Below are 72,089 nucleotides of genomic sequence, written 5' to 3' on the forward strand. Positions count from 1 at the left end.
GTTAACAAATTTTTCTTCTTCAGAAACGTTTTTCTTGCTGTTGCTAGTCTACATTTTATATCCTCTCTACCTCTGTCATCGGCAGTTGTTTTACTGCTCAAATAGCAAAACTCACCTACTATATTCAGCGCTCCTTTCCTAATATAATCCCTTAATCATCGTCTTATTTAATTCGGCTACATTCCACTGCTCTTGTTTTGCTTTTGCTTGTGATACTCTTATGTCGTCCTTTCAAGACGCTGTCCATTCCGTTCGGCTGCTCTTCCATGTCCTCTGGTGCGTCTAAGAGAATTACAGTGTCATCGGAAACCTCAAACTTTTCATTTTTCCTCCTTGAACTTTAATTCTTCCTTCAGATCTTTCTTTGGTATACTTTACTGCTTGCTCAGTGTACAGATTGAATAACACAGTCTTCAACTCTGTCTCACTCCTTTCCCAACCACTGCTTCCCTTTCGTGCATCTCGATCCATATCTGACCTTCTGGTTTCGTACAATTTGTATATATCCTTTCCCTCCCTGTATTTTGTCCTTGCTATCTTCAGAATTTAGAAGAGCATATTCCAGTCGACATTATCAAAAGCTTTCTCTAAATCTACAAAAGCTATAAAAATACGTCTGCCCTTCCTTCACTCGTCTTCTAAGCGAAATCGTAGGGTCAGAATTGCCTCACATGTTCCTACATTTGTTCGAAATCCAAACTGATCTTCCCCGATGTCGGCTTCTACCGGTTTCTCCATTCTTCTGTAAATAATTCGTGTCAATATTTTGCAGCCATGACGTTTAAACTGATACTGCGGTAATATTCACACCTGTCTGCATCTGCTTTCTTTGGAATTGGAATTATTATGTTTTTCTTGAAGCCTGTCTCCTACACCTTGTATACCATGTGGATCAGTTCTGTTATGGCTGGCTCACCCAAGAATATCAGTATTTCTGAGTGAATGCCGTCTACCCCAGGGGCCTTATTTCGACTTAGGTCTTTCAGTGGCGCGTCAAATTCTTCTCGCAGTGTCTTACATCCTTTCTCATCTTAATCTATGTCCTGTTTTCTTTCTATAATACTGCCTTCAAGTAATTTTTCCTCGTACTGTCCTTCTATATACTCCTTCGACTTATCAGCTTGCCCTTCTCTGCTTAGCGTTCTTTTCCCATCTGAGCCCGTGATATTCATACAGCTGTTTTTCTTTTCTCCAAAAGTCTCTTTAATTTTGCTATAGGCACTATCAGTGTTTCTCGTAGCTGAGTGGTTAAGCCGTGGTATGAGTAGTGGAGTGCTAATGGAACCAAATGTGCGGGTGGACTGCTGATAAGAAATGAAGTCATGTATACAGATCAGTGTTACTTTGGGTGTACGTGCTGAGATACAGAGCAAGAGTAAACTAATCCTAGGAGTTAGATTCCTGCCAAGAATATAAACCTATTCTGCATTCAGTAATATCCGTAAATGAAACGATTTCATTGGCACCAGCTAAGAACGCTTTGGATCAATCTTTTTAATTCGCGGCCTGAGCTTAAATCTGTATAAGGCGAGTGTGTAGGGAACTATGCAACATTCGTGACAGTTACTTAAGTTCGCCACGCTTTGCAAGAGCAAACTGATTGCAGACAAATACAGCCAATATAGTGTTCGACGTTGTCATAAATTGCCAAGAACCAGCCTTCCACACTTTTTTCTCTGTCAGATGTAACACATAGAACCACGAGCTGCCAGGGAAGAAAAAATAAAAGAAGTTGTTTCTTGATGTTACTGACTAGATGCCATCAACGCTAAATTCTATTCATCCATTCACTGGAAGTTTATTAAATGAAATGGGGTTATTTGCTAGTATTTTTCACGCTGTCAGTGTACTAGGTGTTGTTCCTAGATTCTACTGTTAACTGAAACGTTGAAATTCGAAGTCTACACATCTCATCGGTACAAGGAAAAGTCAATTAACGAAGCATTACTTCAAAAACAAATTCCATGAAGTGTTACAGTACCGTTGAAAGATAAATGTAGTATCTAAAGTGCTGTGGACGTGACATTATGTCAAAAAAAAAAAAACAGAAATTGTGGTATATAAATTGGACAGAGACTATAGTGTGGCATGTTCTTCGATGACTCCTGACTTGAACTGTTCTGTCTCCGCTGCGATAGTGTTTGGCGTAGTAGTGAATTACGTGAGACTAACCAGCAGCCATCCAGTCTGTTTGTATTGCGACAGGGCCAACGACGCCGCTATTCCTATTATCGTGAAGCACAGCCATTATGTGTCTGTTTGCGTTGAAGCCGCTCGTTACTCCGCAATGTAAGCTGCTGGAATTACCGTCTCTGTGTAATACCGATTTCTCTAAAATCTGATAGCGTTTAGACTTGGTTTTTGTCTGAATTTGTGAATGTCAATGTATTTGCGTATCTTCTACGTTCTGTTTAGTTTTCGATATCGCTTGCTTGAAGATCCAGTAATAATTAAATTTGTTGCCTTATATTTTGTAAGATTACATGGTAGATCGAGGAACGTATACCGTACAAATTTTGAGCGTTTAACTATATCAGTATTGCTTTATTTGTTCAGACGATTTTATCACTGATCGTAAACTTTCACTGCAACTAACTGCGGTGTCGAATTAATGGTTTACCAGGAAACGCAACATTAAGGTATGTAGGTGATACCCGAGCGCACTATTATTTAGCTCTACAATATATTTACTTTCAAAACTGAGCTAAACAATCCTAAGAAAATTGTCCCATAGTATTTTAACACAATGGCTGTCAGCTTACCAGTTATACTTACCACTGGTATTTCCCCCTTTCCCTAATCCAGGCCAATTGGTTTGGGAGAGAACAATTTCTGGTCAGCTTCCATATTAGCTTGACTCGAAATTTTTAAAATTAGCTGTTTCTGAGAGATGCTTCGGGGACCAATACACTGGTTACCTCATGCGAAGAGAACCTGAAACGAGCAGGAAATTTGTCCATTGTAATCCCATAACTTAAAACGGTTGGAAAAAGTTAGTCAAAGCGGAAAATTCCTAGTCTGTAATATACATCTGAAATTTTTTCCTATCCCTACTAAGTTACGAAAGTTTGATCATGACGCCTATAACTTCAAAAATACTTCTAAAGTTAGGAAGGGAATAAAGTGGGGTGCATAAAACACGTAATTCATGCATGGGTAACACCCTCCCAGTTCTCAGGACTGTGTTTAATAATATATGAGGGTAAGAATTTATCGTGTTCTAGTCAGTTTTGAAAATCTCTTTGCGTCAACCGTATATGCGTGTTACCGTGCATTTACTCATGTAATTTGAGCTTACTGGCATTACGCCAATTTCTTACATGTGGAAATAGAAAAAAAATCCCTGTATGTTGATAGTAGCATGCATTACTAGGGCTGCAAAAAGTAACTTTTACATTAATTTGTCGAGACTTTTGATGCAACAGTTTTTCTCCCTGTTGTTTTTAGCTGCTGCACCAGACAAGTGGCCGTCAGATTGAATGCTAGAAACGAATGGCTACTTGAGAGTAGTACAGCAGATTCCAGGCAGCCAGTTCACTGCTCCGAAATTCAGGAGTTGGCTGTTGCTCACGAAACTGCTTGCAGCTCCGTGATAAAGAGCGTATTTGGCAAACTTTCAAGCAGATCAAAACTGCATGGCAGACGGGGATCGAAACCCGCTGCCAGTCTCTGGTGAGATATTGTCACCGATCGTACTATCCAGGTCCCCGTCCCATGCTCTCCCAGCTGCACTTCTGCCCGTACCTACTATTTTGACCCATATACCTTGCTCAGCTAGCATTCCAGGAGGATAGAAAGACTTTACTGTGCCTATGTTTTGACGGTTCATAACTATGCACTGTGAAAGAATAAGCGTGGCAATATGCAGAACAGTGATGAACCTACACACAAATGCCATAATACGTAAAATTTTCAGTCTGGAGACTGGGGCAAACCGTGCTAGATACTACGCTAAAAAGTGCACCATCGTTTCATGCAAGTCAAATTTCAGTATAAAGTGAACTAGTTGCTGTGCGTAGCTAAAGACTTTCGCCTGGATTCTTGGGTTGTAGAAATTGAGCGATCCACTACAGCTATGCGATACTACATTCAGAATGCAGTGTAGTGTAATGTAGCTACCAGAATGCTACAAATTGCATAGCTTAAACACGTGACTTGCCGAGCCACGCCACTTAGGGAGGCAGCTACTCGGAAACTGTTTAGATAAAGCGGCTCCCAGTTGCTGGCTTCCTATCTACTTGCTTCTGTAAGCGGTTGACCAGATAAGCTTCGTCCCAGCAATGATAGGGTGGGAAACAGCCACCAAACGTTACCATCCCAGAGACGGAATGAACACATCCAGCCACTGTGTACTAAGATAGCTGTGCGGTATTAGCCACTTCCCACGTCAGTCAAAACGTTGTCCCGCGGCTAACACCAGCTAATCATGGTTAATATCTAGTTAGTGACTAGATGAACTTGGTTATAGTAATAACGTTAATCGTGAATTTCTGTGCACTACAAAATAGAAAATATTATGGAAAACAAAGATGAATAAATTAAAATAGGTACGACCAGTGTGTTCTCAGACGTAATTAGGGAAAAATTTGTACTATACGTGTTTCAGCTTGGGATTGCTAAACTTTATCTTATTTATTTTCTGAGAATACCGTAAATTTCCTCTGCCTGCACTTACAGAACCTTCATTTGAAACGTATTTAAAAGGCATTGTTTTATGCAGAATGATACCACACTTAAACGTTCTTGCCTGTACGGCATGCAGAGTTCTATAAATTTGTTTACCTACTTATCTCTTTTGTGGTACATGATCTGGAGTTATACAACAAATGGTTTATTCACTTCGAGAAGCGTTCTTCGAATTAGGAAAATTCTCTAAAATTTAAAGCGCAAGCACGCCCCCCCTTCGAAGAGCATATTTCAAATAGAATATTTGACTTCTTTCTGGAAACCGTCTTAAATGGTAAATTTTGTGCTTGACACGATTTTTTCCTTTTATATCTCCTATTTCATAGGAACGGAAATGAAATGCAAATAATTAGTAAGCCTGCTAAAACGCTCCATTCAAGTCGTGAGGCCTGTGACGTCACTGACTAGTTCGCTGCTCCTGATGTCACAAAGCTAATTCAATGTTTTGTTTTGGAAATTACGTTTCAGAAAATGGATTACAAATGGTATGAAGTACCACAGCGGGCAAATGCAGCCATAAAAATCTTGATAACTAGTGTTCCAGAGAATGAGATGGTGCCTAAAAACTGGTCGCACTTTAGTGGAGAAATGCCACCACGTCGATGCCAAAGTTCCCTTACTTAATTCAAAATTTCTTAAACTCCGAAGTTAACATTAATTCGCCTCAGAGATACGCTTTCGTCCTGTTACAATGGACAGCATAAGTCGATGAAATTGTAGTCTTGCTAAAAATTATCGTTATAGTCCCTTCTTTTTGCACACCACTAGTAGCTTGGTTGGTAGAGCCGTGCATTGTCGAATATGAGATGACATACATAGGTTTCTGGTTCGAACCAAGCCTACATCATCATTTTTAACTACGCGCACGCGCACTGTTAGATTTTCTAGTTAATGTGACCGTTGTCCTACACCTCGTACTGCGGGAGTATGGTAATATTTTAAATACTGCCATGTCTTCCAAAAAACGTAATTGTTTGGAAACACAGTAGACGCATTTATCCTCGGTTGTCCCATCATCGAGACAACTGCTACAATGAATTCTGGATAACGCTATTTTCATATTTCGTGTAAAACTTTTAAAAACTGTTGACCCTTCCATGAGTCGAATCTACATTATCTGTAGTTGCATGCGCTATACGTTGGGCCACATAGGTCGTGCTTGTGACAATTCCTTTGCTGAGTATCCTGTATAGCGGAAATCAGCACTAAGATTTGCCAAGAATAATTATATTTTGGGTCGTATTTCATGACTTATGCTAGACAATCTTTATATAAGGTACGAAACCATTTGCGAAAGTTTCACAAATCCTTAATTTTGAGCGGGTTTAATGGTGTTGCAGAGAACGAGGAAAAGAATGTCAGTCCTTTCACATACTACCACTCTAAGAGTGGAGCATAAAGCATAAATTTTCGCAAGGCTTCCAGTATCAGCTCTCACAAAACTCCTTTCTGTTGTTAATTAAAAGTTGTAAATGCGTTTTCGATTACTAGACTGCTAAAGTATTTGCAGAAAAAGTACTTAAAAACCTAGTAAGTATGTATAACACTCGTGTGAAACATATACAGCTTCGTCTTACTCCTAGAATGTGACATCACAAGAACGTCAGCCAGTAACAGAGCGTTTTCGATTACGTGACCAAATCTTGTTCAACGATTTTTAAGCTTCAGTTACATAAAAATAAGATTTTGATATAATATTGACCGTAAATACGATTTGAAACTTACCACTCCGAATAACAATCCAAGCCATATTTTTAACATCGGAAAATAGCCTATTGTGAAAGAATCTTTTCCTCTGTATTTAAAAATATCAAATACTTGCCGTATGCTTTGCAACAGCTTCGGATTTAATGGTCTCATAAGTATCAAATTTTCTTAACAAATCAAAATTTGGTACTAAAAGCGCAAGTAGCCTCTGGGCTTAATGTTTTATGCAAAAATGCCTGTAAAGTTCAGCAATGCGAGGATTCGTAATCTACGTAAAATTCTTTCAGATATACATGTAAAATTTCTCGCTCTTGATTCCTTAATTAGCTCGTAAAGCTCCATGGAGAAGCTGCCGACAGCCGTCCCATCTCTGCTACAAAATGTACAGTGTACCACTGCATTTTCCCATTACCTCTGTGTAGTATCTGAAAGACAGGAGACTTAATTTTTCTGGATACAACTGTAAGAACTACCATGAAATATGTGCTCTCAACCACCAATACTCAGAAGTTATTAGTTACTTGCATATTACGTTCATTTTTGCTTCAATGAGCCTAGTTTTGTCATTCCAAATGTTGGTGAAACATTCCACCCATCTGTTGCTTCAGGTAAATTTAATGAGGCCTCGCAGCTCAAATTTTCATTCTGTCATACCCTTGTCTGTTCTGACTTTCGTGTGAAATCATGAGGATAAGAAAACAGGATTTAAAGCTCCATGGCTTATTTTCAATTTAGACTATTTTTTGAGGCAATAGCTGACGTGAACGATGAATGAAAAGCACCTCAGCTGTAGTAAACATGTTACGACCGGTTTAACTTCTTCGAACAGCTTAAAGTTGCCAAATTCATCTGAAGTAAAGACATGAATGTGGTCTTAAACATTATGTACAACTAGACCATCTGAGTCTTCAGCACAACTCGGCAGCCTGAAGATGTCAAACGAAACGGGTCGTAACACATGTAAAAGGCAGCTGAGATTTTTCATTACATTTATGTAGCATATGTATTTCTTTAGTAGTCTATCGAACTGAATGTTTGTTGCACAAGGTGTGACAGGAGGAATGGTAAATACGGTATTACAGAACGATCATCCGAAGAGCCTCGCAAAACTGGACTCACAAATGCATACCTTAGGAGCTAAGAGAATGTCACATGTCACACGTCTCTTCTGAAAAGGTTTTAGTAGTTCTTACGGGCTACATTGTAGAGCCTATGTTAACTAGATTTTATTTTTCGTTGAAGCGGTACTGTCGTCACTTTAAGCCCTTTGGGACTAACTCCATCCAAAATTGTCGGAGTAATACTGAAAATATGGGGTAACACAACTAAATTATTTATAATAACTTTCCGACAAATTGACCATCTGAACATAGAAACGAAATGTCTACTGTACTGCTGTATTATTTTTGTCAGATTTCCCATATTCCATCTTTACCTTCTCCGTGGGTGCCAGTGTAAAGAGTGGTTGGTTTTATTACAACAGATCAAATACAGTTCTAACCAAAGATGAGTTGGTCGTGTAGACAAATCTTTGAATTAGGCTGGATAGAGTTCAACAGAGGGTGTGTAGACAGAATAAAGTCCTTAGATGGCGCAGCGAGGAATCTGCGAATGGGAGGCTTCTTCCTCGAGCGGTTTGAACAGAGAACCTTTGTGACTGAAGTTCGCCACCTTAGCCACTATAAACCTCACCGGCCTGACGACCGGACATGTTAATGGTGAGCTCTCGGTATGGTAAGGAAACTTCGCACAAAATGTTATCATTATGGATTATGATAGAAACGCGTTTTTCAAAGTCAATTTATGTCGAGAGATGCCAGGAGATAGGTAGCCTGATTTTGATGAATTAGGCAATTTAGAATCGTGTGAGTGAGGCTATTATCACGTGTTCTAGTCGTCAGCATAGCACAGTCGCTAACTGGAGAGTAGCCGAAGCTACGTAATTAGTACAACGGGCAAAATTCATTTTAATACGCTGTTTATAAAACTTAGTTTCACGCCAGACACACAATGTACGGTGGTACTTGAAGTTTAGTATCAGGCTAACTTCAGTGACCATTATTAATCTCCTCGACTATGTATAGTTCTTGAAATTTAATTCGCTTGATATAGGTTTGTATGTTTTTGAATCTTCATGGGAGCCAGTAACTACTTAATGCTCCATGCTGCACAGAGTAATTACTATTCCCATAGTTCATTGTAGTAATGGTCGCATAGTTCACTTAATCGTACTGAGCTACATTTATTTTAATTTGTGAATTTTCATGTGTCAAATTGTGCCAATTTTGAGGCAACGTGTCACGCGCCGAAAGTGACGGGCTGTGCTCAGTGCAAATTTATCCGTGTGAGTATAACATAAGAGTAGCTTTTGCTCTTGAAGTATGGGAGATGACGAATTTTGGATGTTTGATGTGTAGTGCCAGCTTGTAGCTGAACACGTGGGTGAAATTTCGCAAGTGGTATCGGCATTCAAAGGAATACTTACTGCGTGATGTGACTAAGTAAATAATTGTGGGATATTATGTTTGATAGGATGCTGAAAAGGTTTAACTAGTAATAGTTGGAATTTTGGCTGTAATTGATGAACGAGAAGTTGTGCTGCTCGATTTAAGTTGTATATAAACAGTAACTTCTCAGGGAAATTCTAGACAGCATTTTCACACACGATCAAATGCTCACAATAATTACATAGCTAAGTAAGGTGTGAAAGTCTTCCACAATTTTGATTAACAAGAAGTAATGATGGGATCAATCATTTTCTGTTGATAGGTTTCCCTTTGCTACTGTTTTGGTGGGATAGTACATCAGCCGAGTGGTAATAAATTCACTATAAAGCATGTCTGCTCAGCTCTTCTGCAAAGCATTTCCGACTTTGTTACTGTAGATACACACATACATCGTACGTATGCAGGTGAGCCCTTTCTCCTGTCCTTAGATAACCCTTACGCAAGTGTGAGACGCCATTCTGACTCAATTTACTAAGAGATCATTAATTCAACGAATAATTAACTTATTAATGTGGATCATTCAATGGACAATTGGCATTTTGATATGGTTTATTCGTTCAAGTTTTGTACGAATATTATTCAGGCTTTCCCTTAAGTAGATTGAACCCATCAGCCAGCCACTTCCTCCCCCTCCCCCAGGAGGCTCAAAACTTTCATGAGTTCGTGTTTACTACGGGGCCCCAGTCTTTGCCTTCTGCTGTTCCTTTTTTCCGTCTTGGGAATATCTCAGATATTTTTGGGAATGTGTTCTGAAGTACCAATAGCCAAGGATTTCAAGAATGTCCCAGCTGGACATCGGTTCCTTGTGATGTGCTGGAGGTCAGTCCTTTGGTATGGTTAACTCGTTTATTCAGAAATTTGTTGGTACAGCTACAGGCCCTGTAAAATTCTCTCGTATGCATTTGTGTAATGGCACTTTGCTTTTGGAGACAAATTGCTATTTCCTAGCCCAACAACTGCTTGCAGCTTCGCTTCTCAATGGCTGTCCTGTTCATGTCTAGGCCCATTGCACGCTGAATTCCTTGCGTGATGTTACTTACACTAGGCTGCTCGATGGTCTAAGGCAGAAATCCATACTAACCTCTGATCAGGGCGTCACTGCAGTCCAATGGGTAACGAAATACCTTGATGCAACATTAGCGCTTAAACTTTTTCTCAAGATAGATAGAACAGTGATTCCAATAAATATGAAAACTGGCTATGAAGTCATAAAGGTCCGACTGTACATTAAAAATCTGATGCGCTGTTGCCAGTGTCAGCGCTACACACACACACACACACACACACACACACACACACACACACACACACACACACACACTGGAATGCCTTGTCGAAACATTGCCAAAGGGGTTACTTGCTATAGGAATGCTCAAGAGGGTGATTGCCCACCTCCCACTCCCCATTGTATCTGTTCCAATGGCGGCTATGCAGCCTCATCCCGAGAATGTCCAGTGTATCTAGATGAGTGGGCTCTCAAAGAGACGTGGTTGAAGAAAAGATGCTGTACCCTGTCACTCGCAAGTTGCCCGGTTGAGAGTCTGTATGCTGAAGCTGCTGAACTACCTGTCGTACCGCCGGGACTTCTTTCTCAGCAGGTATGCATGCCACTTGTATGCCATGTGTGGCCACCCTCTGCCTCCTTCTTTGATACCTTTAGTCAGTATGGGACTCGTCCTTCTGTTATCTCCTGGAGTCCGCTTTCTGCACTTGCTACAGCGGCTTAAATTCACACTACCAGCACTTTTCCCGGTGGTTGTGAACCCTTCACCACCCTGGCTTTTTGAAGCGGCCAATGTCAACTGTGGCCTTCATTCGCTTACTGAGGACGCCTGAGGGTCGGGTGTGGCTTTGTCATTGGCACCCGTGTCTTTCGATATCTGCATCCGGCACACTCCTCAGTATTTATAGCAGAGTTCTTCGCCTTGTATCAGGCCACGGAGTACATCTGGCGACACAGCCTTCACAATTGTCGTCTGCTCAGAATCACTCAGCTTCCTTCAAAGTCTGTGCGCTGTACACAGCCCATCCCTTAGTGCAGCGGGCCCACGAAAACTGTAAACTGCTCACTCTTCGTGCAGCCAGTGCGATGTTTCTGTGGGTTTCTGGTCACGTCGGTCTGCCAGGAAACGAGGCTGAGTACGCTGCTACCAAAGCTGCAGTCCTCGTACCTCAGCCCACGAGTACCTATATTCCCTCCGATGATAAGTGTTGGCGTCTGTCAGAGGGTGGTGTCCATTTGGCATCGACTATGGTCGTTCCTTCACGGGAATAAGCTAAGGCTTACTGAGCCTCTCCCAGCGGCTTGGTCGACCTCATCTCGGCTGGGAGGTTATTTTAACTCGGCTGCGTATTGGGCTCTGCCTTTTTTAGCCATCTTCATTTGCTAAGTGGCGCTACCTCACCACTTTGTACACATTGTACTCCAGTTTTAACTGTGCTCCACTTGATGGAATATCTATTTTTTAGCCTTTTACGTTCCCGTTTTGGTTTGCCGTCTGTTATCGGCCGTTTTAGCAAATGACGCGCGGGCTGGCGACTAAGTTTTACTTTCTATCCGCCAAAGCAATATGGCGAAGGCCATTTTTTAGTTTCGAGCATCCTTTTCTCTGTTCTTTTTAGCCATTTTTCCACGTGCGTGTTTTTAGCTGTCTATTACGTCAATTTGGACTGACGGATGGTCGTTTTTAACTCCTGTGTTCGTGTTATATAGTTTTGACTTGGGCGCGTATGACGCCAGTTTTTGTGCTCTAAAGCAAAACAAACCAACTATCAAGTTGTTGGTTAATGATAAGCCCTGCGTTTTTCCATCTGGGACTTACACTACCGTTCTTGCTGCACTTCATTCCGCGAAGGTAGTGGCCACGCAGACTTGACATCAAATTTAGCACTGCAGTTGTCCAATCGCACTGCCACGGTAGCATCCGTCTCCTCGAGCTGGGAAACAAGCTACCAAATCTTCAGCCCCCAGTGGCGAAATCACCTGCTACCCAACTGGCAGGCCTGAAGGGACAGAAGGAATATTCCCGTGAAGACTTTCTATGTCCCTCCAGCCAACAAACATGTGAGTGTTCATCTGCCAACCATGAACGCTCAAAGAAATCTGTCGTTTCCTTCAGACACAAAGATCCTCTTAGACAAGGTCACTGCGATACCCTCACCTGGCGGACACCAGTTTGGCTGGTGCGCACTGCCAATCGTTTTCCTGCCCTGGAATCTGCAGGTTGACCCAGAGACTGCTGACACTTCCGTAGATCTCATAAACAGCATAAACGGCATCTGTGCGCTGTAGCAGTGACTTTTCAAAGGCACGCGCTCAGCAACGGGAAAGGTGACTTTATATTTTTTCCCTCCTTCCCTTTCTGTCACGATTTTCTTGTAATGGAACGTTCACAGCATTTGATCCATAAAGGAATACTTGAGTGCTCTTCGAATCGCAGCCCCTGATTTTCTATCTCCAGAAAACAAAATTGCGTCCTTGAGTGCTTTACTCTCTCGCATTTCTTTGTCTGCTTTGATCTTCCCCTGAGGACAGCATTCCATATCATTAGTGATACTACTCATCCAGGACTAAGTTCATAGTCACACCATTTTTCTGAACACCTCACTAGGGTGTTGCAGTCCATTTTCCTTCATCGCTTCACCTTTTCTCTTTGTGCCATCTACATACCTCTGTCATTTGGTGTCAGCAAGGCAGACTTCCTCCAGCTTACTGGACAACTCCCTGAACCGTTTTTGCTGCTCAGTGACTTTAATGTGCACAACCCCTTTATGCCGAAACCCTCTTGGCTGACCACCTCAATCAACTCAACTTCATCTGCCTAAACACTGGATAACCCACATTCCCTTTAGACTACACGCACTGCTGACCATGATGTCTAACGCCCCTCACCTGAAATCATCTCCCCCTCTCCCTCTTTTTGCCTCTTTGCTAGGTCAACATCTCAGCAGCCACTGTGTGGTGGGGCTGTTATGTACCCATCTGGCTGAGCCCACTGACACCACAGGGATCACACTGCTGGTACCTGCAATGTAAACGCTTTGTTAAAGCCTGGGAGTGGTTGCCCATCTTCCCAGGGCATCGGAACGTCTGGAAATTACTGTCCTGCCAGGTGGTCTTTGCTGTGTCTGGGTGGCACTCACCAGGTGAGCCCCTGTTTGGAGTGGGTGGTTACAAGGTGGACGTCGGGAACATGAAATGAAACTCTGGCCATTCTTTCCATAGCAAAGTCTCTTCCAAGGAATAGTTCCATCTCAGTTCTTGTTTCTGCCATCCTGACCTTTTCCTTCTTGGCTACCTCATGGGAGGACATCCAGGCATGACAGCTTGGGCGAAACTTTTTCCAGTTCCTTGTCTGTACCACGACTGAGAGGGAAACTTTTTCTGCCACCAAACCGCTTTTCTTCCTGAGAAACGTTGCGGAAAATTTCGATGAAGTTGAGATCTTACGCAAAACGTGCTCCGGCTCCATCATTGCAAAGAAAACTTCTGCCAGTCTTAGTCACTCCATGCCTGCGGCTGTTAATGAGACATCGCAGTGAACCACTCGTCACAAGTATCTCAGTACGACACAGGATGTACTTTCCCGTAGGGATCTTATCAAGTACGATGATGAACTTAGGGTTAATCTGGAAAGACATGGCGTTCATTTGGTCCAGTGTGTCCGGAGATCACCTAAGAATCATCGTGTAGACATTGTTACTTTGAACCTGGCATTTAAGGAAGATACCCTTCCCGAGAAGGTGGAGGTAATGGTATGCAGACGCGACGTCAAACCATAAATTCCAACTAGCATGCGTAGAATAAAGTTCGGCCACACGTTCTCGCGATACAGTGCCACTCCAGTCTGGTGTCTGGCCGTCCTCTTCGTGTAGGGAGTCCTTGCACCCCCTCCTCACCTCGAATCACAGTTTTTATGGCTGTCACGATATCCTTGTCGGTGTCGACCACTGGCCTCGTGACACGACGACCCCCTCAGCTTATGTCTAACCTGGACTCTACCCACACGATAATCCAGTGAAATCGCAACGGATATGATCACTTACTAGGAATATAAGAACATGTTCAATCTTACTCTGCGTTCTGTCTTGCTCTTCAGGAAATGCATTTTGACTCTCCAACGTTTTGTGGTCATCGGGCGTTTGGTCAGAACCGTGCCAGCTTCGGGGTAGTGCCTGGAGGGTCTGCACTGCAGTTGATACCGTTGTCACGAGTGACTGGAACCCTACTTCATGCCAACCTGGAAGCAAGAGCGTTAAGAGTGCGAACGAGCCCAGAAATCACAAATTGCAATGTGTACTTCGCTCCCAGTAGTCAACTTCGTTGACATGCCTATCTCAATACAGCAACTCATGCTTTCGTACCTCCTGGGTGACTTCAGTGTGCACCACCCGCTGTGGGCGGAGTGCCGCTTAGATGAGGTCTTCCAATTGGCCAACTTACTACAGTATTTGTCTCCTCAATGACGGCTACCTTCCCACTTCAATGTCGTTAACAGCATCTTTCCTGCTATCGATCTCATGGCCTCATCCCCTGCCCTCATGGCTTCCCCTACATTGTTCACCCCATGATAATCTTCGTGACAGTGTTACATAAATATAGCAGTTTTAAAAACGGATATATCGATTAGATGTTTTGTGCGAGTATTTCAAATGGAAAATAGTTTTCTAAGAATTTTTTACTGATTAAAGGCAAGAACATAAAATAAGCAAATTTTGTTTCGTAAAAGGAAAGATATTAAAGTTCTTGCCCTTCAGTCTGTTGTTGAAAACAAGATACGAAAATTTTCTTGTATTAAAAGCTATTAGAATTCTTCTTTAGTCAGTTGCGGTTTTCATTTTCTCCTGCCTTGGAGAAATCTCTGCACGAACTGCAGTAGCTGGACAGGACAGATATTTAGTGGTCATTACAAGCAACATACTATTCGATTTTACACAATATTCTAATACATAAGCAACGTGTCTATTACAGGTTTTTCAAAATATTGACGTAGGTCAATTACGGAATCACAGACTTGTGTAACGACTTCGACCTTGCGCTGTTACTGATAGGGCAGAAAAAGTAGATTAAGACTGGCGGACGTATCATTAGATGTATTAGTACTGGGCATGTATGCTTGTGTTTCAGGTACTCATCTACGTTTATACTCCTCAAGCCATCCAACGGTGTGTGGCGGAGCGCACTTTACGTGCCACTGTCATTACCTCCCTTTCCTGTTCCAGACGCGTATGGTTCGCGGGAAGAAAGACTGCCGGAAAGCCTCCATGCGCTCTCGAATCTCTCCAATTTTACATTCGTGATCTCCTCGGGAGGTATAAGTAGGGGAAGCAATATATTCGATACCTCATCCAGAAACGCACCCTCTCGAAACCTGAAAAGCAAGCTACACTGGGATGCAGAGCGCCTCTCTTCAAGAGTCTGCCACTTGAATTTGCTAAATATCTCTGTAAAGCTACCACGCTTACCGAATAACCCTGTGACGAAACGCGCCGCTCTTCTTTGGATCTTCTCCATCGCCTCTATCAACCTGACCTGGTACGGATCCCACACTGAGCAATACTCAAGTACAGGTCGAACGAGTGTCTTGTAAGCCACCTACTTTGTTGATGGACGACATTTTCTAAGGACTCTCCCAATGAATCTCAACCTGGCACCCGCCTTACCGACAATTAATTTTATATGATCATTCCACTTCAAATCGTTCCGCATGCATACTCCCAGATATTTTACAGAAGTAACTGCTACCAGTGTTTGTTCCGCTATCATATAATCATACAATAAAGGATCCTTCTTTCTATGTATTCGCAATACATTTGTCTAGGTTAAGGGCCAGTTGCCACTCCCTGCAACCCCCCCGCCCCTCCAGGGGGTCCACAACTCTTCTGTGGATACGTGTGTAGCGAGCACGGGACCCCGAGCTAATGTGGCCTTCCTTCCTTTCTGGGCTGCATACCTTTCCTTTCCGCATCCTTCCCTATCCCCCATCTTCGCCCCTCGCTCAGTTTTGAGCGTCGCTCTCTTCGCCATCGCGATCAATCCAATAATGGATTGCCTCCCAGCTGATGTATCAGGCTCCCTTTTCGTGGACGATTTTACCATCTACTGCAGCGCGCAGTGTACACGTGTCCTGGAGCGCTGTCTTCAGCGTTCTCTTGACCGTCTTTACTCCTGGAGTGTCGCCAATGGCTTCCTTTTTTCTGCCGAGAAGACGGTCTGTATTAACTTCTGGCGCTACAAAGAGTTTCTCCCACCGTCCTTACGACTCGGTCCTGTTGCTCTCCCAATCGTGGAGACAATCAAATTTTTAGGCCTTACCTTTGACAGGAAACTTAGCTGGTCTCCACATGTGTCATATTTGGCCGCCCGTTGTACCCGTTCTTTAAATGTCCTCCGTGTTCTCAGTGGTATGTCGTGGGGAGCGGATCGAACCGTCCTACTTCGTCTATATCGGTCGATCGTCCGCTCCAAGCTGGATTATGGGAGCTTCGTATACTCCTCTGCACGGCCATCCATCTTACGCCGCCTCAACTCCATACAACATCGGGGTTTACGACTTGCGATCGGAGCATTTTATACCAGTCCCGTAGAGAGTCTTCATGCTGACGCTGGCGAATTGCCACTCACCTACCGGCGCGATATACTGCTTTGTCGGTATGCCTGTCGGCTACTGTCAATGCCCGACCATCCGTCTTATCGTTCCTTTTTTGACGACTCTCTTGACCTTCAATACGGGTTGTATGTCTCTGCCTTGCTACCCCCTGGAGTTCGCTTTCGTCGCCTCCTTCAACACCTTCATTTTTCACTCCCTGCAACCTTTCGAGTGGGCGAGAGCCGCACGCCACCTTGGCTCCAGGCTCAGGTCCGCGTTCACCTCGACCTCAGCTCGCTCCCAAAAGAGGTCACCCCCGGTTCGGTCTACCACTCCCGTTTTTTGGCACTTCGTTCGAAGTTCATCGACATGACTTTAATTTATACAGATGGCTCTAAGACCAATGACGGGGTCGGGTGTTCCTTTATTGTTGGGGCACAAAGTTTCCAATACCGGCTCCATGGCCATTGTTCGGTCTTCACAGCTGAGCTCTTTGCCCTCTACCAGGCTGTTCTTTACATCTGCCGCCACCGACATTCTGCTTATGTCATCTGCTCAGATTCCCTGAGCGCCATCCAGAGCCTCAGTGATCCGTACCCGGTTCACCCTTTCGTACACCGGATCCAACGCTCTCTTCAGCAGCTGGTGGACGTCGGTACGTCGGTTAGCTTCATGTGGGTTCCTGGCCATGTCGGTATCCCTGGGAACGAAGCTGCAGATGCCGCGGCCAAGGCTGCGGTCCTCCAGCCTCGGACAGCTTCTTGTTGTGTCCCTTCGTCCGATTTTAGCAGGGTCATTTGTCGGCGCGTTGTGTCGCTGTGGCATGCCGATTGGGCTGCACTTACCGACAACAAGCTTCGGGCCTTAAAACCTCTTCCCGTGGCTTGGACGTCCTCCTCACGCCCTTCTCGGCGGGAGGAGGTCGTTTTAGCAAGGTTACGAATTGGACACTGCCGGTTCAGCCATCGCCATCTGCTGACGGCTGCGCCGGCGCCGTTCTGCCCATGTGGGCACTTGCTGACGGTTAGACACATCTTAATGTCCTGTCCAGATCTTAACACACTGCGCCTCGATCTTAACTTGCCTAATACTTTAGATGCCATTTTAGCGGATGACCCACGAGCAACTGCTCGTGTTCTTTGTTTTATCAATTTGACAAACCTCGCTAAGGACATTTGATGATGTTTTTTAGTCCTATGCCTGTCAGTCTGTCTTTTATTGTGTTTTCCCTTTTAGTTGTTGTTGTCAACTTGTGCCTCGCGGTGCATTCTTAGAGTAGTCAGGGCGCTAATGACCACTGAAGTTGTGCGCCCGAAAACCACAAAAAAAAAAAAAAAAAAAAAAAAAAAAAAAAATCTTCGCCCCTCCTCCCCTCACCTCTGGCTCTTTCCTTCCCTTCCTCCCACTTTGGGAGTATGGTTGGTGCCTATGTCCGGAGACAGATGCTCGTAAATGTAACACATTCTTCGCCTTCTCTGCTTGGATATTGTCATCCTTCCTTTGTCCTTCTTTTCCTTACCTCTTCTCTTTACCCTTTTCTCCACTGCGGCGTTTGAGACCTCTCTTCTTTCCTTTCCCTTTCTTTGTTTTTCCCTTTCTTCCTCCCTGTGAGTGTCTGAAGGCCGATAAACGCATTTTTGTGTGTAGCCGGTGATGGGGTAACGCGGAATTCCCTGCCCCGGGTAGACGGGTAGGACACATACGTACCCCCTGGTAACGGCCAGGCCCAGTGAGGGGTGATTACCCGAGCTGATACCTTCCGAAAGTGCCGATTGGTCCCTCCATCCATTTGTTGGGAGGTGTGACCTGAGGTGTGAACAATCACCTAAGGCAGGAGTGCCCTCAGAGAGGGCCCCACAAGGGAGGAGCGCGCCATCGGAGACGCCAGTAATCATGGGGATTCTTCTGCAATAGTTTTCTCACCTTCCACTATGTCTGCTCACAAGTGTAAGTTCACTGAGTCTCAGCCACAGACAGTTCTTCCATCGTTGCCACAGTTCCTTGTTTCTCGGTCTGACGAAGGTCATGACTTCTCTACAGTCAACCCTTTAATTATTCAGAAAGGTGTCGATGCAATTGCAGGTCCTGTAAAGTATTGTTCCAGATTACAAAATGGCACCTTGTTGTTAGAAACAGTCAGTGCCCTCCAGGCACAAAAATTGCTGCGTACTTCACTGCTCCACACCTTCCCTGTCTGGTTTGAAGCGCACCGCACTTTAAATTCCTCGCGTGGAGTCGTTTATACACGCTCCCTCGATGGATTCTGACTAAGAAATTCAGCACTACCTGTCTGACCAGGGCGTAACGGCTGTTCATAGTTATGAAAAGGGTCGACACGAACATGATTCAAACCCGCACTGTCTTCTTGACATTTGACAAAGTTCAACTCCCATCGAAAATCAAAGCAGGCTATGAGATAATTTCCGTTCACCCTTACGTCCCAAACCCTACGCATTGCTATCGGTGTCAGCGGTTCAATCACACTAGCCAGTCCTGTTCCAATCTGGCCAAATATGTTACGTGTGGCAAGGATGCCCATTAGGGTGCTTGTCCACATCCATTCCCTCGCTGCATAAACTGTATGGGTGACCACGCTGCTTCCTCTCGAGATTGCCCCGTTTTTAAACACGAAAAGCTCATCCAGGAAATCAGAGTGAAGGAAAAGGTGTCTACCTTTTCTGCTCGAAAATTATTCGCCAGTTGACAGCCCACCGTGCCTCGGACAGGGAAATACAGCACTGTCCTTGCTTCTCCTCGGCCAACAAAGGAGGTGGCCACGCAGACTTGTAATCTCACCTTCAGTGCCACAGTCGTCAGATCGGCCAGTGCAAAGATCGCCCATCCAACCTCCCACTTTCGTCTGCTCACTTTATGGCTCACCCTTCATCGGGTTCTGCTAAATCTCGAGCCCAAATGTCAGACACGAAGACTTCCAAAACAGAGCATACTCGTGAAGATTCTTTACGTACCCCAACTTCACAACCATCGGTTCCTCCTTCATCTAAACATCATACTTCCAAGAAGGCTACAAAGAAACCCAGTTCCTCTCCTTCTCCGCCAAGGCGTGTCCCATCTACAGCACCACCAGGCGGAAATCTCCCTGGGCTGTCTTGTGTGTTGACGAGGCGCACTGCTGGCGGCCGATCAACCGGCAGATCGCTGGTGGCAGGAGCTGCTCCTGAACAACCTATGGATCAGGATCATCTGCCTTCGGCTGAATGCCATTCCATGCTGTCGGTTGCTAGCTCTGAGCAGTCGTTCAGTTAACAGCAACCTTGGTCACATTCCTTCATGTTCTGTTCACCCTATGTCCATTATCCACTGGAATATCCGCGGCATTCGAGCCAATCAGGATGAATTGTAGATCCTCTTACGATCCTACTCGCTGGTCATCTTTTGTCTTCAGGAAACAAAGCTGCGTCCCCATGACCGCTTTGCTCTCCCCCATTTTCAGTCCATCTGATCTGATCTCCCCTCTGTTGAAGGCACTCCAGCCCATGGAGGACTCATGATTCTTCTCCATGATACTCTCCATTATCGCCCAATCCCCTTAAACACTTCATTTCAAGCTGTCGCTGTCCGTCTTTCCCTTTCCGGATACACCTTCTCTCTTTGTACTGTATACATTCCATCGTCCACACCAATGGCACGAGCTGATCTCCTTCATCTTCTTGGTCAGCTTCCACCCCCCCTCCCCCCCCCCCCCCCTTATTTGCTGGTTGGGGACTTCAATGCCCACCACCTGCTTTGGGGATCTCCACATCCTTGTCCACGTGGCTCACTATTGCTAGACGTCTTCCACCAAGCAGATCTAGTTTGCCTCAACACTGGGGTCCCTACATTTTTGTCTGCCTCCACGACAAATTTATTTCATTTGGACCTTGCGGTCGGTACTGTTCCGCTAGCTCGGCGCTTCGAATGGTTCGCCCTTGATGATAAACACTCGAGTGACCACTTTCCATGTGTCCTTAGACTGCAGCCTCAACTGCCATATATGCGCCCGCGACGCTGGAAGTTTGCCCAAGCCGATTGGACACTTTTTTCGTCTCCAGCGACATTCGATGACCGTCACTTTCCCAGCGTCGACGATGAGGTCACACATATTACCGCTGTTATTCTTACAGCTGCGGAACGTTCAATACCACGCACCTCCGAATTGCCCCGGCGCCCCCCGGTTCCTTGGTGGAACGAGGCGTGCCGTGACGCAATACGTGAGCGGCGACGTGCTCTTCGCGTTTTCCGCCACCATCCTACTTTGGCCAACTGTATCCGCTATAAGCAGTTCCGTGCGCGATGCCGTCGCGTCATCCGTGATAGCAAGAAGGCAAGCTGGAAATTCTTTATTAGCTCATTTAACACCTTCACTCCCTCCTCGGAAGTTTGGAGTCGGCTTCGACGGTTCTCAGGCGCGCCTAGTTTCTCCCCAGTCTCTGGGCTCACTGTCGCGCATGATACATTAGTGGACCCCGTCGCAATTTCTAACTCGGTGGGTCAACACTTTGCTGAGATTTCGAGCTCTTCAAATTACCCGTCAGCGTTTCTCCCGAAGAAACGTGCAGCGGAAGTGCGACCTCTTGCTTTCTCCTCTCGAAATCGCGAAAGCTACAATACTGTTCTCTCCATGCGGGAACTCCAACATGCACTCTCTTCTTCTCGCTCCTCCGCCCCACGACCGGATAGTACCCACGTCCAAATGTTACATTTATCAACCCATAGTCTGCGTTACCTCCTTCTCCTTTATAATCGAACTTGGACCGACAGTACTTTTCCCAGATGATGGCGGGAAGCTATCGTCGTTCCTGTTCCGAAACCTGGAAAGGACAAACATCTGCCCTCTAGCTATCGCCCCATTTCTCTAACGAGTAGTGTATGTAAGGTTTTGGAGCGTATGGTGAATTGCCGTTTAGCTTGGTGGCAGGAGTCCCGCAGTCTAACACCTGCCCAATGCGGATTCCGAAAGCATCGTTCTGCAGTTGACCATCTTGTTGCCCTCTCCACTTATGTCATGAACAATTTTCTCTGGAAACGCCAAACGGTAGAAATATTTTTTGATCTGGAGAGAGCATACGATACATGTTGGACAGGCATCCTCTGCACACTGTTCCCTTGGGGCTTTCGAGGTCGGCTGCCCCTTTTTCTTCGCGAATTTCTGGCAGAGCGCACATGTAGGGTTCGGGTGAACACTACTCTCTCCCGTACTGTCTCCCAAGAAAACGGGGTACCCCAGGGCTCCGTGCTAAGTGTTGTACTTTTTGCCCTCGCCATAAATCCAATTATGGATTGTCTCCTTCCTGATGTCTCGGGCTCCCTCTCTGTGGACGATTTTGCGATCTACTACAGCTGTCAACGGACCAGACTTCTTGAACGCCGTCTTCAAGGATGTCTCGATCACCTCCACTCTTGGAGCATGGAAACCGGCTTCCGTTTTTCTCCCAGTAAGACAGTTTGTGTTAATTTTTGGCGACGTAAGGAGTTTCTTCCACCCTCTCTACATCTAGGACCTGTGAAACTTCAGTTTTCGGACGTTGTTAAATTCTTGGGTCTTATGTTTGACAGAAACCTGTGGTGGTCCTCCCACTTTTCCTATCTTTCGGCTCGCTGTCTGCGATCCCTCAACACCCTCCGTGTCCTGAATGGTACCTCCTGGGGAGCGGACCGAGTGGTCCTCCTTCGCCTCTGTTGCGCCTTAGTGCGCTCGAAATTGGACTATGGAAGCATAGTTTACTCCTCTGCTCGGCCGTCTATTCTTCGGCGTCTCGACTCTATCCACCACCGTGGATTACGTATAGTGTCTGGAGCTTTTTACACCAGCCCTGTGGAAAGCTTTTATGCTGAGACTGCTGAACCTCCGCTGTCCAATCGGCGAGCAGTCCTGAGTCTTTATGCTAGCCATCTGTCTTCCATGCCTGCTAATCCAGCCCATGACACTTTTTTCGACGCCTCCTTTGATGTAAGGTATGCAGGCCGCCCCTCCTCCCTACTACCACCGGGAGTCGGCTTCCGTCAACTGCTCCATTCTCTTTCCTTCCGCTTTCCTAAAACCTTCTTGACATCTTGGGGTACAGCACCGCCTTGGCTCCGTCCCCGGATCTGCCTGCTCCGTGACCTTTGTCAGTTTCCCAAGGATGGTACCCCTTCACTTGTTTATCGTCGGGCATTTTCTGCTCTATGTGCACAAATGAAGCCACATTTATTTACACCGATGGCTCAAAAGCATCGTTTACTGTAGGGAGTGCCTATATAGTTGGCGACACCCCAAATCAATTTCCGCTTCCCGACCAGTGTTCGGTTTATACTGCGGAGCTTTACGCTGTTATCCAGGCTGTCCACTACATCCGCCGCCATCAGCGGATACAGTATGTTCTCTGTTCAGTTTCTCTCAGCTCTCTCCTCAGTCTCCAAGCTCTTAACCCTGTGCACCCTCTGGTCCACCGGATTCAGGACTGTCTGCGCTTGCTCCACCTGGGGGGCGTCTCGGTAGCGTTCCTCTGGCTCCCGGGACACGTTGGTATCTATGGAAATGAGGCGGCCGATATAGCGGCCAAGGCTGCAGTCTTTCTTCGGCCAGCTATTCGCACGATTCCCTTCGCCGATCTACGGAGCGTTTTATGTCATCGTGTTGTTCTTTTATGGCACGCACATTGCTCGACACTTCCCCATAATAAATTGCGGGACGTGAAAGCTCTCCCTGGTGCTTGAACCTCTTCCTCCCGAACGCGTCGTCGGGAGGAGGTAATTTTAACTCTACTCCGGATAGGGCACTGTCGTTTTAGCCATCGACATCTTTTAAGCGGCGATCCTCCCCCACTCTGTCCCCACTGCTCTCAGCTGTGGACGGTAAGACACCTTTTAATTGAGTGCCCCTATTTTACTCCGTTACGCGCCCGTATACAGCTGTCGCCTGATATATCGTCAATTTTAGCAGATGACACGCGCTTGGCCGATCGCTTTCTCGAGTTTATTAGTGCCAGTGAAATGACCTCAGTCATTTGAATCTTTTTTGGGGACAACCAACCCCTTTCTGTAGTGGATGTTTAAGCCTTCCTTCTGCTTTTAGTTTCTCCAATTTTTTGTTTCGTTCCCATTGCTGCTGGTTTCCATTTCCGGTTTTTTAATGTTTCCTAAGTCACGGACCGGGCGCTAATGACCATAGCAATTTTTTCGCCCTAAAACCAAAACAAAAAAGCTCCCTGCACCAAGTGCCTATCCGCTGCAGATTTTCCTGCATTTCGCTGCAACTTCTCTGTATACTACAGAATCATCCACGAAAAGCCGCATGGAACTTCCGACACTATCTACTAGGTCATTTATATATATATATATATATTGCGAAAAGCAATGGTCGCATAACACTCCCCTGTGGCACGCCTGAGGTTACTTTGTTTGTAGACGTCTCTCCATTGATAACATGCCGTGTTCTGTTCGCTAAAATCTCTTCAATCCAGCCACACAGCTGGTCTGATATTCCGTAGGCTCTTAAGTTATCAGGCGACAGAGCAGAACTGCATCGAATGCCTTCCGGAAGTCAAGGAAAACAGCATCTACCTGGGAGCCTGTGTCTAATACACTCCTGGAAATTGAAATAAGAACATCGTGAATTCATTGTCCCAGGAAGGGGAAACTTTATTGACACATTCCTGGGGTCAGATACATCACATGATCACACTGATAGAACCACAGGCACATAGACACAGGCAACAGAGCATGCACAATGTCGGCACTAGTACAGTGTATATCCACCTTTCGCAGCAATGCAGGCTGCTATTCTCCCATGGAGACGATCGTAGAGATGCTGGATGTAGTCCTGTGGAACGGCTTGCCATGCCATTTCCACCTGGCGCCTCAGTTGGACCAGCGTTCGTGCTGGACGTGCAGACCGCGTGAGACGACGCTTCATCCAGTCCCAAACATGCTCAATGGGGGACAGATCCGGAGATCTTGCTGGCCAGGGTAGTTGACTTACACCTTCTAGAGCACGTTGGGTGGCACGGGATACATGCGGACGTGCATTGTCCTGTTGGAACAGCAAGTTCCCTTGCCGGTCTAGGAATGGTAGAACGAAGGGTTCGATGACGGTTTGGATGTACCGTGCACTATTCAGTGTCCCCTCGACGATCACCAGTGGTGTACGGCCAGTGTAAGAGATCGCTCCCCACACCATGATGCCGGGTGTTGGCCCTGTGTGCCTCGGTTGTATGCAGTCCTGATTGTGGCGCTCACCTGCACGGCGCCAAACACGCATACGACCATCATTGGCACCAAGGCAGAAGCGACTCTCATCGCTGAAGACGACACGTCTCCATTCGTCCCTCCATTCACGCCTGTCGCGACACCACTGGAGGCGGGCTGCACGATGTTGGGGCGTGAGCGGAAGACGGCCTAACGGTGTGCGGGACCGTATCCCAGCTTCATGGAGACGGTTGCGAATGGTCCTCGCTGATACCCCAGGAGCAACAGTGTCCCTAATTTGCTGGGAAGTGGCGGTGCGGTCCCCTACGGCACTGCGTAGGATCCTACGGTCTTGGCGTGCATCCGTGCGTCGCTGCGGTCCGGTCCCAGGTCGACGGGCACGTGCACCTTCCGCCGACCACTGGCTACAACATCGATGTACTGTGGAGACCTCACGCCCCACGTGTTGAGCAATTCGGCGGTACGTCCACCCGGCCTCCCGCATGCCCACTATACGCCCTCGCTCAAAGTCCGTCAACTGCACATACGGTTCACGTCCACGCTGTCGCGGCATGCTACCAGTGTTAAAGACTGCGATGGAGCACCGTATGCCACGGCAAACTGGCTGACACTGACGGCGGCGGTGCACAAATGCTGCGCAGCTAGCGCCATTCGACGGCCAACACCGCGGTTCCTGGTGTGTCCACTGTGCCGTGCGTGTGATCATTGCTTGTACAGCCCTCTCGCAGTGTCCGGAGCAAGTATGGTGGGTCTGACACACCGGTGTCAGTGTTCTTTTTTCCATTTCCAGGAGTGTATTTTGTGGGTCTCACGAACAAATAAAGCGAGTTGGGTCTCACACGATCGCTGTTTCCGGAATCCATGTTGATTCCTACACAGTAGATTCTGGGTTTCCAGAAATGACATGATACGCTAGCAAAAAACAGGTTCTAAAATTCTAAAACAGATAGATGTCAGATATAGGTCTACAGTTTTGCGTATCTGCCCGACGACCCTTCTTGAAGACTGGGACTACCTGTGCTCTTTTGCAATCATTTGGAACCTTCCGTTCCTCTAGAGACTTGGTGTACACGGCTGTTAGAAGGGGGCAAGTTCTTGATGTTGATGCGATAATAGCAACGTACTCTGAAGTAATTGCGCAGCATTGTCTGCCACCTGAAATGTTCCGAAACTAAGTTTTTAAACGTAGGATCTAATGTCGCAAGCATATAAAGTCCGTGCGTTAAATAGTTTTTCATTTACTGGTTTAACCAAGGCGTACAGAATACTTCGTGCATCATTAAGGTGATTTCCAAGTCTGATAACTTTGCAGTGATACCTCGTATAAGATGTATAATTACAGTGACGTATGACTCACCTGAGATTGTGTTTGTTACCTCAGAAGGTTCGACATGTTCTTTTGTATAGCTAAGTAATTTTCAACTGTGAGGGAAGGCCATGCTTTTGAACTTTCATTGATTGCTATCGCAAGCTCATTTCGCACTGAATTCTTTTGAGCATGTTCGATCGAGTCGACACCGCTTACATGTTTTCTTTCTTGTTTTCTCTTTTCTGAAGATTGCGCTGTTTGTCAGTGGCTAGTGTACAGTTATGAAGGAAATTCCCAATAGCCTTTGTTGTCAATACATTTCGGAAAGTGGCTCCACTTTGAAAGTCCTGTACTGTAAGTCACGCTGTGGGTGGAACAGGGTGAATATCGAATCCTTAAGATTTCGGCAGTTTCTTCATAACTGCGCCGTTGTCTGTCACCACTTCTACTGTTTTATCACGAGTATGGTAGTCTAATCAGATCTGATTGACCTGAAAAAATTGATGTTAAGATTAACTGCCAATACGTCCGAAAATTTTAATAATACCCTCAATATTTTTTCAACATGTTGCTACACGTAAAATTACTTTCATATATAAAAAATCTCATAAAGATCGGACCAATATATTACTTGTCAATGCTAAGTTGAACTTCCGTGTCTCGGTAACACGGAGAAATCAGGAAGAGAACGAGAGAGAGAACGATCACCACGAGGAGTAGGTGAGAGGAAATGTTCACTGTTTTCTCATGCAATACTGCTTTCTTAGGTGCGCACGCTTGCTGATGAACTGCAGCAGATATCGTATAAACTGCATACTGAAGGAAGAAGGTACAGTGAAAGCGCACTGAAGAGACCAGTGGTGGTTCTCAGTTGACGCTGAATACAAAATAATGGGGCCATAACTCTACTGTAGTGCTAAAACTACTACATATGAGGTAGGCAGCACTCATCTTAATGCAGTCGACAAAACGTATGGGTTGTAGAAGTTTTCTTCAGAGTTTAGCTGTTCGCGGAGGGAAGCTCACAGAGCGGTATAAAGGATGCAGTGGTGATGAAGGGTAAGGAAAGGTGATTGGAGAGACAGCATTGCAGGCACCTTCACCAATCAAACCTTTATATTACTATAATATATCCGGGCCGCTCAAATTTCGCACTTGACAGATTCTGATAGTCTTTCGTCGTCTTCATTGTAGTTGCGATATAACGGCTTAAAATAGAAATAAACGGTTGTAGGTCCGTGATAAGTTGCACTGAGAAGTGTCTATTTTTTATTTCTTCTTAAAGTAAGATCACGGACAGTTTTTCACATGCAGTATGCTGAAAGTTAGTAAGCAGCTTAAATTATACAATAGCAGAGTTTTCCATTACCACTGAAATTACAGTTCGGTTAATATGGCCTATATTTACAACTTGCCATGATTAGCTGTTTTTGGCAAAAGATATGCATCAATATTGACGCCATTTTATAAGCACCAGAAGTTTTAATTCCGTTCAGATTCGCTAATACAATGGAAGCACTTCAGTATAAATCGCACACCAAAATACGTTCTTTATATACTCAAGAGACAGCAACACAGTGACAGTAACGCCACGACCAGCTGTTTTGCGATGCTGTGTTAATTCTGGTTTTGACGTCGTTTGGTTGTCGTTAGTTCTCACTTGTTACTGTTACGGTACAAACTCGAAGTGAAAACCTTGGGCGGTCTGCTAAAAATCACGCGCAGCAGTAAAAATGTGCGCTTTAGAGGGACATCAACGTTCCAATGTAATTTTTTGTAATGAATAATTAAATTTAGCCTGATGAAGCCCGTTACTGCCTGTTAAGGTTGGCAGTGTACGTAAACAGAACACAAATGCCACGTCTACAGTTTCCTGTCGACAAGAGGGGGTTGGGTGAAGGTGGTTGTCGCAGGTTAAGCTGCCAAGAAAAACTTCACAAGCTATACTGACTTGAGTTTTACCGACATGGACTGATCATAAGAAAGAACTGAATCACAGCATGGCATCGACCAGTTAAAGAAACATCAAAAAAAATTAGTTAAATGTACCATAGCTTTTGTATTGTGACGTGCAATTTTTGTCACTTGTGATGTGGGTGATAGTAAAAATTGTTCGTCCATTATAAACTGGCAAGTCAATGTCAGTATGTCTTAATTTGCGTTGCCTCTCAATATGTCTGTTGTAACGCTCAAAATAACATTTTGTAAGAGCTTTTTGTAATTTGTCTCCTCATACAGTTTTTGGGTCAGTGAATATTTGAGTGGTTCTATCTGGCAACTCATACCTGCTAAGGCATGAACAATTTTTAAAACCTTGATTGTCGTTCTGTACGGTAGCATACCACTAGCAATCATTTGTGCCTAAAGAGGATCAAATTCTCTTGACTTTTAAACTGAAGTCGTAAAACACTTCCATTACTTTTTTATATGGATTCTCGACTTTTGTTGCACCTCTTGCCCTTGCTGTTTTGTCGAAAACTGACATTGATCCTGTGGCTGTGTACAAAATATGGGTTGACCTTTACAGAGAAGATAACAGCAACCAGCCACTTTCTACTATGCTATTTATTTATAGTGCCGTTACCGGTTTAGAAGCGGCAAGTTCATCTTCAGACGGCTGGGTCACGTTAAGATACATTGGCTTTCACTTCGTTTTCCCAAATGATGAAATTTCCTTGGGGTAGTGTTGCCGTAGAAAAATCAGCGCCATTACGTCACTTTACTGACTGCTTGTGATGAAGCAGCAGCAACGACCGTTAAACATTTGTTACCTTCTCTGTAAGAGTCAACTTATATATTGCACTTGCTCTAGCTCACTAGTCGATCCCTCACCTTCATTAATAATCCATGGTTTTTCTAGCTTTCAACGTGCTTTCTCTTTACATGGTCTTCTACATTACTTTTATACCCTGATCCCCTCCCCCGCACCCCAGGGGCGCGGCGAGCACGGCGTGTGCCCTCATAGTTCAGTCTTCCCCTTCGCGTCATTGATGTTAGGGTACATAACCAGCACAGTAACCAGCCTGTGTGGTGGGGTCGCTATGTACACTTTTGGGCCCCCCTGCGGGTCCGGGGTAAGAATAGGCTCGAGGTATTCCTGCCTGTCGTAAGAGGCGACTGAAAGGAGTTTGTACCGTTTCGGCCTTCCATGTGATGGTCCCCCTTGGGGTTTGACCTCCATTTTTCAAAATTCTACAGAAATACGAGCCTTTTGGGGAAGGACACCTTACGTGGTGTACCACTGGTCCTAAGTGCACTAAGACCTTGGCACTCAGCATTGTACCGGCCTTGTAACCATACCCACTATTACTCAAATTGGGCCTAAACTCCTCATTGGTTGTACCAGTTACTCCCATAGTGCGTCCCCATCTGCACCAGTGATCATGGACTTTCCATGGCACCAAAAATCCAGCACGGTAGCCAGCCTGTTGTGGTGGGGTCGTCATGTACCCTCTAGGTTGTAGCCCCCTGACAACACAGGGATCATACTGCCGATACCTGAGCTGCACCCTCCCCATGTCGGCCAAGGAGTAGATGCCCGTCTCCTTGGGGCATCGGGACTCCCGGCAACGGTCATCCTGCCAGGTGGCACTTGCTGAGGCTGGGTGGCGCCCATGGGGAGAGCCCCTGGTAGGAGTGGGTGGTATCGGGGCGGACGTTTCGCAGATGAAACGTCAACACGTATCAGGTCGCTCTGCGGCTGAGCCTTTCAAAAGGAAAGGTACCGTTTCTAGTTCTGGTTCTCCTGCCCTTTCCCCCTTGGCCACTCCCTGGGAGGAGGGACAGGCCTGCCGGCTTGGGCGAAGTACTTCCCCCGCTATTTGGTCTGTTTTCGAACCGATGGGGGGACGTTCGCCACCTCCAAGCCCATGTTCTTTGTTCAGCACATTGAGGACATCTTCAGGGAAATCGAGGCTCTCAGCAAGATGCGTTCAGGGTCCGTTCTTATCAAGACCACCACCGCCACACAGTCGGCGGCGCTCCAGGCGTGCGACCGCCTAGGGGACATCCCAGTGTCCATTGTCCCGCATCTGGCACTAAATAGGACGCAGGGGGTTATTTTTCATCGTGACCTCCTGCTACAATCTGATGAGGAGCTCAGAGCAACCTGGAGCGCCGAGGCGTGCATTTCGTCCGGCGAGTCCAGCGCGGCCCCAAAGACCGTCGCATCGACACTGGGGCCTTTATCCTCGCCTTCGAGGGGGACGTTCTCCCAGAGAAGGTAAAGGTGATGTGCTACCGGTGCGACGTGCGACCTTACGTCCCGCCTCCTATGCGCTGTTTTCGGTGTTTGCACTTTGGGCACATGTCGTCATGGTGTGAGGCTGAGCCCCTATGTGGCGATTGTGAACATCCTCTTCGTGAGGAACATAAATACACCCCACCACCTCGGTGCATTAATTGTCCTGGCATCCACTCGCCTAGATCCTCAGACTGCCCCGCATATCAGAAGAAGAAGATACAAGAACTCAAAACTTTGAATCGGCTCTCTTATTCTGAGGCCAGGAAGATATGACCGCCTCCATCCCGTGCCGTTGACCACTTCGTTTGCCTCAGTTGTGTCCACTCCTTCCGCGGTATCCTCACCCCTATCCTGTCCCCCCTCCGCCTCCTCCGCCCATCAGGGGGCTCTGCCTCCGCCTCCCAAATCCCTCCCTTCCAAATCCTCCCCCGTGGCCCCCACCCCCTCTGCCCCAGGGGCCACCCTTCCTCCTCCTTCTCTCCCCCCGCCACCTGAGAAGCGTTCCTCTTCTCAGGCGTCCATCGGGGAAACGTTCCGGACCTCGGCTTCAGAGGTCCGGTGTTCCAAAACAGACCCCGCGCGTGAGGACCTTCTTCGGGACCAGCCCACCATCCCTGTGCCTCCTCGGCCTTCCAAGAAGGCCTCCAAGAAGTCTCTATCCCCCTCTCCACCCCGGCGCGTTTCGTCTGAAGCTCAATCCGTGAGTCGCTGCTCCCGGCCGTCCTCAGTTTCGCCGGGACGCTCTGCTGCCAGGCGCTCAGCTGGCCTCTCGCCGGCAAATGATGCTGCCCCTCCTACACAACCAGGGAAAGCGGCCGCACCTGGCGACGACTCGATGGAACCGCATCCCAACTTTTTGACTAGCGATGGCCTTGTTACATTGGAACATAAGAGGTATTCGATCTAATCGGGAGGAATTAAAACTGCTTCTCCGCCTGCACTGTCTGCTCGTCCTTGGTCTCCAGGAAACCAAGTTGCGCCCGACTGACCGTACTGCCTTTACCCACTATACCTCGGAACGGTATGACCTCACCCCTGTGGACGGTATCCCATCTCATGGTGGGGTCATGTTGCTCATTCGGGACGATGTCTATTACCATCCCATCCCATTGACCACCCCACTCCAAGCAATAGCTGTCCGTATTACTCTTTCTGCTTTTCCTTTTTCAGTTTGTACCATCTACACTGCAGTCATCTGCTGTTAGTCGGGCTGACATGATGCACCTGATAGTTAAGCTTCCCCCGCCGTTCTTATTGTTTGGCGACTTCAACCCCTTTGGGGCTCTCCAGCATCCTGCTCAAGAGGCTCACTCATAGCGGATGTCTTCAACCATCTCAATCTTGTCTGCCTCAATACCAGCGCCCCGACTTTCCTCTCGGACTCTACTCATACCTACTCCCACTTGGACCTCTCGATCTGTTCTCCCACTCTTGCCCGTCGGGTCGAGTGGTATGCGCTTTCTGACACCTATTCGAGCGACCACTTCCCCTGTGTCGTTCGTCTCCTGCACCACACCTCATCCCCACGTCCTTAGAGCTGGAACATACCGAAAGCTGACTGGGGACTTCACTCCTCCCTGGCGACCTTTCCGGACCACAATTTTCTCAGTTGTGACAGTCAGGTTGAATACCTCACGGCTGTTACCATCAATGCTGCCGAACGTTCCATTCCTCGTACTACCTCTTCTTCCTCACCTCGCGTTTCCGTCCCCTGGTGGAACGAGGCTTCTAGGGACGCTATCCGTGCTCGATGAAGTGCTTTACTCACCTTTCGCCGCCATCATACGTTGGCGAATTGTATTGAATACAAACGACTCCGAGCGCAATGCCGTAGAGTCATCAAAGACAGCAAAAAAGCTTGTTGGGCCTCTTTCACCAGCTCCTTTAACAGTTTTACTCCCTCTTCCGTCGTTTGGGGTGGCCTGCGCCGGCTGTCGGGCATTAAGGCCCACTCCTCGGTACCTGGCCTGACCTCAGGTAATGAGGTCCTTGTTGATCCTGTGGCTGTCTCCAACGCCTTTGGCCGCTTTTTCGCGGAGGTTTCAAGCTCCGCCCATTACCATCCTGCCTTCCTTCCTAGGAAAGAGGCAGAAGAGGCTCGGCGACCTTCCTTCCACTCGCTGAATCTGGAAACTTACAATGCCCCCTTTACTATGCGGGAACTCGAACGTGCGCTTGCATTGTCCCGGTCCTCTGCTCCGGGGCCAGATCCCTTTCACGTTCAGATGCTGGCACAACTTTCTCCGGCGGGCAAAAGCTTCCTTCTTCGTACCTACAATCGCGTCTGGACCGAAGGTCAGGTCGCCATGTGTTGGCGTGACGCCGTCGTTGTTCCTATACCCAAACCCGGGAAGGATAGACACCTTCCTTCTAGTTACCGCCCCATTTCTCTTACAAGCTGTGTCTGTAAGGTGATGGAGCACATGGTTAATGCTCGGTTAGTCTGGATTCTTGAATCTCGACGGCTACTTGCAAATGTCCAATGCGGCTTTCGTCGCCGCCGCTCCGCTGTTGACCACCTTGTGACCTTGTCGACATTAATCATGAACAACTTTTTGCAAAGGCGCCAAACGGTAGCAGTGTTTTTCGATTTGGAGACGACTTATGATAGCTGTTGGAGAGGAGGTATCCTCCGCACTATGCACAGGTGGGGCCTATGCGGTCGCCTGCCCCTTTTTATTGATTCCGTTTTAACGGATCGAAAGTTGAGGGTACGTGTGGGTTCTGTATTGTCTGAGGTCTTCCTCCAGGAGAATGGAGTGCCTCAGGGCTCAGTCTTGAGCGTAGCCCTTTTTGCCATCGCGATCAATCCAATTATGGATTGCATTCCACCTAATGTCTCAGGCTCTCTCCTCGTCGATGACTTCGCGATCTACTGCAGTGCCCAGAGAGCATGCCTCCTGGAGCGCTGCGTTCAGCGTTGTCTAGACAGCCTATACTCATGGAGTGTGGCAAATGGCTTCCGGTTGTCTGAAGAGGAGACAGTTTGTATCAACTTTTGGCGATATAAAGCGTTCCTTCCACCATCCTTATATCTCGGTCCCGTCGTTCTCCCATTTGTGGAAACAACTAAGTTTCTAGGGCTCACGTTGGACAGGAAACTGTGTTGGTCTCCACATGTCTCTTATTTGGCAGCCTGTTGTACACGTTCCCTTAATGTCCTAAGAGTTCTTAGCGGTTCACCTTGGAACGGATCGCACTGTCTTGCTTCGCTTGCGTAAGTCTATTGTCCGCTCGAAGCTGGATTATGGGAGCTTCGTCTACTCGTCCGCTCGGCCATCCCTCTTACGCCGTCTCAACTCCATCCACCACCGGGGGTTACGTCTTGTGACCCCAGCCTTCTACACTAGTCCTGTCGAGAGTCTTTATGCTGAAGCTGCCGAATTACCATTGACCTACCGGCGCGACATACTGCTGTGTCGGTATGCCTGCCAGCTGTTGTCAATGCTCGACCACCCCTCTTATCAGTCCTTCTTCGCCGATTCTCTCGACCGTCAGTACGGGTTGTATGTGTCTGCCCTGCTGCCCCCCGGAGTCCGCTTCCGTTGCCTGCTTCGACAATTGGATTTTGCCCTTCAGAGAGGGTGAGAGCCCGACACCACCTTGGCTCCAGGCTCCGGTTCATATTTATCTCGACCTCGGCTCACCCCCGAAGGAGGGTACTCCGGCTGCAGTGTATTGCTCACGGTTTGTCGATCTTCGTGCTCGACTTGCCGGTCACACCTTTATTTACACCGATGGCTCCAAAACTGACGGTGGTGTCGGCTGTGCCTTTGTCGTTGGGGCCGCCACTTTTAAATACCGGCTCCTCGACCAATGTTCGAGCTTTACGGCCGAGCTTTTTGCTCTCCATCAGGCCGTTCAGTATGCCCGCCGCCACCGCCATTCATCGTATGTACTCTGCTCTGACTCACTCAGTGCTCTTCAGAGCCTTGGAGCTCCCACTCCGGTCCTTCCCTTGATTCAACGGATACAGCAGTCCCTCCATTCTTTCGCTGATAATGCTGGTTCTGTCAGCTTTCTGTGGGTTCCCGGACATGTAGGACTGCCTGGGAATGAGGCTGCGGATGCTGCAGCCAAGGCTGCAGTCCTCCTGCCTCGGCCAGCCTCCCATTGTGTCCCGTCATCTGACGTTCGTGGGCCTGTATGTAAGAGGCTTGTGTCGTTGTGGTGGGATGCTTGGTCATCCCTCCAAGGAAACAAGCTCCGGGCAGTAACACCGCTCCCAACTGCTTGGACAACCTCCTCCCGACCATCTCGGCGCGAGGAGGTCCTTCTGACCAGGTTGCGGACTGGGCATTGCCGGTTTAGCCACCGCTACCTGCTCTCCGGTGACCCAGCCCCGCAGTGCCCTTGTGGTCAGGCATTAACGGTGCGCCATGTTTTATTGTCGTGTCCTCGTTTTAGTCAATTTCGTGTTATCCTGTCCCTGCCATCTACTTTACCGGATGTTTTAGCTGATGACGCTCGAGCAGCTGCTCGTATTCTGCGTTTTATAACTTTAACTGGCTTGTCCAAAGACATTTAACCTTTTTACTTATTTTATCTGCATCTTTGTCAGGTCCTTCTGATGTCCCTCCATCCCTTTGAGTTTTAGCAGATTCCATGTGCTCCAACACCAGTGACTGGGCGCTAATGAGCTCAGCAGTTGAGCGCCCTTAAACCCTACCAAAAAAAAGACACCAGGCCCGTGGCGTTCTTCCTTTCGCCTCTCCCGAAAGGACTCGACCACACTTTACCTTTGATGTTGGCTGACGATTCCCAGATGGTCTCTCTGGTTCTCGGTTTCCTCCGGGAAAGTGGTTTTTATTCTCAGTTTTAAGGTTTTTAATCTCTCTGGTGTTGGGGCAGGGCTGTGAGTGTTTGGCTGTCTCCCACTGTAAGCAGTGTTTGGAGATTCCTGATTCACCTCCCTGACCGAAATCCTCTTCTTTTCCTTTTACTCTGTTTTTGCCCTTTTTTTTTTTTAAAGGCTTGGTTAGTCTTTCTATTCCCATACGTACTTTCTACATTCTAGCGGTTGCACCTTTTAAGTCACAGGTGGTCTTGCCTATGCTGCTTCAGCGTAGTGTTGGGTTCGTTCTCTTGCCGACTTCCCTCATTTTGTTTTTTACCAATGACAACATGACTGCCTTTTTACGTTTTTTCCCATTTTCCGTTTTATTGTTCTGACTTTACTGAGATGTCCCATTAGCGGAATGGAGCATATTTGAAACAAGGGACTGATGACCTTGCTGTTTGGTCCCTTAAACCTCAAACAACCAACCAACCAACCAGAATCTCTGTGCCCTGCAGAGCCTGTGTGTGCTGTACATAGTCAAGAGTGAGGAAGATGAAGCTTCCTTGGACCTTACACGCTAAGAGATTGAGGGAGCCACCGTGATGTCTATGTGGGTTCCTGGACACGTCAGTCTCACGGGAAACAAGGCTACTGACGCTGCTGCCAAGTCTGCAGTCCTCCTACCTCGGTCTGTTAGTTCTTCCATTCCTTACGATGATCTGTGTTGCCGTCTGTCAGCAGGTGGCTACTTTATTACCACTGTTCATCCCTTCATGGGAACAAGCTCTGGGGCATGAAACCTTTCCCAATGGCTTCGCCGACCTCCTTTCCGTCCTCTCGCCGCGAAAACATTTTAGCTAGGTTGCGTATTGGGCACTGTCGTTGGTCATCGCCATTTAAGTGGTGATCGCCCCCACTACTTGCTGCTCATTGTCATCAGTGTTTTCACAAGACTATGGCAAATTCACTTCTATGCTTGAATCTTGCAATGTCATAATCACGGAAGTGACACTGTGCTTACGTTCTAGGCGTCCTGAACCTGATCAGGTTAGACGAGATGAAGCCCTGGAAAACAGTGGTGGTACAGCTGGCTGCTGAGCTCCTCGGCACGTTCCTGCTGGTGGTCGTCGGGTGTGGCTCGACTACAACGGCGTGGTCGGGAGGCTACCAGCCGACGACTGTTCAGGTGGCCCTGACATTTGGACTTACTGTCACATGCATCGTGCAGGTAGGTATCGCAATATTGGTCGCATTCTAGAGAGCAAGAAATGGTCACTCGTTCAGCTTGCCAGTAGCGGGGGGAAATAATGGCACAAGTGTAATGAGCTGCGTATCGCAAATGGAATTTAGGCAGATTCAACTGCTACTGACTAGAAAGTACCTGGTCATAGCGGCGTACCTCGATAGTAGTGGCGCAAAGTGCAGTAAGAAAACAGTGTGTGCTGGATGTCTGTGCTTTCTTAGTGTCTCGTTCATGGAAAATGTCAGACAAGATGTGGAAGCTCGCAGGCCATGTAAAGGCTGTAGGAAGTAGCCTCTTCAGCTGAAATTGTCAGTTTTACTAAGTTCGCGGCAAAGACGTTGTGATCCGTATTGTGCGCATTATTTCCACGTAATTGAAAATGGCCTTAAATTGGTTATCAGGTACGGGACAAGGTAGGATTTATATTGACTTAATAATTAAAATGTGAAAATACCCCCCCCCCCCCCCACCAAGGAATCGCATTGCTTAAATGTGGTGAATGTTGTGTGTGGCGGTAGCAACTAGAGGTGCTCGTCTGTGCACAGTATTGAACTGTTCAGTCCCTAGGAAACGAAAATTTGATGAGGTAATTGTCAGCATCTTAACTCATCAAGCTCACTCGTATTGACCTTTCTGATTGCAGTTCTGTCAGAATAGCTTAATGGCTGGCCTGTAACTCATTGCCCTTGCTCTCACGCAAGTATTTCACACATCCGCTGCAGGAATGGCTTGAAAGGTTGTAACCTCCCCCTCACTTATCGACCTTAATGACAGTGAAAAATTAAACAGCGTGTACCTAATGGAAATTTGGGAAAAAGCAATCGTCACCGAAGTTAATTTATCGGTAAAGAGGGAGGAAAGGGTTACATCTAAATAAAAGGAAAAATGCAAATGAAACTGGTGGAAATTAATTTTGAAAATGGGTAAAGTTAATAAAGTAAATGTGCGGCCGTTACGTTAACAATTAATTAGCGGTAATTAGATATTTGAGATTTGGGGGAAATTACGGTCGCCAGTCCTAAGGACAATTACTATAGTAACTGAAGAAGAAAGGTTATTACACATATAATTAGTACTAGAAGCGTGGCAACTGAAGGTTGACACGTGTAGTGTGAAAACTGAAAGTTTGTCAGAAGTAATAAATTTCGCTACACTCTGACTTAATTTAGCAAAAGAATTAATAAAACCGGAAAATCGAAAGTTAATTTAGTGACTGAAGTTAATAGTGAGCTTTCTGAAGCACATCGAAATTCAGTAAAATACGGTTAGTCTTGGACTACCTCAACAATCATTTCAAAAGCTACTTGAATCTACGCAATTTAGAAATAAAAGATTTAACTTTGATCTTGAATTAAATGATTCTGAACAGTTAACAATAGTAAAATTTAGTACGTACCAAGCTGAGCTGTAGTCACAGGTAAGCTAAAATACGGTAACAAAACTCGCACTCTTAATTTGTGCTTGTGTGATCTAAATATTGTAGCCAGCTATCAATACCTTAACTGACCTTTGAAATTAAAGCAGTGAAATCGAATGATACTGGCGTTTTAATTTCAACGACACTCGGGTTCATTCCGGAAAAGGAAGGGACCCTGCTTGGTAATGCAGTTGGGTCAATGAGCAACAAATGTTCATGCTACGTTGCTGTAATTTTGTGATTTGAACAGTTTTAAAAGTGAGGTCTGGCATACAGTTCTAAAACTTCACGTGCTTCCAGTCTTCCTTGTTGGTTGATTGAAGGTTTGAAGCCGTCGATCGAGGAGGTGGCGACAGTCACTCATTGTCGGCCGTCGCTGTTGCAGAAGCTGGATGTTGGCGCGCCTTCTTCTCGACACCGTCACCAGGCGAAACGGGCTCTCGATGTGCGCCAGCTAATGCTTCCTGTCCGCGACATCGTGTCAGAAACTATCATAGCAAGTCGAGCGCAATTACATGCTGCCCAACCCCGAAAGCGCGGCAACTCGCGGGAGCGTCACACCACACACCTGCTCCACTGCACCACCCCAGCGAGACTCCCCCTCTGCCCGCGCTCCACGCGACAGAGTTAACACTACCAAAGATCCTAAACGCTTTTGTTCTCCACACGACCTATCGATGTATTCGTTCGATAGCATAGTTTTACCTAGGCCAGACCCAGCGTATAAATACAAATAATATTCACAAAACAAACCAACATAAATGCATATATAACAAACAGTAAAACTACAATATATAAAGACACAGAAATGTCATACGCAGGTAACAAAATAAGGAAAAATTTATAGTACAATAGGTGGAAATAAGAGGATATGCATTTCCGGCGTTACAAGGTGCCATTGCATGAAATGAGCGAGTGTCTGAAAACAAATGAAGAGTAGAAGTAATGGTCAGTGTCATTCGAAAAATGGCTACTCAAAACGCTATTCACACAAATAGTGAGATGACCGGTTTCGATCCGACAGATTTATCAATCGGTTCCTTCCATTTATGTGAAATTCGTTGTTCGAAAACATTATTAAACAGATAAGCATAGTCGCAATATCCATTTGCGGCAAAACAGCAGGAACAGTTTTTGTCGGAAGTCCCACTAATACTGAGAAACGATTTAATTTGTGACAAAGCTAGTAGAGAGGCATACTATTAGGTTCTTCACTGGTAGAAAAGCAGTCGACGAAAAGTTCACAGGATTCAAATTGGTATCATAGGTAAGCACGTCTTGGTACGAAGACGATGCACTTCTTCCTAAGGCAATTGTAGAAAAAATTCTGTATGGTTTGGCACCTGGGATATCCAATAAACGAGTGAAGAGGCATTGTAAGAATATGACCAACTTAACCCTTTGTCGCCTGGCGGTAATTAAAAGTACCAGTAAGTTTTGACTCTCATTATTTTCTCGTGGTGCAGTTTCGTGATCTGAGAGCCTGTCGGTACGTAACAGTAACTCTGCTCTACTATTTCATAGATGTTATTGTGCAATACATAGACCTCTCTGGCGGTCAGAGCTTGAAATTGTTTTTCGCGCGCTGCTGTGAAAACAGAAGATTGTGAGTGCTTCTTTCGATGGTGTTGCCTGAATTTGTGCGCAATTTATTGAAACTTCCGTTGAGTTTTCCATTGTATGTACTTACCTTCTTTGTTTTTTTTTATAATAGTTGGAAGCATTACGTTACAAGTGAATGAGATAAAGTGGAAAATATAAGGCGGACTTACTAGTACCGTCAGGTTGTGCGAACACTTTATTGTAGCAACAATGCGTTACCTCTCACTAGTTGTTCTGTCCACTTTTTCTCACACAGAAATCCGTAAATACATTTGCCTGTGGAACAATTAGAACAAACAGGAAAGGTTTGCCAGGGAATTTACCTAAAGAAAAATGTCTAAATCAAATCAGAGAGTCATCTTTAGACCTAACAGTATTTCAAGGGAAGGAAAATAAAGTACTGCATTTTGCGTCAAACTTCCATGGCACTGAACAGAGCGTAGTGACAAGAAAACAGAAAGATGGAACTGGTATGACTATACCATGTCCAGTTATTGTATGTGATTACAATAAAAACATGTGTAGTGTCGATCATGCAGACAGATTACGTTCAACTTAAGGTCTTGACAAGCGATCAAAGAAATGGTGGCACCGTCTCTTCTGGGGAGCAATAGAAATTGCTTTTGTCAATGCTTACGTCATTTTCAGTGATCTACATAGGGCACTGCCACGGCTGGAATTCAGGCGTTCTGTGGGACTAGGGCTAATGAATGAACAGCAAGTGCCAAATCTCAAAAAGAGAAACTCTGGTAAAGATGAAATAACTCTCCCAAAGAGGAGGAGGATAACTTTTCTATTCCGAAGGATGTACGTCTTGGCAACCGAGGAAACCATTTTGTAGTGTTCAGTTGTAAAAGAGGACGATGCGAAATGTGTGCGAAAAATAAAATTCGGTCGAGACCACATTCACAATGTAGTACATGTAAAGTGTATTTGTGCTGCAATGAGAAAAAGAACTTTTCTACAATTTCATGAGGTATCACTAAATATGTGATATGTATATACTGTCAAAAATGTATAGCTAAGTTATTATGTATTGTGAAGTTGCTCTAGAATAAATTTATGCGAAATTAAAAAAAAAGTTCAGAAATATCATATTTCTGTTAATTAATTTTCTAATGTAAAAATATTTAATATTTATGTGGAATAAAGTAAAAGTTAAAAAAATTGGAGCATTTTTCTGCGCATGTTGTGATTCTGTCCATGGAGTCTGACGGTACTTCTGAGTACCAGGAGAGAAAAAAGTTGTGAAAAATAAAATAAAATTTTACAAAAAATCCTACTGTCATTTGAGGCCACAATAGCATAAATTCTGCAAAGAAAATGTTAAAGTAAATTTTTTCTTATGTCAGGAAACAAAGGGTTAAACGTATCCATTTCCACTCAACTTACTCTCAGGGTAGTTCAACTGAAATATTTGTATGTGGAAGTAGATGAATGTGATTGACCAAAATGTTTGCTTTCAGACGCTGGGCTACGTAAGTGGCGCTCACGTGAACCCGGCAGTGACTGTGGGCCTGGTGGTGGGAGGCTTCCTGGGCCTGCTGAAGGCTCTGCTGTACGTGACAGCGCAGTGCGTGGGCGCCACCGCTGGCTCATTCGTGCTCCAGGTACTCGTAGCTGGCCTGTTGAAGTGGTTATTTCGTTCTAACAAGTGTTAGTTAAATGGTGAGAAGGACATCGCTTCAAACCTACGCAGTAAACAGTAGGATGGAATTTTGACGCGTTATAACTGTACAGGGCAACTAGTTGCCAAAGAATGAAGCCTTAAAGCAGTAAATAGTACAGAATACAGTTGTATGGCAACTGGATGTCGATGTTAGCAGCAACTAATGGCTTCAAATAATCTTCGTAGCCTAGATGCTTCTATTGTCTTCCAATAAGGGCAAATTGAGTGCAGACCTACCACTTAAACATCCCGGTTCAATTAACTAATTTCTGCGCATAAAACGATTAGTTACACGCGGGCACTCGGGGAATAGTAAACAGAAGCACGCGATTCTAGAATGTTTCAGGCGTTTTAATGGACATAAACTGTAAGGGCCAATCCCTGGTATGTGGTGAACAGATCCCAATTCGGTGAGAGTTCGTAAGAATCAATGTACAGTCGAAGAACTCCGAAAACAAAACAGCCTTATTAGTAATGAGACGACAAACTTTATCCGTCTGTTAATTGTAGTAAATTTGTTTTGTCGTTTGACAATATGAAATGGTTTTAAAGGTAATTTAATGTAGGCTGTGAGAGGATACCTTGGCAGCCTTGTGTTGATTGTTGCAGGCCCTGACACCTAACGAGACGGTCGCAACGCTGGGCGTTACAGCCTTGAATCGGCACGTGACGCCGACGCAGGGCTGCTTCGTGGAGATGGTCATATCATTCGTGCTCGTGATGGCCGTGTACAGCGCTGTCGCGGCGGCGGCGGCAGCAGCAGGACCCTTCACTGTCGGCATGTCTATCACAGCCTGCCACTTGTTCGCGGTATGTCTCCCGAGCACATAAAGTCCCTGTTAATGGGTAAGGCTTAATTTCAGTGACTGTTTCTTGCCTGCAGTTGGCTTCTGTGCTAACTTTGAGACTACGGCTAATAAATCCGTCGATTTGATCGTGGGAGTGCCTGAATTCAGCCATCTAGTATAGAATCGGCGGCTTATCAGTTGGCACACCAATTTAATTAGTAAATTGGTTAATGTCCTCAGATACCGCCCTAAATGTTCAAAACTCGCGTCTCTACCGTAGCATCTAGTTCAGCAGAAACTTTAATGGGCTCCTTTCATGGTATAGAGAAACAGCGCTAACAGTTTTAACGGCCCCTCATAACTTTGATCTGTGTTTACACATGGTATAACAGCAGGGGGAGTAGCAATAGGACATCCATGGTGAGTTGCACATTAAACGGTACTGCGTAATGTACGTTACTGCACATGTTCGGTTTTCAATAGTTCAGGCACTGTTACGTAAGCCCATTCACTACGGCTTCGTATATACGATGCGAGCAAAAATAAAAGTTCGTGTTACTGGCAGGTCAGCATTGAAGCTACTCCTGAACACTGCGAATTTTGTATGGAGATCAATGCTGGATGTTGGGCAGAATTTTATGCAGTCCTCAAAAGCATGTCGTAATTTCAAGTAAATTGCCGTGCACTGCATATTAGCATCCCACAGCGGAACTTCCTCCTGTAATGCTGTGGCAACGTGTGCTGAAGTTGGACCAATTGTGCTCCACCCTCCGCCGCACTGCACTTGGAGACACTGTATCCACGACACTACGCTTTTGTCCAGCCTCTTTACATGGGGCCAATGCAATGCTTCTTTCATGCACCGTTCTTACAGGAGGAGAGCTTCACCAGCAGCGCGTCATCCTGCAGTGTGACAGTCACGTCGAGCGTCCGACATAACTGACGAACAGATGTACCCTGTGTCTTCTGTTTAGCATATTGCGTCAGTTACAGTCCCATTTAGTAAAATTATCGTTCTTTCTTTGTTTCCATAGCGTTTCTTTCTATAGTATACTGTATTAATTTGTCATTCCAGGCAGTGGTTGTTTTCTACAGTGTTTCCATACTGGAACTTACATTATCGCGCTTCAATTTTGAACTAACCACGGTACTCTGCAGCTAGTTAAACTTAATCTTATCCGATGTTCGATTTTAGATACGAACTGCCAGTAACTACAGCTGTAGATGAGGTTAATTATTTCCCAGCGTGTGAACTGCTTGTATTAGGTGTGTAGATTGTAAGCAAAACCACTGACGGATGGTCTTCATATTTGGGTTAGTACGTGACAATTGCGATACTTACATCCAATAAATCCGGGAATATAAAGGTTCTTCCTGGTACACCACATACATTCTTCCAAGCCCCCCCCCCCCTCCTGCGGGTCTGGGGTAAGAATAGGCTCGAGGTATTCCTGCCTGTCGTAAGAGCCGACTAAAAGGAGTTTCAACCGTTTCGGCCTTCCATGTGATGGTCCCCCTTGGGGTTTGACCTCCATTTTTCAAAATTCTACAGAAGTAAGAGCCTTTTGGGGAAGGACGCCTTCTGTGGTGTACCACCGGTCCTCAGTGCACTAAGACCTTGGCACTCAGCATTGTACTGGCATTGTAACCATACCCGCTATTCTTCAAATTAGGCCTAAACGCCTGATGAGTTGTACAAGTTACGCCCATAGTGCGTCCCCATCTGCACCTACGATCATGGACTTTCGATGGCACCCGAAATCCAGCACGGTAGCCAGCCTGTTGTGGTGGGGTCGTCATGTACCCTCTAGGTTGTAGCCCCCTGACAACACAGGGATCGTACTGCCGATACCTGAGCTGCACCCTCCCCACGTCGGCCAAGGAGTAGATGCCCGTCTCCTTGGGGCATCAGGACTCCCGGCAACGGTCATCCTGCCAGGTGGCCCTTGCTGAGGCTGGGTGTCGCCCGTGGGGAGAGCCCGTGGTCGGATTGGGTGGTATCGGGGCAGACGTTTCGCAGATGAAACGTAAACATCTATCGGATCGCTCTGCGGCAGAGTCTTTTAAAAAGAAAGGTACTGTCTCTGGTTCTGCTTCTCCTGCCCCCTCCCCCTTGGCCACTCCCTGGGAGGAAGGAAAGGGCCGCTGGCTTGGGGCAAAGTACTTCCCCCCACTGTTTGGTCTGTTCTCGAACCGATGGGGGGACGTTCGCCACCTCCAAGCCCATGTGCTTTGTTCAGCACATTGAGGACGTCTTCGGGGAAATCGAGGCTCTCAGTAAGATGAGTTCGGGGTCCGTTCTTATAAAGACCACCTCCGCCACACAGTCGGCGGCGCTCCAGGCGTGCGACCACCTAGAGGACATCGCAGTGTCCATTGCCCCGCATCTGGCACTAAATAGGATGCAGGGGGTTATTTTTCATCGGAACCTCCTGCTGCAATCTGATAAGGAGCTCAGGGCCAACCTGGAGCGCCGAGGCATGCATTTCATCCGGCGAGTCCAGCGCGGCCCCAAAGACAGTCGCATCGACACTGGAGCCTTTATCCTCGCCTTCGAGGGGGACGTTCTCCCAGAGAAGGTAAAGGTGATGTGCTACAGGTGCGACGTGCGACCTTACGTCCCACCTCCTATGCGCTGTTTTCGGTGTCTGCGCTTTGGGCACATGTCGTCATGGTGTGAGGCTGAGCCCCTTTGTGGCGATTGTGGACGTCGTCTTCGTGAGGAACATACATGCACCGCACTACCTCGGTGCGTTAATTGTCCTGGCACCCACTCGCCTAGATCCTTAGACTGCCCCGCGTATCAGAAGATGATACAAGAATTCAAAACTTTTGATCGTCTCTCTTATTCTGAGGCCAGGAAGAAGTATGACCGCCTCCATCCCGTGCCGTTGACCACTTCGTTTGCCTCGGTTGTGTCCACTCCTTCCGCGGTATCCTCACCCCTATCCTGTCGCCCCTCCGCCTCCTCCCCCCATCCGGGGGTCCGTGCCTCTGCTTCCCAAATCCCTCCCTTCCAAATACTCCTCCCACGTGGCCCCCGCCCCCTGTGTCCCAGGGGCCACCCTCCTCCTCCTCCTCCTCCTCCTCCTCCTCCTCCTCCTCCTCCTCCTCCTCCTCCTCCTCCCCCGCCGCCTGAGAAGCGATCCTCTTCTCAGGCGTCCATCGGAGAAACGTTCCGGACCCGAGCTTCCGAGGTCCGGCGTTCCAAAACGGGCTCCACGCGTGAGGACCTTCTTCGGGTCCATCCTACCATCCCTGAGCCTCATTGGCCTTCCAAGAAGGCCTCCAAGGAGTACTCTCTATCCCCCTCTCCACCCCGGCGCGTTTTGTCTGACGCTCCATCTGTGAGTCGCTGCTCCCCTCAGTTTCGCCGGGACACTCTGCTAGGCGCTCAGCTGGCCTCTCGTCGGCAAATGATGCTGCCACTCCTACACAACCAGGGACAGCAGCCGCAGCTGGCGACGACTCGATGGAACAGGATCCGCCTCCCGCCGGTTGTAGCGTTGTTCCCTCGAAACCTGGCCCTACGCGGCCGTCGAGGTGACCAGCTCTTCCCCCGTCTCGTTCCCCCCTCTTTTTTTTTTGGCTAGCAATGGCCTTGTTACATTGGAACATAAGAGGTATTCGATATAATCGGGAGGATTTACAACTGCTCCTCCGCCTGCACTGTCCGCTCGTCCTTGGTCTCCAGGAAACAAAGTTGCGCCCGACTGACCGTATTGCCTTTACCCACTATACCTCGGAGTGGTATGACCTCACCCCTGTGGACGGTATCCCAGCTCATGGTGGGGTCATGTTGCTCGTTCGGGACGATGTCTATTACCATCCCATCCCTTTGACCACCCCACTCCAAGCAATAGCTGTCCGCATTACTCTTTCTGCCTTTACTTTTGCCGTTTGTACCATCTACACTCCGTCATCTGCTGTTAGTCGGGCTGACATGATGCACCTGATAGTTCAGCTTCCTCCGCCGTTTATATTGTTTGGCGACTTAAATGCCCATCATCCCCTTTGGGGCTCTCCTGCATCCTGTCAAAGAGGTTCCCTCTTGGCGGATGTCTTCAACCATCACAATCTTGCCTGCCTCAATACTTGCGCCCCGAGTTTCCTCTCGGACTCTACTCGTACCTACTCCCACTTGGATCTCTCGATCGGTTCTACCACTCTTGCCCGTCGCTTCGAGTGGTATGTCCTTTCTGACACCTATTCGAGCAACCACTTCCCCTGTGTCATTAGTCTCCTGCACCACACCCCATCCCCACGTTCTTCGAGCTGGGACATACCGAAAGCTGACTGGGGACTTTTCTCCACCCTGGCGACCTTTCCGGACCACGATTTTCCCAGTTGTGACACAGGTCGAATACCTCATGGCTGTTTTCATAAATGCTGCCGAAAATTCCATTCCTCGTACCTCCTCTTCATGTCGCGTTTCCGTCCCCTGGTGGAATGAGACTTGTAGAGACGTTATCCGTGCTCGGCGACGTGCTTTACGCACCTTTCGCCGCCATCCTACGTTGGCGAATTGTATTAGATACAAACGACTCCGAGCGCAATGCCGTAGAGTCATCAAAGACAGCAAAAAAGCTTGTTGGGCCTCTTTCACCAGCTCCTTTAACAGTTTTACTCCCTCTTCTGTCGTTTGGGGTAGCCTGCGCCGGCTGTCGGGCATTAAGGCCCACTCCTCGGTACCTGGCCTGACCTCAGGTAATGAGGTCCTTGTTGATCCTGTGGCTGTCTCCAACGCCTTCGGCCGGTTTTTTGCGGAGGTTTCAAGCTCCGCCCATTACCACCCTGCCTTCCTTCACAGAAAAGAGGCAGAAGAGGCTCGGCGACCTTCTTTCCACTCGCTGAATCTGGAAACTTGTAATGCCCCCTTTACTATGCGGGAACTAGAATGTGTGCTTGCACTGTCCCGGTCCTCTGCTCCGGGGCCAGATGCAATTCACGTTCAGATGCTGGCACACCTTTCTCCGGCGGGCAAAAGCTTCCTTCTTCGTACCTACAATCGCGTCTGGACCGAAGGTCAGGTCCCCATGCGTTGGCGTGACGCCGTCGTTGTTCCTATACCCAAACCCGGGAAGGATAGACACCTTCCTTCTAGTTGCCGCCCAATTTCTCTTACAAGCTGTGTCTGTAAGGTGATGGAGCGCATGGTTAACGCTCGGTTAGTCTGGATTCTTGACGGCTACTTACTAATGTCCAATGCAGCTTTCGTCGCCGCCGCTCCGCTGTTGACCAAACAGAAGCTAAACGATGTCAAAGTTAGCGTAAGGAGGGCTATGCGTGAAGCGTTCATTGAATTCGAAAGTAAAATTCTATGTACCGACTTGACAGAAAATCCTAGGAAGTTCTGGTCTTACGTTAAATCAGTAAGTGGCTCGAAACAGCATATCCAGACACTACGGGATGATGATGATGGCATTGAAACAGAGGATGACACGCGTAAAGCTGAAATACTAAACACCTTTTTCCAAAGCTGTTTCACAGAGGAAGACCGCACTGCAGTTCCTTCTCTAAATCCTCGCACAAACGAAAAAATGGCTGACATCGAAATAAGTGTCCAAGGAATAGAAAAGCAACTGGAATCACTCAATAGAGGAAAGTCCACTGGACCTGACGGGATACCAATTCGATTCTACACAGAGTACGCGAAAGAACTTGCCCCCCTTCTAACAGCCGTGTACCGCTAGTCTCTAGAGGAACGGAGGGTTCCAAATGATTGGAAAAGAGCACAGATAGTCCCAGTCTTCAAGAAGGGTCGTCGAGCAGATGCGCAAAACTATAGACCTATATCTCTTACGTCGATCTCTTGTAGAATTTTAGAACATGTTTTTTGCTCGCGTATCATGTCATTTCTGGAAACCCAGAATCTACTATGTAGGAATCAACATGGATTCCGGAAACAGCGATCGTGTGAGACCCAACTCGCCTTATTTGTTCATGAGACCCAGAAAATATTAGATACGGGCTCCCAGGTAGATGCTATTTTTCTTGACTTCCGGAAGGCGTTCGATACAGTTCCGCACTGTCGCCTGATAAGCAAAGTAAGAGCCTACGGAATATCAGACCAGCTGTGTGGCTGGATTGAGGAGTTTTTGGCAAACAGAACACAGCATGTTATTATCAATGGAGAGACGTCTACAGACGTTAAAGTAACCTCTGGCGTGCCGCAGGGGAGTGTTATGGGACCATTGCTTTTCACAGTATATATAAATGACCTAGTAGATAGTGTCGGAAGTTCCATGCGGCTTTTCGCGGATGATGCTGTAGTATACAGAGAAGTTGCTGCATTAGAAAATTGTAGCGAAATACGGGAAGATCTGCAGCGGATAGGAATTTGGTGCAGGGAGTGGCAACTGGCCCTTAACATAGACAAATGTAATGTATTGCGAATACATAGAAAGAAGGATCCTTTATTGTATGATTATATGATAGCGGAACAAACACTGGTAGCAGTTACTTCTGTAAAATATCTGGGAGTATGCGTACGGAACGATTTGAAGTGGAATGATCATATGAAACTAATTGTTGGTAAGGCGGGTACCAGGTTGAGATTCATTGGGAGAGTGCTTAGAAAATGTAGTCCATCAACAAAGGAGGTGGCTTACAAAACACTCGTTCGACCTATACTTGAGTATTGCTCATCAGTGTGGGATCCGTACCAGGTCGGGTTGACGGAGGAGATAGAGAAGATCCAAAGAAGAGCGGCGCGTTTCGTCACTGGGTTATTTGGTAACCGTGATAGCGTTACGGAGATGTTTAATAAACTCAAGTGGCAGACTCTGCAAGAGAGGCGCTCTGCATCGCGGTGTAGCTTGCTCGCCAGGTTTCGAGAGGATGCGTTTCTGGATGAGGTAGCGAATATATTGCTTCCCCCTACTTATACTTCCCGAGGAGATCACGAATGTAAAATCAGAGAGATTAGAGCGCGCACGGAGGCTTTCAGACAGTCGTTCTTCCCGCGAACCATACGCGACTGGAACAGGAAAGGGAGGTAATGACAGTGGCACGTAAGGTGCCCTCCGCCACACACCGTTGGGTGGCTTGCGGAGTATCAATGTAGATGTAGATGTAGACCTTGTGACTTTGTCACCTTGAACATCTTTTTGTGAAGGCTCCAAACGGTAGCTGTGTTCTTCGATTTGGAGAAGGCTTATGATAGCTGTTGGAGAGGAGGTATCCTCGGCACTAGGCAGAGGTGGGGCCTACGCGGTCGCCTGCCCCTTTTTATTGATTCCTTTTTAACCGATAGAAAGTTTAGGGTACGTGTGGGTTCCGTATTGTCCGACGTCTTCTTCCAGGAGAATAGAGTGCCTCAGGGCTCCGTCTTAAGCGTAGCCCTTTTTGCCATCGCGATCAATCCAATTATGGATTGCATTCCACCTAATGTCTCAGGCTCTCTCTTTGTCGATGACTTCGCAATCTACTGCAGTGCCCAGAGAACATGCCTCCTGGAGCGCTGCGTTCAGCGTTGTCTAGACAGCCTATACTCATGGAGTGTGGCAAATGGCTTCCGGTTGTCTGAAGAGGAGACGGTTTGTATCAACTTTTGGCGATATAAAGCGTTCCTTCCACCATCCTTATATCTCGGTCCCGTCGTTCTCCCATTTGTGGAAACAACTAAGTTTCTAGGGCTCACGTTGGACAGGAAACCGTGTTGGTCTCCACATGTCTCTTATTTGGCGGCCCGTTGTACACGTTCCCTTAATGTCCTAAGAGTTCTTAGCAGTTCATGTTGGGGAGCGGATCGCACTGTCCTGCTTCGCTTGTATCGGTCCATAGTCCGATCGAAGCTGGATTATGGGAGCTTCGTCTACTCATCTACTCGGCCATCCCTCTTACGCCGTCTCAACTCCATCCACCACCGGGGGTTACGTCTTGTGACCCCAGCCTTCTACACTAGTCCTGTCGAGAGTCTTTATGCTGAAGCTGCCGAATTACCATTGACCTACCGGCGCGACATACTGCTGTGTCGGTATGCCTGCCAGCTGTTGTCAATGCCCGACCACCCCTCTTATCAGTCCTTCTTCGCCGATTCTCTCGACCGTCAGTACGGGTTGTATGTGTCTGCCCTGCTGCCCCCCGGAGTCCGCTTCCGTTGCCTGCTTCGACAATTGGATTTTGCCCTTCAGAGAGGGTGAGAGCCCGACACCACCTTGGCTCCAGGCTCCGGTTCATATTTATCTCGACCTCGGCTCACCCCCGAAGGAGGGTACTCCGGCTGCAGTGTATTGCTCACGGTTTGTCGATCTTCGTGCGCGACTTGCTAGTCACACCTTTATTTACACCGATGGCTCCAAAACTGACGATGGAGTCGGCTGTGCCTTTGTCGTCGGGGCCGCCATCTTTAAATACTGGCTCCTCGACCAATGTTCCAGCTTTACGGTAGAGTTTTTTGCTCTCCATCAGGCTATTCAGTATGCCCGCCGCCACCGCCATTCATCGTATGTACTCTGCTCTGATTCCCTCAGTGCTCCTCAGAGCCTTGGAGATCCCTATCCGGTCCATCCCTTAGTGCAATGGATCCTGCAGTCCCTCCATTCTTTCGCTGATAATGGTTCTCCTGTCAGCTTTCTGTGGGTTCCCGGACATGTAGGGGTGCCTGGGAATGAGGCTGCGGATGCTGCAGCTAAGGTTGCAGTCCTCCTGCCTCGGCCAGCCTCCCATTGTGTCCCGTCATCTGACGTTCGTGGAGATGTTTGTAAGAGGCTTGTGTCGTTGGGGTGGGATGCTTGGTCATCCCTCCAAGGAAACAAGCTCCGGGCAGTAACACCGCTCCCAACTGCTTGGACAACCTCCTCCCGACCATCTCGGCGAGAGGAGGTCCTTCTGACCAGGTTGCGGATTGGGCATTGCCGGTTTAGCCACCGCTACCTGCTCTCCGGTGACCCAGCCCCGCAGTGCCCTTGTGGTCAGGCATTAACAGTGCACCATGTTTTATTGTCGTGTCCCCGCTTTAGTCAATCTCGTGTTGTCCTGTCCCTGCCATCTACTTTACCGGATATTTTAGCTGATGACGCTCGAGCAGCTGCTCGTGTTCTGCGTTTTATAACTTTGGCTGGCTTGTCCAAAGACATCTAACCTTTTTACTTCTTTTATCTAAATCTTTGTTAGGTCCTTCTGGTGTCCCCCACTCCCCTTGAGTTTTACTAGATTCCATGTGCTCTAACAACAGTTTCTGGGCGCTAATGACTTCAGCGCCCTTAAACCCCACCAAAAAAAAAATCTTCCAAGCGAACGCCAAAGCCTTGAGATGGCTTGCGTTTGTTGGTGGCTAACGTCTAGGTGGCGAGTCTGTGTCATTAAATATTCTAGTGACAGCGGCGGCGATTTCAGGTTGCTTCTGGCTAGTGAACTAACCCAGTGTTTCCCCTTCAACTGTTGATTTCTCCTTCGCTTGAATTCTTACCAGGATATGTGCGTCATAAGATAATGCAACAAAGATACATGTTTAGCTTTCGCTGATTATGGAATCATTCAGATTCGAATTAAGGGTGGATGGAATAGTCTCGATATTTTAAAAAAAATTAAAATAGCGAAGTTCGTATAGATCGTAGGGTGAACTGTTATTTGCCCAACACTACCGTTTGTGACCATTTGTACAAATTTTCGCCATCGTTGAACCAAGGCATCAAAAAAGGCTACAATTATTAGAGGCTCTGCTTATTGTAACTACACTCCTGGAAATTGAAATAAGAACACCGTGAATTCATTGTCCCAGGAAGGGGAAACTTTGACATATTCCTGGGGTCAGATAGATCACATGATCACACTGACAGAACCGCAGGCACATAGACACAGGCAACAGAGCATGCACAATGTCGGCACTAGTACAGTGTATATCCACCTTTCGCAGCAATGCAGGCTGCTATTCTCCCATGGAGACGATCGTAGAGATGCTGGATGTAGTCCTGTGGAACGGCTTGCCATGCCATTTCCACCTGGCGCCTCAGTTGGACCAGCGTTCGTGCTGGACGTGCAGACCGCGTGAGACAACGCTTCATCCAGTCCCAAACATGCTCAATGGGGGACAGATCCGGAGATCTTGCTGGCCAGGGTAGTTGACTTACACCTTCTAGAGCACGTTGGGTGGCACGGGATGCATGCGGACGTGCATTGTCCTGTTGGAACAGCAAGTTCCCTTGCCGGTCTAGGAATGGTAGAACGATGGGTTCGATGACGGTTTGGATGTACCGTGCACTATTCAGCGTCCCCTCGACGATCACCAGTGGTGTACGGCCAGTGTAAGAGATCGCTCCCCACACCATGATGCCGGGTGTTGGCCCTGTGTGCCTCGGTCGTATGCAGTCCTGATTGTGGCGCTCACCTGCACGGCGCCAAACACGCATACGACCATCATTGGCACCAAGGCAGTAGCGACTCTCATCGCTGAAGACGACACGTCTCCATTCGTCCCTCCATTCACGCCTGTCGCGACACCACTGGAGGCGGGCTGCACGATGTTGGGGCGTGAGCGGAAGACGGCCTAACGGTGTGCGGGACCGTAGCCCAGCTTCATGGAGACGGTTGCGAATGGTCCTCGCCGATACCCCAGGAGCAACAGTGTCCCTAATTTGCTGGGAAGTGGCGGTGCGGTCCCCTACGGCACTGCGTAGGATCCTACGGTCTTGGCGTGCATCCGTGCGTCGCTGCGGTCCGGTCCCTGGTCGACGGGCACGTGCGCTTTCCGCCGACCACTGGCGACAACATCGATGTACTGTGGAGACCTCACGCCCCACGTGTTGAGCAATTCGGTGGTACGTCCACCCGGCCTCCCGCATGCCCACTATACGCCCTCGCTCAAAGTCCGTCAATTGCACATACGGTTCACGTCCACGCTGTCGCGGCATGCTACCAGTGTTAAAGACTGCGATGGAGCTCCGTATGCCACGGCAAACTGGCTGACACTGACGGCGGCGGTGCACAAATGCTGCGCAGCTAGCGCCATTCGACGGCCAACACCGCGGTTCCTGGTGTGTCCGCTGTGCCGTGCGTGTGATCATTGCTTGTACAGCCCCCTCGCAGTGTCCGGAGTAAGTATGGTGGGTCTGACACACCGGTGTCAATGTGTTCTTTTTCCATTTCCAGGAGTGTATTTTCAAGCTGTTTCGACACAAGTGGGCGGGTACGCTGTAATGGACATGCACAACGTACGGCAGCGGGTGAAATACTTAAATATCGAAGAAACTGACATTGCAGGCACTCCGCACAGCGGCTGGCAGACATTGATGAGATTTGAATCGAGGACGTATTGATAGCGAAAAGCAAGATAAACGCTGTAGCGTTACCGATAAACAGCGACGCCTGTGTAACCACGGTCAAGAATCTTATGGAGCCAATAATGGGCGCCCTCGAACGTCATTCTTCGCCTCCCAAGCGATTGCAAAATAAGGCTGGTCATTGGTGGATCTTGCACCCTACAGCCCATCTGACTGTTAGGACTTACGAAAAGAACATACGCTGTTACGGATCAAATAACTTGCATGAAGTTAAAACAGCTTAAGCACAAGTCAAAAAGCAAGGTGCTGAAGGTTTCTGAACTGGTTTTTTGTGCAGTGGTTCAATGATGTCGCAGGTAGATACCAGTGGATAGAAGACAGTGCAAAGAGTGAGGTGTGTAGCGGACAGTTCAGTCAAGAATCAGTACTAATTTAGCTGTTTCTCAGTCACTAAATTTTTGGACACAGAGCACTACTTCTTGGTCTACCCCGTATAAAAGTAATCGGTGACATTAGTGTTTATTTAAACTGTGTATTTAAATTTTCTCTGTGGACTAATGCCATATAGAGTTTGGATCGACCTTGCGTCGTCCAGACGTATGATCACTTTGGTGTCATCAGTGAGTGGGAAAGAGTGGTGATGTTCACATACCAGGAACACTGTTACAATGAAAGAAGTGAATCATTGAGGTTAAGTATGTGTCAGACTAAACGTGAAGGTATTGTCCCAAACTAAATAACACGGAGTTAGGATGTGTGCTCGCCTTCATAACTTCAGCCTCGGGAAGATAAAACTGCTTTACAATGTCAGTTAAATTTAAGATTTTGTAGAGTACTACCCAAAAATTTCCAACGATATAAAATTCATTTCGTACATCAGTATGGCAAATCCTGATAGTAGCGGAAAAAGCAGCCACAGTAAGGACCTGAAATGACAAAGGATCTCCTACAGTTCAATAAACTGTATATCCTTAGTCTGATGGATTCAAATGTAAGGCGGAAATATCCCTGAGGTATCGTGCAAGACTAAATGACCTTCATTTTTTCGCAGATGCAGTATACTGGTGCTGGTATGAATCCGGCTCGTTCTTTCGGACCTGCTTTCGTTACTGGATCTTGGATAAACCATTGGGTATGTATCCAAGGAAAAATCTGAAATGCATTAAGAGAGTTGTCAACAAAGCTGTTTAACGATGATACGAATTTGCTTAGTATTGGTTCGGCCGTCTTTTGCAGGTGTACTGGGTGGGACCGTGCGTAGGCGGTGTTGCTGCGGGTATCGTCTACCAATACTTCAGGCCAGAAGAGCCTGTGGATGCAGCAGAGCATAGGGCTTCTCCGGGCCAAGCTTCTGGCGTGGCCTCAGGAGTAGCGGAACGGCATGTATAATCACGAAACAAAAATGTAATGCTCTTGACAACATGACATCGTCCAATTCCTGCCTGAACTTTGTGGACGAATGTGTACACCTAATTAAGCCTGATGTTAAGAGAATGCATATTGGAACTCGCCTATTTCACTAGGCGTGGCGAGGACAAATAACGTATGTAAAATTTTAATAATGTGAAACATTTATAATGAACTGAGATCTTACGCTCCAGTGGATTTTTAAATGTTGTTAAAGTTGAATAAATTGAGCATGTCGAAAAAGAGTATCCGATGACTAGTGGAATTAGATACTCCTAAAGCTGGAATTCAAACGAAGGGAAATTCACCCGAATAATTCCCCCCCCCCCCTACCCTTCAAAATAGATTACAGCCGTTGCAGCGCGATCTCTCTTCGCATGCAACATTGACATTCTTAACGTGCAGTCAACAAACTTTCAATCACGTACGTGCAGTAATTCAGCTGGACTCTTTAAGACCCATTTTCAAAAGGGCTCACCACGACGAATTTAACACAGCGACACCTATTAACTTCCTACTAGCTCAGAAGTAGAGAAAAAGTTCAGTTACTGTCTTGTAACCAGTCCCGTAAGTTTCGTGTCTTCCACAAATTAACATAAGGTATAATTTCTGCTCTCGATTCTATCGATCGAAAACTTACTTCGCTTGAATAACGCATTCGTACATTCTTGATCATGAGTCTACTTTCAGATAGACGTAAATTTTAAAAGAAAAGATGGATAAATGTCTCACAACAATCGTTGTATTGCATTACGAAGTAAGTTTATCAGCGACATAGTTACCATTCGTGTAAGGTTGAGAGAAGTACTAAACCATTAAACTTTCCATTCACATCGATAGTACATTTGTCTCACAGATACCTTATGGATATCGGAGGGCGATAACACACCGAGAGTACTTCAGGTGACAGCCTTCGCCTGGTAAATAAGCAGGAAGCTGCCTGCTTAACGACAGCGTGAAGATGCCGGCAGGTTACGGCACTGTCCCTTGACATGAACCAGTTAAAGCCTATAAATGCACAATGACCTCCACAACCACATACATAAGATAAAAATTCTAAATATCGATTGTCATACAGGTATAACACATATGGTGGTCATATTCGGCAACCTCGAAAAACCCAGAGTCGTGGACACGTGGTTTATGTACACCTATCTAGGAACAGCTCTGAACATGGGTCGAGTCGCCAGCAAAGTCACTTTTCGCATAATCGTATGTCTGTATTTCCTAAAGCCCATAATTCCTGTAATGACATGACTTACCAGTAGAGTGGGGTCTGTGGTAAACAGTAGTCACATGTTCATGGCAACGTCTGGACCCCCTACCAAACAGCACCAGAGGTGCGGTGAAAAGATACCTTTCGCGTCAGACAGCATCAAATGTACTTGAGGTAGCATGCATGATCCTAGCAGCTGCTTCTGCTTCTGCTGCTGCTTCTGCTTCTGCTGCCGCCACCGGTATGAGACAGAACCAGATATCACTGATCAAAAGTGAATGACACCATTAGTCCACACTAAAACAGAATTTCTCTTAAATCTGCTTTGGACTGAGTTTGTAGCATCGACAGTGTCATTCCTCTCCAGAAGACGACACATTGTGCACCCTTCTAAATTTATTTACATAAATGGTTTTTACGACAGTTCTTTAGAAAGCCTGCGCTGTATTCTCGCTATGTGTAGTCATTTAAGTTACGTGGTCACAAAACACTCGTTTGCAAGGTTCTGTCAAAGTTTGGCACTTTTCTTTGCACTTTGTACACTTAGCGCTGCGCTTGGTACACTTAGCGCTGCGCTTGGTACACTTAGCGCTGCGCTTGGTACACTTAGCGCTGCGCTTGGTACACTTAGCGCTGCGCTTGGTACACTTAGCGCTGCGCTTGGTACACTTAGCGCTGCGCTTGGTACACTTAGCGCTGCGCTTGGTACACTTAGCGCTGCGCTTGGTACACTTAGCGCTGCGCTTGGTACACTTAGCGCTGCGCTTGGTACACTTAGCGCTGCGCTTGGTACACTTAGCGCTGCGCTTGGTACACTTAGCGCTGCGCTTGGTACACTTAGCGCTGCGCTTGGTACACTTAGCGCTGCGCTTGGTACACTTAGCGCTGCGCTTGGTACACTTAGCGCTGCGCTTGGTACACTTAGCGCTGCGCTTGGTACACTTAGCGCTGCGCTTGGTACACTTAGCGCTGCGCTTGGTACACTTAGCGCTGCGCTTGGTACACTTAGCGCTGCGCTTGGTACACTTAGCGCTGCGCTTGGTACACTTAGCGCTGCGCTTGGTACACTTAGCGCTGCGCTTGGTACACTTAGCGCTGCGCTTGGTACACTTAGCGCTGCGCTTGGTACACTTAGCGCTGCGCTTTCAATGCACATCTCTGCATACACTGTGTGGGAATGGATTACTAACATTGCTGTCGGAACCTGGCAGCCGACTGATAATTGTTTCAAACTTGTGCAACGGAGTGCTGTCATAATGTTGTTTCCGTGTTTTGGCTGGATACACATGTGGGACAGATGATAATGCGAAGCAGATCATCAGATTCACCCTCGCTTACCGGTAACCAAGCCGTTAAAATGAATTTCGGCCTACGTTGTCTGCACGTTTCAGTCATGTTTGGGTTTCGTATGCACTGTATTTGCCTTTCGTAAATCCGTTAACGCTTTGACGTGCCCATTCATTAACTGTGGGTTCCCAACAGTCGCTATTTTAGTGAATCGTACCCCGTGGCATCTGCAGATAAATTTCGGCACAAAGAGCTCATGGGTGAGTTTTGCCTGTGGCCAACCTTAGAGCTTCTAGAGTTCAGTGTATGCAGTTGCATGTACATCGTTTACTCGAAGTGATATTATTGTCCTGAAATGTTGGCATAATTTGTATACAGTAGAAAAGTTAACGTCAGCAGTGGCATAGCGGAAAGTAACACTGAAAAAACCCATACCGAGAAATAACTCGCGTGATTAAAGAAATTTTTCAGTTCATACGTAGCCTCCCGCAGTCATCAAATCTGATGCAGCACCCTTCATCTAGTTTGAAGATGCTTAAGATACAGGTAAGCGGTACTCCTACTTCGGTAACTGTTCTGGTCAAGTTGTTCACAATTCAATTTATACTACCACATTCAAGAAGGTAACTGTACTTCGTATTCGTGTATATTTCCCGTTTTCATCTGCTTCGGTTAGCCGTGTTCAGTAGAAAAGCTTCTACGATCAAGCGCTAACTAACGCTAGGTAGCAAAAATACGGAAAACAGGTGGTCGGATAACTCCAAAAATCCAGGAAGGAATCTTTTCACTAAAAAAGATGTCCTCCGGCAATAAAGTTACATTAATTTAAGTAACACGTTTTTCCAAGATAAACCTGTGAAAGCACTTGTTAAATGACTGCAAATAAAACGAGGACAAAGACGTGGGTAACACCAATTTTATAGTACATGGATTTATTTAGTTAACGAGGCACAAAGCTACATTTCAGCCGGAATTGCTTTCCCCCCCGCCCCCCCCCCCCCCTCATTAAATCACAAGCCTTCGGAGAACCGACATAGGCTTAACACGTGTCTGAATATAACAAATCTACTACTGTGGCAATCGTGTGGGACGTCTCCAACGCTAAAAGGGAATTCTGCAGGCTAAATTTTAATACGAAAGTTATATCTCGAATTTGATTTTCATTGCTGTCTTATGAAGCAGAAGAAAACGTACATCGGACTCCAAGTAACACTCACTGCAAATATGGATACCGGTATTGGAACAAACGATATTGAAACGGCTGAAATGGACAAAACAATGGAATTTAAAGGTAAGATTGCGATTTTGATCCAGCGTTGACAGCAGGTCGCTAAAGCGAACAGTAGTTACATCCGAGGAAAACCACCTTAGTATAAACCACTACGCGGCGTTGTGTCGTTCCATATGCAAAATGATCATAAGTTTTTAAAACTTGTTACTAATCACTCGGCCTAACGACAGGTGTTCACATCCGTTGTATGTTAAAACGTTACAAAACTTGTCATTGCATGGAGAATCTATTGTGCTTGTTATGTATTGAACGAAAATGCCAGCATTTTGATACCGATTCTTAACTCATACCGCGTTAACACTGAAAACAGCATCGTCTCGAAAAGCGATGTGATATTGTCTAGGACCACAGAAGTAATTAAAAGCTACAAATTATAATTACGAGCATACGTTGTCTAACTCCACTAACATTTTTTCGCCAAAACGACGGAGAAAGACGTATGCTTCCTTTACGTTGCAGATGGCAGCATTGTTAGCTGTAATATTCGTTGAACACAGTTAATGATTCTCATTTTGTATAACGCAGAGTAGTGCCGTACTCCGGGAAATGAGTCCTGTATCGTCAAGTAACTTAATACATGCGATCTGCTGGCGACTTGCTGGTTTGAACGCTATTGCGTTGAAACAATCTAGTTTTTATAAATGGAAGAGGATAACTGAAATGAGCAGAAGGTGATAAATTAATAGAAATCTTTAATGGCTGAAGGTCGTTTACTGTACTTGCAACAGGTACAAACCCTCTACAAATTTCTGAGAAGCACGTTACACTAACTTGCATTGCAATGCTATGAAAGTTCTTTAGGTCTACCCGCCACCATCTAAATGAAAATTGGCTATTGGAAGGTACGTTGGGTAGTTACCTTTAATGTTCTTAACGATTAATTACAGTGAACACATGTCTGCTTACATGTGGACGTGGTAGTGGGGCTGACTGTAACAATCTAGCATTTAGCGTGAGTGTTCCAGGTGGACGTGTAGACGTCAGGCCCACGCGGCCAAAGTTCTGTTAGCTCGCAACCTAAAGATATCTTCTCACAGATCACGCGTTTTCGTGGCCCTGTTCATGATCTGGCTCCGTGAAACTCTTGCAGGAACGTGAGTCTACTTTCCAGTAATGAGTACGTAAAATTTTTTGGGATGCCAGGAATTAACTCCACAGTTGCAATGCTTTGACAACACTGTCAAATGTTACTCACACAGTAACCAAAACATCCTGTTACACATTTCTATGATTGAGCAGTATTACATCTCCACATAATTGTCTGCGCCATTCGACAGTCAAATCATAATACAAGCGATGAACTGAAGTGAATTTCGAGTTCAGTGGTGAGGTATTAATATATGCTGAGTAAATTTGAGACTAGGAACATTGGCTACTAATGGCTATGGCCCACACCACACTCATTGCTAGAAATGGAATGGAAGTTAAATCACAATGGATCACTAACCATCCTGAGCATTGAACAGATTTGCGCCCAGGACGCGCATTTCACTAGCGTCCTCAGTTGTAGATGCCACCTAAACCGCCGTCAATATGCAGTTGTCTGTCCCTTCGGAAAATCAGAGGGCAAGGAAAAATAAAACAACTACCATGTAAGGCAGGCATGCTGCGATCAAAAAGACAAGTAGACAGTCTCCACGTGAACAGCAAACGCCTTAACTAGTGGCCATGGCGCAATGTACTAAACTGTGGTAGGGTTTAAGCCACAACGACAAACGGTACGGTTTGTAAGAGGCCAATAAGCAGTAGTTGTTAGTTACAAGCTTTTTGAGGAGCAGCCTAGTGGCTGGGAAATGTCTTAAGTTCATTTAATTGCTTTAGATTTAGCATTAAAAACTTTGTTCAAGTGACATTTGTGCTATATGGTAACTGCTAAGTAAAACTGGAGAAACATTCTCTTCTTCAATAAAAATAAAATAGACAATCATACACACCTACAGTAGTGTAAGGTTAATGTTCAGTGAACGCAAAGATGTACTTAGACAATTACAAAAGTCAGCAAAAGTTTATGAATGTTTCGACCGGCAAGTGCTGAAACACGTTAGTTGGGAGCGCGCCATATTTTGTAGCTCTAACACTAGAAACTAACTTATTTTTTCAATGACATAAGATTGAAGAAGTTCGAAAAGGACTCAAATAGTAAAGTGAAGACTAGGCTTTCATTTAAATTTACCGGTGTCCTTTTGCCGCCGTCAAAATGACTGATTTGCACGTTACACATCCACCGCAGACCAAGGGGTACTCCTGTTCGGAGTGTAAAACTGTGCGTTAAGAGTAACATGGCTTCTTCGTCCCCTATGACTGAGTTGTGTGAGATACGACACAGCAGGATAATCAGTTTCAACGACTACATGTAAATGACTCTCAGCGTCAGCGATTTATCTAAGAACAAGAGACCCTCAGACTCGTTAATCACGGATTTTGATGAGTCTTGGGTAAGTTGGAGGACGTGAACAGAGTACCTGGCTAGCGGCATTTAATGCGAGGTCCATTGTTCTCAAGAAAATATTGTCTTAAGACAACCTCATATGCCCGTGAGGTTCGTCAAATTTCAACCAAGTGAGAGTAGCGCAGCGGTTAAGGTTCACGGGGACCATGTTTGCGGGCGGAATTCGCCGACCCTGTGATGCTTGCTTCAAGCAGTTTAAAATTTTCTAGAGAAAAGCTCCAAATGCTCCCAAGTTGCTAAAGACTACTAGAGAAAACGCTTCGAAGAAACGTTGGATAAAAGTACATTCATTAAGTCAATGTCAATTTATTACGTGTTTGACAGGAACTACTCCTGGAAATTGAAATAAGAACACCGTGAATTCATTGTCCCAGGAAGGGGAAACTTCATTGACACATTCCTGGGGTCAGATACATCACATGATCACACTGACAGAACCACAGGCACACACACAGGCAACAGAGCATGCACAATGTCGGCACTAGTACAGTGTATATCCACCTTTCGCAGCAATGCAGGCTGCTATTCTCCCATGGAGACGATCGTAGAGATGCTGGATGTAGTCCTGTGGAACGGCTTGCCATGCCATTTCCACCTGGCGCCTCAGTTGGACCAGCGTTCGTGCTGGACGTGCAGACCGCGTGAGACGACGCTTCATCCAGTCCCAAACATGCTCAATGGGGGACAGATCCGGAGATCTTGCTGGCCAGGGTAGTTGACTTACACCTTCTAGAGCACGTTGGGTGGCACGGGATGCATGCGGACGTGCATTGTCCTGTTGGAACAGCAAGTTCCCTTGCCGGTCTAGGAATGGTAGAACGATGGGTTCGATGACGGTTTGGATGTACCGTGCACTATTCAGTGTCCCCTCGACGATCACCAGTGGTGTACGGCCAGTGTAAGAGATCGCTCCCCACACCATGATGCCGGGTGTTGGCCCTGTGTGCCTCGGTCGTATGCAGTCCTGATTGTGGCGCTCACCTGCACGGCGCCAAACACGCGTACGACCATCATTGGCACCAAGGCAGAAGCGACTCTCATCGCTGAAGACGACACGTCTCCATTCGTCCCTCCATTCACGCCTGTCGCGACACCACTGGAGGCGGGCTGCACGATGTCGGGGCGTGAGCAGAAGACGGCCTAACGGTGTGCGGGACCGTAGCCCAGCTTCATGGAGACGGTTGCGAATGGTCCTCGCCGATACCCCAGGAGCAACAGTGTCCCTAATTTGCTGGGAAGTGGCGGTGCGGTCCCCTACGGCACTGCGTAGGATCCTACGGTCTTGGCGTGCATCCGTGCGTCGCTGCGGTCCGGTCCCAGGTCGACGGGCACGTGCACCTTCCGCCGACCACTGGCGACAACATCGATGTACTGTGGAGACCTCACGCCCCACGTGTTGAGCAATTCGGCGGTACGTCCACCCGGCCTCCCGCATGCCCACTATACGCCCTCGCTCAAAGTCCGTCAACTGCACATACGGTTCACGTCCACGCTGTCGCGGCATGCTACCAGTGTTAAAGACTGCGATGGAGCTCCGTATGCCACGGCAAACTGGCTGACACTGACGGCGGCGGTGCACAAATGCTGCGCAGCTAGCGCCATTCGACGGCCGACACCGCGGTTCCTGGTGTGTCCCCTGTGCCGTGCGTGTGATCATTGCTTGTACAGCCCTCTCGCAGTGTCCGGAGCAAGTATGGTGGGTCTGACACACCGGTGTCAATGTGTTCTTTTTCCATTTCCAGGAGTGTATAAAGTATCAGTGGTTCGTAGCGATGATCAAGAAAGATATCATTGGAATTTGGAGGAACTTGTAACACTTTCATGCCGATGTGCTCTTTGACCATCTATTATTGTATGTATATAATATATATATTTGCTCTTACCTTTATGTAAATTTATATGTACACGATGTAAGAATTTGTGTGTTTTGCTGTGTAATCAATTATGTATATTGTGTAAATATCGCTGATTAATCCCTGAGATAATGTTAGGGAAACGTTAGGTTTTTGTCAACGAATAAGTATCGTTGGAGTAGCGGCGTCTCTGGACGCGGGAGGATGTTACGTCAGAGCGCTCGCTACAGAGGGAACTCTGGTGTGAGACTTGAAATGCGCACTGTACTGGAGGAGTGATTGTTTAGCGGCACGTGGCAAGTGATGAGCGTGGGCGGTGGGAATATTGGCTGCAGCAACATCAAGAACCCGCCACGCCAATATCATTGCCAATAGCGCCAGTGCTCGCTAATTATCATGTAGAGGACCCAGCAGCAGTATCGTCGTCAGCAACTTCGGCACGGCGAGAATGGACTGAAGTAAGATTGCTGCATCACAGCTTATTGTCAACTAATTTTGCAACGGCGTTACTCAGCTTTGTGGTATTTGAGTGTGCATAATTACCATAGTTTAATCAAAACTGTTTACCCGTGATTCTCCTAAAATCATTCTCCTAGTAGGTTCCTGCCCTGTCCTATTGTTACAATAATCAGAGTACCGTTTATGAAAAATGAAAATTGCAGTGCCAGTTAATTTTGCGTATGAAGTAAAAGATTGTTAGATTAAAGATCTGAACTTAAAGCATTCAGTAATTTCGGTCTCACTAACTTTAAATTTGAACTTTAATCTGAGGCGATCTAATTGTTGCAAATATAAAATCAACTAATCAAATTAAAATGATTCCTGGCACTATGAACAAAAGCACTAACTAGAATTAGTGAAAGAGTGCAAATATCAGTGATTATTGTAATTTGTTGTTAGTAAAGTTCTGGTTCACATTTTGACTTGCAGTCGTGCTGAAGTAAAATAATTACCTTTTAATATAGTAATTATCAATTTCTACGTCCCTGTTCAGAAGTCAATAGTTTCATTCAATTTTTTGCTGTTTTCCAAAATTCATTTGAAAATAGAAGTTATCGTGAGGTAGCGCCATTGTCACTTACAAAACAACAAAGAGCTCCCCTGCAGGTCCAGGGTAAGAATAGGCCTGAGGTATTCCTGCCTGTCGTAAGAGGAGACTGAAAGGAGTTTCAACCGTTTCGGCATTCCAAGTGATAGTCCCCCTTGGCGTTTGACCTCCTTTATTCAAAATTCTACAGAAGTAAGAGTCTTTTGGGGAAGGACGCCTTACGTGGTATCTCCCGGAGAAGGTAAAGGTGATGTGCTACCGGTGCGACGTACGACCTTACGTCCCGCCTCCTATACACTGTTTTCGGTGTTTGCGCTTTGGGCACATGTCGTCGAAGTGTGAGGCTGAGCCCCTTTGTGGCGATTGTGGACGTCCTCTTCGTGAGGAACACACATGCACCCCACATCATGCATCAATTGCCCTGGCATCCACTCGCCTAGATCTTTAGACTGCCCCACGTATCAGAAGGAGAAGAAGATTCAAGAATTAAAAACTTTCGATCGTCTCTCTTATTCTGAGGCCAGGAAGAAGTATGACCGCCTCCAACCCGAGACGTTGACAACTTCGTTTGCCTCAGTCATGTCCACTCCTTCCACAGTATCCTCACCCCTATCCTGTCCCCCCTCCACCTCCTCACCCCATCCGGGGTCTATGCCTCCGCCTCCCAAATCCCTCCATTCCAAATCATCCTCCCTCGCGGCCCCTGCCCCAGGGGCCACCCTTCCTCCTCCTCCCCCTCCGCCGCCTGAGAAGCGATCCTCTTCTCAGGCGTCCATTGGGGAAACGTTCCGGACCCTGGCTTCCGAGATCCGGCGTTCCAAACCGGACCCCGCGCGTGAGGACCTTCTTCGGGTCCAGCCCACCATCCCTGTGCCTCCTCGGCCTTCCAAGAAGGCCTCCAAGACGAATTCTCTATCCCCCTCTCCATCCTGGCGCGTTTCGTCTGACGCTCTGCTACCAGGCGCTCAGCTGGCCTCTCGTCAGCGAATGATGCTGCCCCTCCTACACAACCCGGGGCAGCGGCCACAGCTGGCGACGACTCGATGGAACAGGATCCGCCTCCCGCCGGTTGTAGCGTTGTTCCCTCGAAACCTGGCCCTCCGCGCGGCTGTCAAGGTGACCAGCTCTTCACCCGTTTCGTTCCCCCTTTTTTTCTGACTAGCGATGGCTTTGTTACATTGGAACATCAGAGGTATTTGATCTAATCGGGAGGAATTACAACTGGTCCTCCGCCTGCACTGTCCACTCGTCCTTGGTCTCCAGGAAACCAAGTTGCGCCCAACTTACCGTATTGCATTTACCCACTATACCTCGGAGCAGTCTGACCTCTCCCCTGCGGACGGTATTCCAGCTCATGGTGGGGTCATGTTGCTCGTTCGGGACGATGTATATTACCATCCCATCCCATTGACCACCCCACTCCAAGCAATAGCTGTCCGCATTACTCTTTCTGCTTTTACTTTTTCAGTTTGTACCATCTACACTGCACCGTCATCTGCTGTTAGTCGGGCTGACATGATGCACCTGATTGTTCAGCTTCCTCCGCCGTTTTTATTGTTTGGCGACTTCAATGCCCATCATCCCCTTTGGGGCTCTCCAGCATCCTGTCAGAGAGGCTCCCTCTTGGCGGATGTCTTCAACCATCTCAATCTTATCTGCCTCAATACTGGCGCCCCGAGTTTCCTCTCGGACTCTACTCATACCTACTCCCACTTGGACCTCTCGATCTGTTCTCCCACTCTTGCCCGTCGGGTCGAGTGGTATGCGCTTTCTGACACCTATTCGAGCGACCACTTCCCCTGTGGCGTTCGTCTCCTGCACCACACCCCATCTCCATGTCCTTCGAGCTGGAACATACCGAAAGCTGACTGGGGACTTTACTCCTTCCTGGCGACCTTTCCGGACCAATATTTTCTCAGTTGTGACAGTCAGGTCGAATACCTCACGGCTGTTATCATCAATGCTGCCGAACGTTCCATTCCTCGTACTACTACTACTACTTCTTCTTCACGTCGCGTTTCCGTCCCCTGGTGGAATGAGGCTTGTAGAGACGCTATCCGTGCTCGACGACGTGCTTTACGCACATTTCGCCGCCGTCCTACGTTGGCGAATTGTATTGGATACAAACGACTCAGAGCGCAATGCCGCAGAGTCATCGAAGACAGCAAGACAGCAAGAAAGCTTGTTGGGCCTCTTTCACCAGCTCCTTTAACACTTTTACTCCCTCTTCTGTCGTTTGGGGTGGCCTGCGCCGGCTGTCGGGCATTAAGGCCCACTCCTCGGTACCTGGCCTGACTTCAGGTAATGAGGTCCTTGTTGATCCTGTGGATGTCTCCAACGCCTTCGGCCGCTTTTTTGCGGAGGTTTCAAGCTCCGCCCATTACCTTTGCTTTCCTTCCCCAGGAAAGAGGCAGAAGAGGCTCGGCGACCTTCCTTCCACTCGCTGAATCTGGAAACTTATAATGCCCCCTTTACTATGCGGGAACTCGAACGTGCGCTTGCACTGTCCCGGTCCTCTGCTCCGGGGCCAGATGCCATTCACGTTCAGATGCTGGCACACCTTTCTCCGGCAGGCAAAAGCCTCATTCTTCGTACCTACAATCGCGTCTGGACCGACGGTAAAGTCCCCATGCGTTGGCGTGACGCCGTCGTTGTTCCTGTACCCAAACTCGGGAAGGATAGACACCTTCCTTCTAGTTACCGCCCCATTTCTCTTACAAGCTGTGTCTGTAAGGTGATGGAGTGCATGGTTAACGCTCGGTTAGTTTGGATTCTTGAATCTCGATGGCTACTTACCAATGTTCAGTGCAGCTTTCGTCGCCGCCGCCGCTCCGCTGTTGAGCACCTTGTGACCTTGTGACCTTGTCGACATTCATCATGAGCAACTTTTGCGAAAGCGCCAAACGATAGCTGTGTTCTTCGATTTGGAGAAGGCATATGATAGCTGTTGGAGAGGAGGTATCCTCCGCACTATGCACAGGTGGGGTCTACGCGGTCGCCTGCCACTTTTTATTGATTCCTTTTCAACAGACCGAAAGTTTGGGGTATGTGTGGGTTCCGTCTTGTCCGACGTCTTCCTCCAGGAGAATGGAGTGCCTCAGGGCTCCGTCTTGAGCGTAGCCCTTTTTGCCATAGCGATAAATCCCATTATGGATTGCATTCCACCTAATGTTTCAGGCTCTCTTTTTGTCGATGACTTCGCGATCTACTGCAGTGCCCAGAGAACATGCCTCCTGGAGCGCTGCCTTCAGCATTGTCTAGACAGCCTATACTCATGGAGTGTGGCAAATAGCTTCCGGTTCTCTGAAGAGAAGACGGTTTGCATCAACTTTTGGTGGTATAAAGCGTTCCTTCCGCCATCCTTACATCTCGGTCCCGTTTTTCTCCAATTCGTGGAAACAACAAAGTGTCTAGGGCTCACACTGGACAGGAAACTTTGTTGGTCTCCGCACGTCTATTATTTGGCTGCCCGTTGTGCACGTTCCCTTAATGTCCTCAGAGTTCATAGTGGTTCATTTTGGGGAGCAGATCGCACTGTCCTGCTTCGCTTGTATCGGTCCATAGTCCGATCGAAGCTGGATTATGGGAGCCTCGTCTACTCGTCTGCTCGGCCATCCCTCTTACGCAGTCTCAACTCCATCCACCATCGGGGGTTACGTCTTGCGACCGAAGCCTTCTACACTAGTTTCATCGAGAGTCTTTAAGCCGAAGCTGCCGAATTACCATTGACCTACCGGCGCTACGTACTGCTTTGTCGGTATGCCTGCTGGCTGTTGTCAATGCCTGACCACCACTCTTATCAGTCCTTCTTCGCTGATTGTCTCGACTGTCAGTATGGGTTGTATGTCTGCCCTGCTACCCCCTGGAGTCCGCTTTCGTCGCCTGCTTCGACAATTGGATTTTGCCCTCCCTACCACCTTCAGAGAGGGTGAGAACCCGACTCCACCTTGGCTCCAGGCTCCGGTTCATATTTATCTCGACCTCAGCTCGCTCCCGAAGGAGGGAACTCCGGCTGCAGTGTATTGCTCACGGTTTGTCGAAGTTCGTGCGCGACTTGCTAGTCACACCTTTATTTACACTGATGGCTCCAAAACTGACGATGGTGTCGGCTGTGCCTTTGTCGTCAGGGCCGTCACCTTTAAATACTGGCTCCTCGACCAATGTTCCAGTGTTATGGCCGAGCTTTTTGCTCTCCATCAGGCCGTTCAGTATGCCCGCCGCTACTGCCATTCATCGTATGTACTCTGTTCTGATTCCCTCAGTGCTCTTCAGAGCCTTGGAGCTCCATATCTGGTCCATCCCTTGGTGCAACGGATCCAGCAGTCCCTCCATTCTTTTGCTGATGGTGGCTCTCCTGTCAGCTTTCTGTGGGTTCCCGGCCATGTAGGAGTGCCTGGGAATGAGGCTGCTGATGCTGCAGCCAAGGCTGCAGTCCTGCTTCGGACAGCCTCCCATTGTCCCGTCATCTGATGTTAGTGGGGTTGTTTGTAATAGGCTTGTGTCGTTGTGGTGGGATGCTTGGTCCTCACTTCAAGGAAACAAGCTCCGGGCAGTAAAACCGTTCCCAACTGATTGGACATCGGCGAGAAGAGGTCCTTCTGACCAGGTTGCGGATTGGGCATTGCCGCTTAGCCACCGCTACCTGCTCTCCGGTGACCCATCCCCGCAGTGCCCATGTGGTCATGTATTAACAGTGCGCCATGTTTTATTGTCCCCGTTTTAGTCAATCTCGTGTTGTCCTGTCTCTGCCATCTACTTTACAGGATATTGTAGCTGATGACGCACGAGCAGCTGCTCGTGTTCTTGGTTTTATTACTTTGACTGGCTTATCCAAAGACATGTAATTCTTTCGCTTATTTTATCTGCGTCTTTGTAAGAACTTTCTGGTGTCTCTCCCCCCCCCCCCCCCCCTTGAGTTTTACTAGATTCTATGTGCTCTAACAATTGTGACTGGGCGCTAATGACCTCAGTAGTTGAGCGCCCTTAAACCCCACAAAAAAAAAGAGCGAATGCGATTTCAAGGTTTGGGGAGCAAAACCAGTGGACTTGCCCATTGACTAGCTTGTATGGGTGCAATAGCTCCGCTATCTTGCAATTCTTTAAATTTAACATCCATATTGTTCCATAATGCAATGGGAACAATTCTGGCCCGTCAAAATTTCGTCTGAGCATTGTCTTTCATAGTAATATATGCAACAAAATTTTTAGCCTTACCTAAACCTTCATAAATAAGTTCTGGTAATTCTTTCACTGTCTTTGGCATCAAATGCAGTCACTGACAATACATTGCCCTGTATTTTAAAGCCAAAAGAATTAAGACCAAATACACTCCTGGAAATGGAAAAAAGAACACATTGACACCGGTGTGTCAGACCCACCATACTTGCTCCGGACACTGCGATAGGGCTGTACAAGCAATGATCACACGGACGGCACAGCGGACACACCAGGAACCGCGGTGTTGGCCGTCGAATGGCGCTAGCTGCGCAGCATTTGTGCACCGCCGCCGTCAGTGTCAGCCAGTTTGCCGTGGCATACGGAGCTCCATCGCAGTCTTTAACACTGGTAGCATGCCGCGACAGCGTGGACGTGAACCGTATGTGCAGTTGACGGACTTTGAGCGAGGGCGTATAGTGGGCATGCGGGAGGCCGGGTGGACGTACCGCCGAATTGCTGAACACGTGGGGCATGAGGTCTCCACAGTACATCGATGTTGTCGCCAGTGGTCGGCGGAAGGTGCACGTGCCCGTCGACCTGGGACCGGACCGCAGCGACGCACGGATGCACGCCAAGACCGTAGGATCCTATGCAGTGCCGTAGGGGACCGCACAGCCACTTCCCAGCAAATTAGGGACACTGTTGCTCCTGCGGTATCGGCGAGGACCATTCGCAACCGTCTCCATGAAGCTGGGCTACGGTCCCGCACACCGTTAGGCCGTCTTCCGCTCACGCCCCAACATCGTGCAGCCCGCCTCCAGTGGTGTCGCGACAGGCGTGAATGGAGGGAATGGAGGGACGACTGGAGACGTGTCGTCTTCAGCGATGACAGTCGCTTCTGCCTTGGTGCCAATGATGGTCGTATGCGTGTTTGGCGCCGTGCAGGTGAGCGCCACAATCAGGACTGCATACGACCGAGGCACACAGGGCCAACACCAGGCATCATGGTGTGGGGGGGCGATCTCCTACACTGGCCGTACACCACTGGTGATCGTCGAGGGGACACTGAATAGTGCACGGTACATCCAAACCGTCATCGAACCCATCGTTCTACCATTCCTAGACCGGCAAGGGAACTTGCTGTTCCAACAGGACAATGCACGTCCGCATGTATCCCGTGCCACCTAACGTGCTCTAGAAGGTGTAAGTCAACTACCCCGGCCAGCAAGATCTCGGGATCTGTCCCCCATTGAGCATGTTTGGGACTGGATGAAGCGTCGTCTCACGCGGTCTGCACGTGCAGCACGAACGCTGGTCCAACTGAGGCGCCAGGTGGAAATGGCATGGCAAGCCGTTCCACAGGACTACATCCAGCATCTCTACGATCGTCTCCATGGGAGAATAGCAGCCTGCATTGCTGCGAAAGGTGGATATACACTGTACTAGTGCCGACATTGTGCATGCTCTGTTGCCTGTGTCTATGTGCCTGTGGTTCTGTCCGTGTGATCTGACCCCAGGAATGTGTCAATAAAGTTTCCCCTTCCTGGGACAATGAATTCGCGGTGTTCTTATTTCAATTTCCAGGAGTGTATGTTCTCACAAACGCGTGATTATAGCACAGCGGGTGATACATGGCAGGTAAAGTACATTTTATCGAGAACACGAATATCTTGTCCATTATAAGCCGTCAGGTGCGTGCTAGATTTTGACAGGCTTCGGGAGCCTAACAGTTCATGTGTTACGATTCAGCAATGTAACGGAGGCACCCGTGTCCAACTGAAATATCCCACGTTTTCCACTAATATGCAAATGAACAAAAAGCTAGTTGGACTGGTGTAGCACTGAAGAAGCTGTTCACTTGCTAGTTTTGCCAATGCCTGCAGCAGGCTTGGATTACACTGCATGGGCCATGTGACGAGAATTATGGATGTGGGCAGAATTCTTATGTTTGTTACATTGAAAACATACAGATTGTACGTGACCTTTCTTGCCACAAGCGTAACACTGTGCTTGTCTGTACAGGCAGTTTTGGCGTCTGTGGCGTGAATAACTCCGAGAGCATGATTTAATTCTAGCCGCCTGTTTAGTGAACCGTTTACGCGGCTTGACATTCGCGGGTTGTTGCCGCCTAGAGGGTCAGTCATAACCAAGGAACGACTCAACCTGACAAATTAGTGGCTGCACATACTTATCGGTCGCAACGGCGCGTGAATTATACTGATGTAGGATTTGCACTACATGTTGAAATGATGTATCTGTTTCAGAATCGGCTGTCTAAGTCTGACATCAGTTACATTGTACACGATCGCATCACGCAACGTAATATCTGAAGATAAAGTACCACAAGCACATTTGAATTTGCATTTCCTCGTCATACCCTGCGTATCTGTTACCCGCTCGCGGTAAGTTTGTTCTGATCTTTTCTTGCAACGAAGGAGTTGATACTTAGCTGCCACCAAATTTACTCATTGGTCATAATAGTTAGAGAATCGATAACCTGATAATATGAAAGTTCACTTGGGGTGGCGTTTGGGAACAATTTCTGAATGAGGCGAAAGACAGCACTTTTTACCGTTGCGTAATGTAGTTTCATAGTACCTGGTACTTTATGAGAAATGATGTGGATTTCATACTGTTGCAACCACTCGAGCCATTACTCTTCTTTTTTGTGAAACTGGTGGGAAGGTGGTATGGCACTCTCAGCTATCGTTATTGCATTTTGCGGTGCGTTGGACGCTTGAGTGGTAGTAACTGCTGCACCGTGATTAGCAGTGTTGCTATCTGCTGCGTGTTAAACTGAAACATCTGGGTTAGCTGCGTTGCATTTATCGCTTGCAGCTGAGACGCCTGATCAGGGGGTGGGAGAGGTGGGTTGCTCATTTTGGAATAGGCAAATGCAATAAACAGACAAGGCAAACAATAAAAATAAATACACAAAGCAAATTTCAGCAACGCCAACCTGAAAACACTAAATAACAAAAACACTATAAGCGACGCTGTTGAAACATGTAAACACACATCTGCAAAGAAAAGATAAGGTAGCATTATGGCGCCAGCAAAATACAAAAACCCACGACAAGAAAGGAAGCTGTGGCAGCCAAGCTCTGAGTTTTCACGTTGGTGTTCGCTCACCTCTTCGCCGCCAAATATATGGTGTCTCTTTACAATACTTAACTTTTGGAATTGCACAGATGTGTCGCAAGCAAAAGGTAATGTACAAAATAAGCAAGCAGTCTTCTTCAGTACAGACAATCTCAAGTTTGTGCTACATGGGGATCACAAGCTAAGTTAATAGAGTTGTAGTATATGTAGCAATAGATGTCTACGCACAGGTCTTATAATTGTCTGTCTTAATTTTCAAGCATCGCAAATTAAACATACGTTTACGGTATAAAAGACATTGCATTCTTGGAGACAGGCGTCCCTAGT

The 72,089-nt window shown here is 47.2% G+C and overlaps 1 protein-coding gene across 1 annotated transcript; it reads left to right on the forward strand.

Moving 5' to 3' along the window:
* The first annotated feature begins 2,746 nt into the window (after nt 1-2,746).
* LOC124556133 (aquaporin AQPAe.a-like) lies at nt 2,747-54,341 on the forward strand. The gene is made up of 6 exons (XM_047130149.1): nt 2,747-2,780; nt 36,040-36,239; nt 40,740-40,883; nt 41,552-41,752; nt 54,004-54,084; nt 54,189-54,341. The coding sequence occupies exons 1-6, from the start codon at nt 2,747-2,749 to the stop codon at nt 54,339-54,341; spliced, it is 813 nt and encodes a 270-aa protein (XP_046986105.1).
* Nucleotides 54,342-72,089: the final 17,748 nt, after the last annotated feature.

This window comes from Schistocerca americana, chromosome X (genome assembly GCF_021461395.2).
Source record: "Schistocerca americana isolate TAMUIC-IGC-003095 chromosome X, iqSchAmer2.1, whole genome shotgun sequence".
In the NCBI taxonomy this organism is placed as follows: Eukaryota; Metazoa; Arthropoda; class Insecta; order Orthoptera; family Acrididae; genus Schistocerca; species Schistocerca americana.

Coding starts and splice junctions, on each gene's coding strand:
- LOC124556133 (XM_047130149.1), top strand. CDS start 2,747: ATGGCTGTCAGCTTACCAGTTATACTTACCACTG. Junction 36,240..40,739: donor CTGTCACATGCATCGTGCAG/GTAGGTATCGCA, acceptor GTTTGCTTTCAG/ACGCTGGGCTACGTAAGTGG. Junction 40,884..41,551: donor CTGGCTCATTCGTGCTCCAG/GTACTCGTAGCT, acceptor TGATTGTTGCAG/GCCCTGACACCTAACGAGAC.